At 33.8% G+C, this 72,089-nt stretch overlaps 1 long non-coding RNA gene across 1 annotated transcript; it reads right to left on the reverse strand.

The window, feature by feature from the left end:
- Window positions 1-6,527: 6,527 nt before the first annotated feature.
- LOC141517681 (uncharacterized) lies at window positions 6,528-39,624 on the reverse strand. Its single transcript, XR_012476944.1, has 3 exons — window positions 39,486-39,624; window positions 17,799-17,937; window positions 6,528-9,037 (listed from the first exon to the last, which is right to left on the reverse strand). It is a non-coding gene; the product is annotated as an uncharacterized LOC141517681 (long non-coding RNA).
- Window positions 39,625-72,089: the final 32,465 nt, after the last annotated feature.

Consider the following 72,089-nt stretch of genomic DNA (forward strand, 5'->3'; position numbering starts at 1 on the left):
AATTATTTTGGCCATGGCAATTCATGAACACTAACAAGGGGTAGCAGGGGTATGATTTGTATTAGTAGAGAGAACATCCAAATAAAAGAAATTACATATCTTTGGAAGATTTAGAATTTGAAATATGGGGAATACATATCTTGTTCTTGCTTTAAGAACTTTATATAATGTCTGAGGGCTGTGTGGCAAAGTGGAGAGAGTCCAGGATTTAGAGTCAAAGTGCAAGGGTTTGAAATGCTAATCTGTGGAAGAAACAAAGTTCTCTAGGCTTTAATTTCATTGTAATATAGACAAGGTTTTTTTTTGAGGTTTTCTCCAAGTTTAGGAAGCATGATAATTTAGATTTGCAAATTTTTGAAAAGTTAGTCTGATACTCTGTTGGATAGGGAATTAAAGCATGGGGGGGGGGAGTGTCCAAGCTAGAATAATTTAACAAATGATAAAAATTTTTTTAATTTAATTGCTTTGTTCTGAACTTAAAAACAAAAATGGTAAGCATATTTCTATACAAAGTAGAATGGCAAAGGAGAACTGCTTATGTTGTGGAAATCTATACCATAGATAGCCTGCTTCTCTAAGTATTGAATGAATTTAACATTTCCCCTCAAATCCATTCTACTTGTCTGTGTTTCCTATTGACGTCTTCCTTCTACTCTCTTCTGTTCATTAAAACAAAAACAAAACAACTTCAATTACTCTATTTTCTTACTTTTTTATTTTGATAATCCTATTGATACAGTGAATTATGGGCATAGAAAATATCACATTGGAAATAAATTTTGTAATTTTTTTGTGCTGTTCCTTGCGGGCTCTGTACTGTTAAAACCCTTCCTCTTGACTTTCATTTTGACCTTGGCCATACTTTCAAACTTACACAAGCACAATACTCATCTTGAGCCTCGGGAAATGACATGTTGGATTTGAAGATCATGTCCTTTGGGACAGGAAGCACTGGTTCATCTTTGCATCACTCATGTGCAATGAGTACTATCTTGGCCCCTCCTTGGAGAACTGCCCCCCCGTGACCTGTGTCCTGAAGAATACCTGAAGCCAGGTGCTAAACCACTCCCCAAGTGCCACCCTGGTCCAACCCACTGTGGAAATGCATTTAAGTGCAGGGACCCAGAAAAGAAGCTCTCTTTTCTTCTTTCTATCCCTCCTCTCAAGATGGACACTCTCTCTTTTTCTGTCTAAGCTAGAACCATGTGCTCTCTGCCTAAGTCTCTGAAGACCTATGACTTTCTTTCCTCTCTTACCCTTAGGCAGCCTCACCCAAAAAACTTTTTTATTCAATCTGCCCTCAAGTCATTAACTGTCTCTCTAGAAAAAAAAATGGATCTGTAAACTTGGCAGGCTTATGAAATAAATCCTGAACCCTTTCAACTTCAGGGCTAGAAGTGAATTCCTTCATTTTTTTTAAAGAATTTTATTTAAGGGGAGGCTAGGTGGTGCAGTGGATAGAGCACCAGCCCACCCTGGAGTCAGGAGGAGGACCTGAGTTCAAATCTGACCTCAGACACTTAATAATGACCTAGCTGTGTGGCCTTGGGCAAGCCACTTAACCCCATTGCCTTGCAAAAACATAGGAAAAAAAAGAATTTTATTTAAGGAGCAATGGGGTTAAGTGACTTGCCCAAGGCCACACAGCTAAGTCATTGTTAAGTGTCTGAGACTGGATTTGAGCTTAGGTACTCCTCCTGACTCCAAGGCTAGTACTTTATCCTTGGTGCCACCTAACTGCCCCGAAATGCCTTCACTTTCAACAGCTCTCAATCTTTATTGGAGGCATCAATTTCTCCAGCAACACTATAACTACCCCACTTCTCAAATCTCTCCCCAATCTTTCCCTCAAATAGAAAGAAAGAAAAACGTCTGCAATACTCAAGCCCTTCCAACAAATATGCACAGACAAGGAAACAAATCACTTTGGCCATATTTTATACTGTATCCTGAATTAGTGATCTCATTGTCTGAAGTTGTATAACACATTTCCTCTTTGGCCCTCTAAAATATTGGTTTAGCAAACCTTTACTAAACATTTAACAAGGCTGAAGGGGCAGCTGGGTAGCACAGAGGATAGAGTGCCGGATCTAGTGGCAGGAAGATGCTTCTCCTTGAATTCAAATCTGGTCTCAGACCCTTACTAGCTGTGGGATCCTGAGCAAGTCACTTAGCCCTATTTATCTGTTAAAAATGAGCTGGAGAAGGAAATGCAAACCACTCCAGTATCTTTGCCAAGAAAACACCAAATGGAGTAATGGGGAGTCAGATCCAATTGTAATGACTGAACAGAAACAACAAGCAAGTTTCAAAGTTAGAGTCAATACAGATCCTTTTAAAAAGAATTTAAGACCTGAACTTTGAAGTGCCTTTATGAAAAGTCTCATGGATTGCAATCCCTGGGTCAATATTCAGGCTATTCCCTACCCCCATGCCAATCAAGGTTTTGCAGACATAGTTTCAAGGACAGATTGGCCCTGGTTTTGACTCCTGCCTCTCCCCTGTGCTGTCTGTGTGACCTTAAACAAATCACCTGCCCTATCTGAGCCTTAGAATATTTATCTTTAAAACGAAGGGGTTGAGTGAAATGGTCTGTGTGGTTCTTTCCTGCTTCAGTCTATGATCTTTTGAAGATATTCCTTACCTTTATCAAATGATCAGTTTAACTGAACCACTATATTTTTTGACTAAGTTAGACAGAAAGCCCTTATTATAGAGAATAATACTGTCTCTATTATATGCTGTGGTGGACAGAGAGTGTGTCTCCTACCCAGTCCCAACCTGGCAATATGATCCTGAGCAAGTCACTTACATTCTCTGTGTCCTCTATCTGTACTAGAAATAGAAAGGACCATGAGTTATAGAGCAGGCCACTACCTATATTGATAGTATCCCTAAGGGATGTTCATTATACCAATGAATTCAGAGATTCTATAAAAAAAAATGCCAGAGATTAGATTTTTGTATAAAGACTTATATGAAAAAGTCCCCCCCCCTTTTACATAAAATACAGGAAAAATAAATTAAAAGTATAGGAAATTCATGTTTCAAAGTATGTACTTAAGCGAATGTAGCAAAGGGCCTTTGGATAGGAAAGCAAGAAAATAATACTTAGTGAAAATAAAATGAGACCAAATGTAGGGAAACCCTGTTTTCTCTTTTAAGAAGAACCCTCCGGTGGCTGGGTGGTGTAGTGGATAAAGCACGGGCCCTGGAGTCAGGAGTACCTGGGTTCAGATTTGGTTTCAGACACTTAATAATTACCTAGCTGTGTGGTCTTGGGCAAGCCACTTAACCCTATTGCCTTGCAAAAATTTAAAAAAAAAAGGACCCTCAATAAAATGTAATACTTGCTATAGTGAAAATTAGAGAAATAAAATTGATTTAGAATTGAGAGCTATGAATATGTAGGACTTGCCTGTTTATCTAGATAAGTCTAAGCAAGATACAAACAATGCTCGCCATCAGATGTGTGCTGAGAGAGCAGCAGAGAAAATGCACCCGTGCCTTAGATGGATCTAGAATTCTTCTACTCTTGGTGACTTCATGTGGGAGGAAAACTGTGTATAAATAAAGCTCATTTCAGTTGAAGTTGGTCCCAGTGGCTAATGGAAATTGTAGTAAAACTTCCACCTGGATCACCAACTATGGGAAAAGTTCTTATTTATTTTTATTTGTCACAGTAGGTTACACTCAAAAAGTCCAGGTGTCACATGGCTTTAGAAATGAAATGAAGGTCCAGTAGGTCTGTGGAAGGAAATCAATTTAAGACCCCTACATTTGGGAGAAATGAGGAAAATGGATTTTATCTAATATTACTGGTGAATCTAATGATTCCAAAACAAAGACATACAGTTATCTCTTCCACATCTGGAGGGTTAGGGATGAGGTGCCCCCACAAATCCATGTTAAAATATTTGGCCCTCCCTTTGTATCAGAGAAGAAGTCTGAATTATTATGCTATAAAAGATAAGATGTGCATTTCTGAGTTTCTAAATTTTTTTTGTCATCTTCTGGCCTTTATGTATCATCTGTGACTTCTGTAAAACTCCTAAAATTTTCCCATTTAATTTTTTATGTTGACCCATGAAATATCAAAACCGCAATGGAAAAAGTCATGATTTGTAAGGGATAACATTACTTGACAATAGACTTCTGGTATTTGTAGCTTGTTGTTCCATTCTCTGATAGAGATGGCAGAAAGATGAGGAAAGAGGAAAATGATAGTTCCATTCATAATGCCTTTAGTGGTGTAAGACATGGGACAGGGAAAATACACTTTCTAGATTCCTAAAATGATCTCTTTCTCCTTAGCAGAAAGATGGTAAATTTATTAGTTTTAACTGAAGTAACTGATGGTTAAGTATAGAGTGTTATGACTGCCTCTTCCTATATTATTAAGGCAAGTCCTACATATTCTTAGCTCTCAATTTCAAATCCATCCCTCATTAAAATTTTTTATTTCTCTAATTTTCACTATAGAAAGTATTACATTTTATTGAAGGCTTTTCTTAAAAGAAAAAATTGGATTTCTCTACATTTGATCTCATATTATTTTCGTTAAGTATTGTTTTCTTGTTTTTCTATCTCTTAAGTAGAAAATGTACTTTGAACATGAATTTCCTGTACTTTTTATTTATTTTTCCCTATATTTTACGTTTAAAAAAGCTTTTTTTAGAGCAGGACTTTATCATATAAGTCTTTATGCAAAAATCTAATCTCTGACATTTTAATTTTGTATAGAATCTCTGAATTCACTGGTATAATGAACATTCCTTAGGAAGACTCTGACTATCAATATGGGTAGTAACCTGCTTTATAACTCATGGTCCTTCCTACTCCTACAACAGGTAGAGGACAAGAGAATGTAAGTGACTTGCCAAGGATCATATTGTCAGGATGGGACTGAGTAAGAAACAAGTTCTCTGTCCACTATAACATATAACAGAGACAGTATTATTCTTTATCTCCTTCTTAACACAGTGGAAAAATACATTTAACTTTGTTTATCCCTGAACATCTCTTCAGATATCATTTTGCAAATGGAGAAACTAAGGCTAAAAGAGGCTTAATAACTTGCCCACAGTTATAAACCTAACACTTTAAATTTAGATTTTGACTCCAAGTTTCATGCTCTGTGTATATGGGCTTCATAATGATCTCTACCTGTGATCATATAACTAATATGGATCCAAATAGCACCTAAACTATCCAAGTCATTTTTTTACACATTCTCTGATTTTCTTCACATTGTACTTGATTTTCAGTGTTTTGCCTTTTTCAAAGCTGTCAGTCTGTGATACATTCCAGTTATCAGAGACTTTCATGGACTCCGGTGAGATGTATATAAATGCATGTATCAAATTGACCCATCTGGATAACAGAAAATTCCCAGACAGGCCGTTTTCAGCTGAGCCACTTGCGTGGTCTGCTGTAATATTGTATTCTGTTCTGTTTTATATTTTGATGTGACATTTCTATTCTACTTCCTGTACATCAACAAGGATTCAGAATCCGCTATCCAGATTATCCCTTAGGGTGTGTCTACACTCACTTGTCACTGGTACATCCAAAATGCAATGATTGAAAACAGTTGAATTTTTTTGCCCAGGCTTGAGCCCCACAGTTAGCCAATTGGTCACAATACTTTGCTGCTTTTTTAAAAAAGGAAAAAAAATAGCTTTATCCAGTCTCATCTAATGAGGTACCATATGAAAAAAAGAAGTAAATTTCTCTATGCATCAGCTTAAACATCAATAGGCAGATTTTTTTTTTATTCTTTTCAAAAGTGATCCAATGGCATTAAGTGGTAGAAAATAATGAAAACACTGATTCTATAACAATTCAGTGATCTGAGAGATGAAAAGATTTATTAATATAGTTTTTCCCAAAATCTAACTAATGAGCAGTCACATTATTTTTCAAGCCAAAATTATTTTTTTTGCATATTATTCTCTCCCTCATTATGGGGTCTTGATGCATAGTCATGCTTATTGTACACATTGTTTCAACATAAAATGTTAAGCAGTTCTCAAATTATCTAATTTTCCCAAGTTTTGACCATTTAATAAGCAAATTTATTCTTCTCATCCTTCTGGAAACACAATAGATTATTCCTAATAATGACAACTTTGAAATTTACAGAAGACTTTGATTTTTTTATAATTATATATTTGTGTGGCATATAGATTCATGAGAGGTAGCTTAATAGAATTAGCGTTGGTATACCTGTATTATTAGAAATAATTTTTTCATTCCCTTTACCAGTGAAATTATAGTTTCATTCTTTATCTCCTAATATTTTCAAACAAAAAGATATCTTGAACATTTTTAATAGTTGAAGTACTTTATCTGAGGTTTATATATATATATATATAATAGTTGAAGTACTTTATCTGAGGTTTATATATATAAATATATGATCTTTTTTGAAGACATTTTGATAATTATATCAAAATAACTGAGTTCCTTCATAATCCTATATATTTTATTTACTTAAAACATTATTTTGAGAGTAGATCCATAGGCTTCCCAAGGTGCCAATGAAGTCTATGGCACAAAATGTTATTAAACCCTGCTTTAAGGTTCTTTTTACATATAAGGAAATGAAAACTCAAAGAGAATATGACTTAAACTTGGAGATTGTTGGAAGTAGAAAAGAATTTCATTTAGTTTACTTTTATTTAAATTGTATAGATTATCAAACATTTTAAGGAAAATTACCACTCAAAAAAAAAAAAGAACTGGACTTATCACAGCTTTAGTCCATCATTTTAGAGATGAGTAAATTGAAGCTCTGAGCTATTAACTTACTTGCCCAAGGTCAATCATCACCATGGAGAAGATTAGGACCAGAATCCAGGACTTCAAATCCAGCTCTTCTATCCTACCATGTTGTTGGTATTAATGAGACCTTACTTACTTCTTTGGGATGGTGACTTTTTGTTTGTTTGTTTTATAATATATATATTTTTTAAATCAAAATGATTTGAAATTACTTTGGGTTTTGAAAACATTACCTTACTGCTTTCAATAAAATTGGAGAATGTTCTGGGAGTATTGCAGAACCAGAGTTGGAAATCCCTGCTGGAGACCATGAACTCGTTGCTTCCAGTCCTTTGCAGATGTAGCTGAAAATCACATTGGCCCTTTTCACTCTGTTAACTCATTTGTCATTTCCCTGGCAAGTAAAATTAACCAATGGATATTGACTGATGAATGGGAGTTATGGTAAAGACTTCTCTTTGAAGCCTCAGGCATTTGTTTCCAAATAAACCAAATGAGTTAGTGACTACTCGTGTAATTTATGTTTTTTCATTTATATGACTTATTTCCATGATGATGTGGAGATTAGTCCATTTTACAAAAGACAAGAGAAACTGGATTTAAAGAGCATTAAGGTTTGCAAAAAGCCTACCCAAACCTGGTAATTCAGAGTTATGGTGACAGACAGACTGTGACTCATGCTTTATTGGAGACAAAGAAAAAAGATTTCACTTAAGCGTGGGCTGGAACCTTTTCATGTTTAAATGGCTTTAAAATTTTAGTTTAATAAATGCTTTCCCTTTCCTTCCCTTCATTGACCTTACTTTCCTTTTATGATTCTCTTCCCTTCTCTTCTTTTCTCTTCCTTCCCTTCCCTTCCTTTCTTTTTCCTTTCTTTTCCTTTTCCTTCTCCATTCCAAATTAGTCTTGCTAAATAATTGTTAGTTCAGTGTAGAAATTGAAAAACTCCTCATTTTTGCATTTGGAGTCTAGCCTATGTAAGGATTACAGTCAGGAGGCTACAGTGATGTCATGATGAAACTGAGGAGGATACATTTTGGCAAGATTGAGATCAATGCCAAATTCATGACGCCCAAATTTATGATTGAACTCAAGACTTCCTACAAATTCATGACTACCTAATTTATGATTGAGTACAGGGCTTCCCAGCTTATAGTTTTAAGCTCATGCACTAATAAATAAAATTTCCTGGACCTCAAAGTATATCCAATGGCCTATAATTTGCAGTTTCTGTTTCACTTTAAAACCTTCACCCAGAAATAACCAGTGCAAAGATGGCATGATTTAGGTTTGAAAAAGTGAATGAATATGCAATCTTGTCATAAAATAATTAAAAACACCAATACTCATAAAATCAGAAAAATAAGAATTGGAAAGGACTCATCCTATCTTTTGGACTGGTTGAAGTTGTCTTGAGAGTTCTTTTAAATTTATGGTTTTAGACCTGTTCTCAGACTCAAGGGATAGTACTGAGAATTCCCTAATTCCCTCCCCCTCTTGAAAGACTGCTCCAAAATCCAATTCAGATTTCCCTTGACCTTTAGCATAGGTTTAACCTTTCCTGATTTTTATCTTAAAACTCCTAGTCACAGACTGACATGATGCCAAACATCTGGATGCAAATGGAAATATGTAATCATTTGAGATTTTTGTTTAGATTATGCCAAGTATATTTAGCCTGGCATCAAGGTCCTCCACAATTTCATCTAACTAGCCTGTATAACCTTTATGTACAAAGAGCTCTGCAAAAAACCTTGTGACTCATATAGTACTTATAGACTGTCTTCTATATACCATAGCTCCTATGAACATGTCCTATAACCTCGTTGAGGTAGGAACCATTTCTTATATAATTTTGTTTTTACATCATGTGAATTAAGGGGAAGAGTTCTCAGAGGTTACTGAGGAAATTCCTGAGAGAAAAAGAAGGTGGGTGCCATGGTACCAGGGACAGGAACAAATTGTGAATGGACACTAGAGACGTCAACTACAGCTCTGAAGAAATGGGGACCCTAGATTGTGGGAGGAGAGTAGGAGAGTGACCTGAGAAAACAGTAGTCAAAAGAGACAGGAGAGGTTGGAATGGAGGGAGTCTGCTTTTGAAAGGATCTCAAGGTTATGTAAGAAAACCAAGGTCTGACATTTTAAACCAAAATCTGATATCGCATAGGAAAAGTGGTGATTTTTTTGAGCTTCATTATAATTGAGTTCCTTCTTATCTTTTTGTCTCTCCAAGATGTAGATGTTTGGCCTGTAAAAGAAAAGATTCAAGAGGAAGAGGAGAGTTATCAAATATTTGAAAGTCTGACCAAAGGAAGAGGTATTATACTTTTTTTTTAAAAAAGCAAAATTGAAAACAATAGGTGGAATTGCAAAGTAACATTTAATTTTGATGCCTGGAAGAACTGGTTGAGAATTGGAGTTATCCAAAATTCAAATGACTCTTTTGAAAGGTTGTGAGCCTTCAAGCAAAAAGTGGATAACCACTTGTAGAATCTATTATAAGCCCAAAGTATTCTCTAGTTTACTGCCCTCCTCCTTTTCATCTCCCTTTTAGAAAGCTCAGTTTTTAAAAATTCTTAGAAAGAAATATACAAATTAGGAAAATTCCCTGAAAATTTTGACTTTCACTTAGCTGATGCTGAAACTGTCAAAATGTTTTATAGACTAAATAAACTAAATATAGACTAAATAGGCTACCATTTTTTTCAAAATCAAATCCTCACAGATCAGCATTATAATTACTCATGCAAAACAGTTAAAAGCTCTCCAAATAAAGATTTATTAAGAGAGTACAAATCTGTCAATCTAGATAATGATTTTGGATAGCCTTCTTTAAAATTGTTTCATATAAAATCCCTTTTCTTACATTTCAAGATTACCAAAGAGAGGAAATGTTTTTAGCTGATATCCTATATGATTATGTCAAACAAACTTTTGTCAAACCTCTATTTCTTTTAAAAGATTATTAAATTTAATTTCAAATTTGGGGCCAGAAATGAAGGCTGGCAAAAAAGTCATAGATTTGGCTGTCCCTGTTCTAGCACTGAAATGCTTGATTTAACTTTTGATAGTTCCAGTTAGGTCAATTAACATCACTAGTTTTCTTTTATTAGTTTTGTTAAGAAGTGTTCAAATTTAACTAATATTATTTCCTATTTTATTGTTTAAGGTAGATTAGCTTAGGCTGCAGTGTAACATACCAAATCAATATACCAGAACATTTGGGATTTGTTTATTTTGATTTGTCTTAATGATACACAGGAAGCAGTTCTGTCACAAAGACAAGTGCCAATTTTGAAGAAATCCATGATACAATACATTTTTTTTGTCTATGAATGTGGCTTCAATAGATCTGTCTAACTTTCATAAGGGTTCAGTCTTTTCTGAATTTTATTTCTTTAACATTCTTTTTACCATATTTTAAACTTAACAGCCAAAAACAATCTTCCATTATGCAAAATATACTATAAAATTGACTATCTACGAAGTGATAAATTTTGGTTAGCTTGCTTTTTAAATGCATATTTTGTGCAACTTAGATAGTTGTATATGTATTTATTCTTATTCTTCCATTCCATTCTCCTTCCTCACTTGCACTTCAGATAAATCCTCCTATAATTCTTCATATTCTTTATTTTTGTCAATTCCAATGCAATAATATTTTTTTTTAGATTCTGACACCGTCATTTGTTCCAGTCACTAATATTCTTGCGTTTTGTCCTAGGATGAAGTATATGGAGTATATCAAAGAATATAAATAAAGTGATATTGTAGCATTTTCATATGGTCTCATGCTTTACACATAGCAGATGTTTAATGATATTTTCTTAATTGTATTTATTTATTTATTTGTTTGTTTGTTTAGGTTTTCACAAAGCAATGGGGTTAAGTGGCTTGCTCAAGACCACACAGCTAGGCAATTATTTAGTGTCTGAGGCTGGATTTGAACTCAGGTACTCCTGACTCCAGGCCTGGTGCTCTCTCCACTGTGCCACATAACTGCCCCCTCTTAATTGTATTTAAATGGAAATTATTTATATATTTTTCCTTGATGCAAAAAAATCCTCCTTAATTTACAAATTATATTCTATGAAGGGATAGTTTGTTTGTTAATGATTATGAACAGGGGGAAAGAGAACTAGCTTTTAACTTCTATAGTATGTTACTATTATTATTGTTTTTTTAGGATTTTGCAAGGCAAATGGGGTTAAGTGGCTTGCCCAAGGCCACACAGCTAGGTAATTATTAAGTGTCTGAGCCCAGATTTGAACCCATGTAGTCCTGACTCCAGGGCCGGTACTTTATCCACTGCACCAACCTAGCTGCCCTGTATGTTACTATTATTGATTTAGCTGTGTATCCATGGGCAAATCACATAATCTTTCTGTGCATCTGTTTCTTCATCTGTTGGACTCAATGATTTCCAAAACTTTTCCAGCTCCAAAATCTGTGGTTAGCTTTTATGTGGTTAGAATGCTGGTCTTGGATCTTGACCTGAGTTCAAATCATGCCTCAGATACTTTTTAGCTGCTTAACCTTGAGCAAGTAATTTAACCTCTTTTAGACTCAGTTTCCTCATTTGAAAAAAAGGAAATAACATCAATCTCCAAGGGTTGTTATGAGAATCAAATGATATACATAAAACATTTTACAAGTCTTAAAAGGGCTATACTAATTATTATATTGATAATGATGTATGATGGATATTTTCTTCAACAAGAATTTAGTTGTGATTAGTTCTATTTTGACCTTGCTTTCCTTATTGTGTAACTTCACACAAGTCTTCCTATACTTTGTTATATGCTTTACATTAGTAATCATTTACAGAGAAATGATATTCTGTTATTTACAAATGTCAAAATTTGTTCAGCTTTTTGTGATTGAGAATAATGCTGCTGTGAACATTTACATAAAAATAAATTTTGTCTTGATTTTAGTAACCTATTGAAGTCCTGATAATTAGACTTTTGATTCAAGATATGAGCAATTCAGAAATATTTCTTGGATTATTCTAAACTGTTTTTTAGGACACACTAGCTGTAAATCCACCAATCCCATTATGAATTTTCTCATCTTTTTTGCATATTTGCTAGTTTGATGAATATAAGGTAACATTTCAGTGTTGTTTTAAGGCAATCTAAGCCAATCCTTAGATTATTTCTTAAACATTCTTCAAGTAGTTAGTAATAATTTGTAGTTCTTCTTTTTAAATTTATGTTTTTTGAAAATTTCATATTGAGGAATGATTTTATAGATTTCATTTATTTTCCTAAAGATTTTGGTTATTAGACTTTTATTAGAAACACTGAATGAAGATATTTTTCTGTTCTCTATATCACTTGCTGATTGTTGTTGCAATTTTTATTTACCCAAAGCCTTTAAATGTATACATATTTAACAATACCTAACACTATTAGCACCATGCAAATAATAGTGGAGCTAAAGAATGACATCTTATCTTATTAGGAAATCCTCAAGTATTTCAACATCAAAATCACACCAGTTTTTATTTGTAGATGGATTCTTAAATTTTAAGGAAAATTTATAATAAAAGTTATTTTAACAAATGAATGCTGTATTTCACGCAAAACTTTTTTCTACATCTATTGCTATAATCATGTGACTATGATGGGTAAGAGGCACAGTGGATAGAGATTTGAGTTTCAAGTCAGGAAGACCTGAATTAGATACTTTAGCCAAGTGACTCTGGACAAATCACTTAACCTCTCAATAGAGAATCCATTTTCCATTTTAAAATAGGGATAATAATGATAATAATAATAATAATAATACCTGCAGGAAGAGAAGATCAAATGAGTTAACAGATAAAACATTCTGCAAACTTTTAAGCATTATAAAATGCTATTTATCATATTATTATTATTTTGTTAGTAATATGAATATATTTCTATTTTTCTTAGTATCAACCTATTCTTTCATTTGTAGTCTAAGTTCAGTGTTTTCACAATGAATAATTTTTTGGTATATTTTAATGTTTTTGTTGCTTTTTCATCATGTTCATCATTAATATTTATATATAGTTTTATGCTTTAGCTTATTATGCCTTCCTTATCTGCAATTGATTTTTAAATAAGGGCCATTTTTTTTTGCAAGGCTGTGGGGCTAAGTGGCTTGCCCAACAACACACAGCTAGGCAATTAGTAAGTGTCTGAGGTCAGATTTGAACTCAGGTACTCCTGACTCCAGGACTGGTGCTCTATCCACTGTGCAAACTAGCCGCCCCTTAAGGGTCATTTTTGATCCACAGGACTTCGTTCCTTCCCTTCCTTTCCTTCCTTCCTTCCTTCCTTCCTTCCTTCCTTCCTTCCTTCCTTCCTTCCTTCCTTCCTTCCTTCCTTCCTTCCTTCCTTCCTTCCTTCCTTCCTTCCTTCTTTCTTTCTCTCTCTCCCTCCCCTCCCCTCTCTTCCTGCAAAACAGTTAATTCAAAACAGAAATAATTCTTTCTTTAAATGTTAGATAGAATTCCTTTTTAAATCCACTGGGAAGAGATATCTTTCTCTCCCTCACCCCAAATTTGTTTTTTTGTTTAAAAATACTAGCTCCCCCCCTCGTATATATCCTCAATCTATTTTGGTAATCAATTTAAAAAAAATCATTCCTTTGCATTTTTTTTTGCCAGCATTTGGTACAAAATAAGTACTTGATAAACATCCATTGATTGATTTAGGATTATTTGTTTCTTGTGGAGCTTTTCTGCTTGTTCTTTCTTTTTAGTTTGCTCAATCCATTGATCTCAATATTGCTCTTGTTAATATAAATGTTCAGAGGCATAGATTTTCTTTTAGTATACTTATAATTGCATTCTCTAAATTCTGTATTTTTTCTCATTGCTATGATTTTAAGACATAAATATTTGTTTCTTTAATTTATTCTTTAATCAGATCTTTTACATTTCCCTTACTGATTATAATTTCTAATGCCCTATGATCTATAAGGGACGCATTCAATATTTCTCTTTATTTTCCCTTTCTTTATGACCAATTTTTTATAAAGGTGCCACATATATTCCATATATATATATATATATATATATATATATATATATATATATATAAATGTATACCTAGATATGCACACACATAGTTAATTTATTTTATTTCATTTTTTTAGTTTTTTTCAAGGCAAATGGGGTTAAGTGGCCTGCCCAAGGCCACACAGCTAGGTAATTATTAAGTATCTGAGACCAGATTTGAACCCAGGTACTCCTGACTCCAGGGCTGGTGCTTTATCCACTGCGCGGCCTAGCCACCCTTTTTATTTCATTTTAAGACATTTAAGACATTTTAAGAGTTTTTTAAGTGCATGTAGGGGCAGCTAGGTGGAATAATAGATAAAGCATGGTCCCTGGAAACAGGAGAATATGAGTTCAAATCCGGTCTCAGACACTTAATAATTACCTAGCTTTGTGACCTTGGGCAAGCCACTTAACCCCACTGCCTTACAAAAATTAAAAAAAAAAGTGAATGTACTATTCATTCAGATTCAGAAGGTGTTTTTTTTTTTGGTTTGTTTTTTTTCCCTCTTGATTGGATAGCATTGTCCATACATAGCTGGTCCCCTAGGGATATTCTAGCCCTCTCAAATGCTAAGAGGAACTGCATCCATCAATAATGATCAACTCACAGTTGTTAATGTGTACATTGTTCTCTTGGTTCTGCTCCCTCCACTCACCATCATATCCTGTAATTCATTCAATGCTTCTTTAGAGTCCAACCATTTGTGCTTTCTTATAGAACAATAGTATTCCATAGTATTCATGTACCATAATTTGTTCCACCATTCCTTAATTGATGGGCATTCCCCCCCAATTTCCAATTCTTTGTCACTTCATAAAAGAGCTACTATGAATATTTTGGGACATGTGGGAGTTTTTCCTTTGCTTTATGATTTCTTCCGGATATAGACTAAGAATTGGAATTGCTGGGTCAAAGGGTATGATCAGTTTTATTACCCTTTGGGCATAGTTCCATATTGCTCTCCTGAATGTTTGGATCCATTAACAATTCCACCAGCAATGCATCAATGTCACAATCCTTCCACAAACTCTTCAACATTGACTCTTTTTGAAATCTTAGCCAATCTGATATGTGTGAGGTGGTATCTCATAGCTGTTTTAATTTGCATTTCTCTAATCAGTAATGATTTGGAACACTTTGAAAACTATTTATTCATATCCCTTTCTATTTATCAATTGGGGAATGGCTGGGCAAGTCACTTTAACCTCATGTCTTGATCCAATATCATCATCTGTCAAATGTGAATTATAATAACATCTACCTCCTAGGGTTGTTTGGATGATCAAATGAAATAATTTTTGTAAAGTGCTTTGTAAACCTTAATTCACTCTGTAAATGCTAGCTATTTTTTATAATGTATAGGAATATAAACTTTACAATATTATCATTAGTAGTAGCTATACATCTCTTTGATACTTTGATCTATGCTTTTTGATATGTTGTAGCTTTCAATGCTGTAGCTCACAATTGCATGCACACCTCTTTGTCCTGTCCTATTCTAGTATAAATCCCTCCTTTTGAGGACCTTGGGTCCAATGATGTGAAAACCCAATCCATACTGTATCCTTGCTTATGTTCATTTTGTTCTTTAAAAGGTAAAGATATATAAGGTATCTCAAAATTCCAGTGAAGTTTATACTTCAATAGAATTTTTGGGACATCCAACAACAGTTTAACTCATATAGTTTGAATGCCAAATGCACACTAACCCAAAAGAAGATACATATGATAAGGGCTTCCGTAGTAGTCAGAAGTGGTATAAGGACACTCTCAAGGTATCTCTAAAGAACTATAGTTTTGACCATGAGCTGTGGGAAATGCTGGCACAGAACCATCTGACTTGGTATTCTCATATCAAAGAAGTGTTGTACTCCATGACCACAGTAGACTTAAAGTAGTACAAAGGACTGTGACAATAATTCAGAGCTACTTCTGTTACCATTGGTATTTGAAAATGAAGGATGAATAATAGCACCTGAATAGTACTGCTATAATTCACCCTAGCTTCAACAAATTAGGGAATAAACAACTTTTTCAGGGAGAAAAAGGAGGAAGAAAAGAAAAGAGATCAACCCATAAATATTGTAACACAATTTTTCCTTCATTATAACACAATATACACACACACACACACACACACACACACACACACACACACACACACACACACACACACACACACATATATATATATATATCTCTTAACTTATTCAGTAGATAGGACCCACTTACATGGCTCTTATATATTTATACACATTTATTCTTTTGGGAAAAGTGTCAAACATATACCTGAAAAGCACAGGGGATTTGGAACACTATTTTTTTTTATTGCTCGGGTTAATGTCTTATGATTTATAGCCTTCCAGGTACATATGGATTGAGGGCAAGAGGTTGCATGTCAGGGGTGTATGATTTTCTGAGGTGTGGTGTCAGGAGCTTTGCTTATCTTCTAACACTTGGATAAATCCCTGCATTCAGGAAAAGAATCCATTGCTTCATTCTAATATTGAACATTGTATAATTTGTGTTTATGTGTTTGTGTGTATATATCTACATGCCCTACACAGGTCTGTATTTTAGATATTAAAAATACCCTCAAAAATTCATACTGTCAGCAGAAGTATACAGTTGTGATGGAACTTTTGAGCACAATAGCCTGTCTTTTTGGTTTTTGTTTTTTTTTAATTCGGCCCCTAAACCCGACTAACTCTATATGAGTCCTCATTCTGTTTCTCCAAAGACCTATAATTCTTCCTGGAGAAATCTGTTTTGCCTTAGAGTTATTGAAACAGGCAGTCTCTCCTCCCTTATCAGGAATAAAACCTTTGATTGTCTAATTCATGTGCTGTTTGAGAAATTAGGGCCAGTGATTATAAGACAGGACAGAGAGTATAGGGATGATTCAGTATAATTGAAGACTTGCTTGAAAAAAATTACACTCTCCAAAACACTACTCAATATATACACTTTATTGTAACGAAATGTTGTTGGAGGTTCTAATCATATAATAGATCTATAATCATAGAATTTTAAGATTTCAGAACTGTAAGCATGCTCAGAAGTCATCTGACTCATACCTGGACAGAAATCCTCTCTCCCACTTCTATTACAAGGATTTAAGGCCTTCTGTGATGGGAAAATCACCACTTCACAACAGTCATTTTTCTATTCTTGCACAACCCTAAATGTTCCTGATAGGGAGGCAGAGAGCTTAATTTAACTTACACTGCGGTCTGCCCTTTGTGAACAGGGAAAGTTTTCAGGGACTGGAGTGATAAAATGTGGGAGAACAACTCTAAAGCAGGTCCAATGTGAGGCTTGTTTTTTCCATGCCTTTGATATATATGTTTAATTCCCCGCCCCCATCCAATTTCTTCCAAAAAAGAGTGCTGAACTTTATTCTTAGATGAAATATTCTTCGATGAAATAACTATTGCAAGATCTACTTTAGTGTTATGATTAACCTTTAATAATGACTTCAGTGGAAGCATGAGGAGCATAGGTGGGGAATGTATTTTCTGCCCTTGGACTTGCTTTAAATGCTATTAAGTAGAATGATTTTCTATGGCCAATATTGCTGTAGTCCGGGTCTTGTCATATGGAGTAATGGCTCTTTTTTTAAAACTATACCTTTTGCATTAATAGGGATAGGGAGTGCACTAAAATTTAAATGGAATAGGACACTCCCAAGTGAGACAAGTCAGTACCTTTGTCCAATTCATCATCTTAAAGAGGTAGAGCATTAATGTCAAATTCAAATAGAAATAGAGCCATTCAAATTTATATAAGAATATTGACTTAGAAAAATTTCACATTAACATTATCTATATTGTTTTAATTTTGATAAACAGTTTTGAATGAAATTTTAATCTATTTTTGCTAAATATTTCCCAATAAAATTTTAATATGGCAGCAAGTTTGATACCTTTAATATAATCCTAGAGCAAAAAGAAATTAAGATCATTGACTTACTTGGTGAACACAGATCATACATGTCAGAAGTAGGACCTGAATTCTTGGGGATCCCAGGCTTTGAGGATGGTTCTCTCTTCAATGTACCATATTGTTTCTTATTCCATTCATACTAGGAAGAGCCCATGTAGAAATTACACTGTTGGCAAATTAAGGCAGGGGGTAATGCTCATAGGTCTGATGATCATAAGTCCAAATGACTGGTTTATTTCTCAGTAACACTTACCTCAGAAACTACTGTGCATGCTTTTATGTTTCTTTCCTTTCTTCTTTTATTCCAGACCCTCTCCTGCCATACTTATTTTCTTCTTCCCTAATAATTCACACTATAAAACTAAAAAAAATATTCCCTGCTTATTGAATAAAAGTTTTGTCTTCTGTTCTTAGAGTTTGAGCAAGGTGAATATTTTTATCTTCATTTAAAACAAAACATTTATTAGTTTTGTTTTCTTTAAGGTAAAGATGAGAGCCTTCACAAACAAAACTAATGCAACCAAGATTAGAAGGAATGAAGAAAGCTGGGAAACTATTTTCACAGCTAGTGTTTCTGATAAAGGCCTCATTTTAAATTATATAGAGAACTTCAGCGAATTTATAAGAATACAAATCATTATACAATTGATAAATGGTCAAAGGTTATGAACAGGAAGTTTTCAGATGATGAAATTAAAGTTACCAATAGTCTTATGAAAAAAATACTCAAAATCATTATTGTCTAGGGAAATAAAAATTAAACCAACTCTGAGGTACCACCTCATATCCATCAGATTTATAAAATGACAAAAAAGGAAAATGATCAATGTTGGAGAAGAAGTGGGAAAACTGGGACATTAATGAACTGTTGGTGGGGAGTTGTGAACTGATCTAACCATTCTGTAGAACAATTTGAACTATATCCAAAGGACAACAAACTGTGTGCACATTTTGATCTAACTATGCTTTTACTAGGTCTGTATCCCAGAGAGATCAGAAAAATGGGAAAAAGATGGATATGAACTAAATTATTTATAGGAGTTCTTTTTGTATTGGCAAAGGATTGGAAATTGAAGGGATGCCCATCAAGTCGGGAATAGCTGAACAAGTTATGGTATATGAATTTCACGGAGTACTACTGTTCTATAAGGAACCATGAGCAACTGAACTTTAGAAAAGTCTAGAAAGCTTTATATGAATTGATGCTGAGTGAAATGACCAGAACCATAAGAACATTATACATATTAAAGTGATCAAAATAATCCTGAAGACCTGGTTTGGAAAATGGCATCCAAATTCAGAGAAAAAACTACAGAGTCTGAATGCAGAGCAAAGCATACTATGTTCACTTTTTAAAAAATTGTTATATTTTTTCTATCTTTCTCATGGATTCCCCCCCACCTTAGTTTTAATTCCTCTTTCCATATGACTAATATGGAAAGACATTAAGTATGAATGTACATGTACAGCTTTTACCAGATTGTTTCCTGCCATGAGGAGGAGGAAGGTTAGGGAGGATGTCAGAAAATTATGGACTCATAAACTTGCAAATAAATGAATACTGAAAACTACCATTACATGTAATTGAGAAAAATAACAATTTAAAAAAGAAAAAGAAAAATAAGAAATCCTGGGCAGCTGTACTTTAGAAAAGTCTGGAAAGAGTTGTATAATCTGATACTGAGTGAAGTGAGCAGAACCAGAAGAGTATTATACACATTAGAGGGAACATTGTGAGATGATCAACTATGATTAAAGCAGCTCCTTTCAGAAGTTCAGTGATCAAAGACTGAGAGACTTGTTATGGAAAATGCTATCCACATCCAGAAACAACAAAAACTATGGAATATGAATGCAAAGGAAAGCATTAGTATGTTCACTTTTTAAAATTTCTTTTATGTTTTTTCTTTCTTTCTCATGTTTTTCATTTTATCTCCAATTCTTCTTTTATAACATGACTGTTTTGCACATATAATGTATATTGTATTGTTCTCTGCCATGAGGATAGGGGGAGATAAGGCAGGGTGGTAGAAAAAATGTGGAACTCAAAAGCTTGCAGAAGGATGAATGTTGAAAACTACCTTTGTATGCAATTGGAAAAAATAATAAAAAAATATAGCCTTTATCACTCTAAGGAATGATAGGAAAGCTGAGACAAATTGAGTCATCAGTAGGTTTAGGAAGTGCACTGTTAGTAACATATCTAGCAGACAAAGTAGAAAAGGCTAAGGATGCACTTTAAAGGAATTATCCCAAGATTGTCAATATGATTAGCAGATGAATAGTATGGAGTAGAAATGCTTCATCTTGATAACCGTGATATGCATTTTTTCCTAGTTAAATTCATTTAAACTGATTTTTCCAGAAGTAGCCAAATGAAGTGACAGTTATCTAGAGACATCCATAAATAATGGTTAACAATAAACCCATTTTACCTCCTTTTGACTTAGTTACTTTTCTCAGGCCTTCCCCCCTCAATTTGGAATATATCAGTTAAGATAATATATGACACACTTCAGTTATCCTTGAACAGATCTCAAAGAAATCCCATCTGTTCCAAAGACCAATTAAAGTGCTAACCATGATTCTCCATTATTCAGGGCTTACTCGTTTTTGTCTTTACCTTGTAAGCATGACCCTTATGGTTCTGCTTAATATCTATTCTTTAACCTAATAGGAACTGGCAATAATGAAAGATAGGTGAGTGGAAATATCCTGACTTTTATACTCAGGAAGGCCTTACTTTGAATCATTTTGGGGGTTTAGTTAGAGAAGATAATAGTTTAGGAGCCAGAGACAAAATGTGTGACTTCAGGATAAAACTAAATAGCCGTGTATTATAAGTCAATAGAAAAATGGACTAGAATCAGGAATCTCCAGACCTGAATCATTCCTCATAAAACTATACCAAATACCAACTGTGAGCTTGGACAAGTCACTCACGCTCTGGTCTCAGTTTCTTCATTTGAAAACTGGGAGGGCTGGACAAGACAACCTCTAACATTTCAATATTTAAGTAGAATTATGTGACCTTGGTAGAGCCACATGGGGATCACAAACATTCTTCATCAAATCACAAACATTCTTCCTTTGGGGATTTTATTGCTCTACCCTAGGAAAGAAATATATTATACAGAACAGAAATGAAGCAACGCCTAACTTCTATCTGTAAGAGATAATGATTGATACTTATTAGTAAGAATCCCTTTGTCTCTCTAGTTGGTCCCAGCAGGGAAGGAGGAACTGCATATATAGTCTTTTTCTTTCACACTCCTGTAATTGTGGCATAGAAGTGGCTTTCTTTATCTGAGAAAGTCTATGAGGTATGTCTTTAAAAGGCAAGTCTTGGAAATTTTTAGATCATGTGACAAACAAGCTAGAGAATGAGTCATTTTCTCTTATTTTTATGACTTCCTAAACCCAAAATAAGAATTATGTGAAAGAAGCAAAGTGATTGCATCTGTCTCTATATCAGAATACAAATACAGTAAGAACCCAAAGACTATTCCAAATAACACAAGATTATTCCATACCAACCAATACCTGCAGAAGGGAATGTGATACTGTATTCCAAAAAACAAGAGTACAGACTGCAACCAAGATAATATACCCTATAAATGAGTTTATCCAACAATGAAAAAAAAAATGGACATGTAATAAAAGAGAAGCATCTTTAGTATTCCTAGAAGAAGAGATTGTTTTCTTTTTTTAACAAATACTATTCAACAGAAATACAATTAAAAGTTAACAATTCAGCAATCAAGAAAAGTTCAAGTGATGAAACAAATTTCCCCAGGAAAAAAAGGAAAAATAAACTGGAAAAAAAATTACCCTCGGTGTGTAAACAGTAAAATAGCAACAAAGGAATCACTAAGAGATTTCTTTCTAAAAGTATAAAAAGAGGAAAAAAAAAGAGAAAAGCAGAACTCAGATAGAAGAAATGGTAGAGTAATAGACCTGAAATATGATGCACCAAGCCTCACAGCCTTCCACCTAAAGGTGAATCAATATTTTTATAGGCTTAAGTGGCAAAATGGAAGAGTATGTAAAAGGAGAGAGGAGAAAAAGAATATGAAGAAAATATGTGATGTACCCTATACAAGCCCATGATAAAGGATGAAGGAAAAATGAATACTGTAGTCCCACAAGACGAAGAGGGCCTGAAGGAGAGTGAGTCAAGTATCTAATGGAGGAATTGAAACCTGGAAAACTAATGGGAGCTATCTTCATATAGTATGGATTGGAGGTCACACTTTATAACACGCTTCCATGGGAAGATAGTCTTTTATGGGCTTTAGAGATTGATTGTGTGTATCAGCTACAGGGATTTGCAACCTAGGATGTTGGTTCTTCCTTCTCCCTCCACCTATTTTTCATTTCCCTTTTATGTGTTTCTTTTCCTTATTAGAATATAAACCTCTGAGTCAGATTTTTTTTACTTATATTTAAATCATTAGTGCTTAGCACTGTGCCTATTATACAATAAGCTCTTAATAATTGCATTTTGCTTGTCTGCCTTCCTGTCTCAGAGAGCTCACTACTTCTGAGAGAGTGATGGGCTTCCATGGACAAAATCAGCTTGAAGAGAACGGGAATCAGAGTTGCTGGGGTAAATGTCACCCAAAAGGATGGGAAGGCATGATCCACCAAAGGATTTTTGTGACAAATCAGGAAAAAACTCAAATTATCACGTGGAAGTCAGGAGGTAGTAATGAATTGCACAAGTAGGGAAATGAGGAGAATTTTTTCATGGGGCAATATTTTTAATCTTCTCTATCTCCTTCAGGAATGGAATTATCTAAACATGAGACACAATAGAAAAGAAGGTGGGAATGGGATCTCTGTGAGGAGGATCTATAAAGCTGTAACAGAAATTGTTTAATAAACAGAATTCAAAGCAACTATGAAGCTTTTAATTCATAAAAAGATAGGACCTAAAAAAGGGAATAAATATGAATAATGACTGATGGAAGAATTAATATAGTAGAATAAAAAAAAACTTTTTTGTACAAAAAAAGGTTCAGAAAATTAAAAAAAAAAGATCAAAATAGGGGTGGTTAGGTGGTGCAGTAGATAGAGCACTGGCCCTGGAGTCAGGAGTGCCTGAGTTCAAATTTTACCTCAGACACTTAATAATTACCTAGCTGTGTGGCCTTGGGCAAGCTACTTAACCCCACTGCCTTGCAAAAACCTAAAAAAAAAAAAAATCAAAATAATTTGAAGGGGAGGAGAAGGAAAATTTTACTTGACTATTTAACAGAAAATAAAAGGGACCCATAGAAAAAAAAAGGAAAAGAAATTAAGCTAAAAGAATTCTAAATCTATGGAAAAGGATAAAAATGGGAAAAGGTATCCTAAGAGGAAAATAATCTGTGGGAATAGGGTTTCCATAAATAAATTAAACAAAAATAATTAAAAATTCAAAGCACTTTTTTCCCAGAGGGAAAAAAAAACAAGAAAAAAATCTTAACTCAGAAAAAAACCCACTAAAAAGAAAAATGGAGGAAAAATAAACTTAATTATTGCAAGTTTTTGTGTGAATAATCCAATATAATTTAAATGAGTAACAGATTGGATAACAAAACAAAATCCTAAAACCCATAGCATACAAGAACTGTATCCAAAAAGCAAAATATGCCTGGAAAAAAAATGTGGGACTGAAAAAATTGACTATGAACTTAGGTGAATCCAAAAACGTAGGAGCTGCAATCATGTCACCTAATTAAACAAAACCAAAAATCTGCAACATAAGAAACAAACAAGAAAGTGATATTACACTGACAGAAATTATAGATAATAAGTCAATGTTAATGGTAACTATATATGCTCTAAGTAGTTTATTATTTTTAGAAATAAAAGGAAATTAAATAAATTACAAGAAAATATAGTTATCCAATGGTGACCAGACTTTGTTTTTTTTAGTTTTGGACAAATCTAACAAGGTAAGCAAAAAGAAATAGAATTGAACAAGTTACTGAAGAAATGAAAACTAAAAGATATATGGAGTCATTTTTAAAAAAAAGACTACTAAGGAATATGCATAATTCTTAGCACTACACAGAGTTTGAAAAAAATTCATCATGTAATAGGGCATAGAGCTATTGCTTATAAAATAAAAAAACTGAAATAACAAACATATGATTAAAGACCATAATGCAATAAAATGCCAATCAGTGCAGGGGGGGGTATAAGCAAAGGAAACAGGCAAATAGAGACTTATTAATAAAATCCTAAATAATGAGTGGGTCAAATAATAAATCACAAACAATTTTAAATATATGAAAGAAAATAAGGGTAAAACCTCATACCAAAATTTCTAAGATACAGCTAAAGCAGTTTTCAGAGAAAATTTCATTTCTAAAACAAACAGAAAACAAAATAGAAAAGGAAATCATTAATATCCATTAAAAATTAGAATGAGAACAAATAAATAACTAAAATAAGCAAAAAAGAAATAAATAATTGGAAAAAATAGATTCAGCTAAAAATAAAAAACTGCAGAAAAGATAAAACTAAAAGTTTTTGAAGAGACTAAAAAAGATTGCTAAGCCTTTAACCAATCTGATTAAAAGTAGAATAATAAATTAAAAGTAGAATAACAAATCAACAAAAAAGCAAATGAACAAAGTAAAGTTACAACAAAATTAGAAGAAATTTTTAAAAATCAGAATCTACTATTCACTGTTATATACTAACGAACTGACAACCTAAAAGAAATAGAATAACTTCAAAAATTCAAAGTACCCAAACTAAAAGAAAAACAAATAGAATCCATACATAATGATTTTTTTTCAAATCTCATAAAAAGAAATGGAGCTAACCACAAAGGAATTATCATAAGACAAAAAAAAAGACAATTTCTGAGAATTTTATCCACTTTTACAGAATTAGTAGCAATCACAATTCTCAAAAATTGAAAAAGAAAGCAATGCACTTTCTTTCATGAGACTAATTCAATTTCTTTCATTAGAGAAATATGATCCTAATAATTAATCAGAGCAGGATAGAGTATAGAACTATAAACCACTATCATTAATGAAGATGAATTCAAAATTTTTAAGTCCTATCAAACCGACCACAGAAATCATTCATTTTTAATTAAATTGGATTTACATCAGGGGCATTTGGGTAGTTCAACATTAAGAAAACAATCAACACAATCATATTCAAAACAAAAAATCTAAATTCATGTCATTATTATGAAATATGTGAGAAAAGCATTTGACAAAACACAAACTTATTTTTGCTAAAAAAACTAAAAAGTATGGACACAGAAGGACCATTTTAATATCATAAAAGTATCTATCTAAAACCAAAAGAATGCATGATAAGCAATGTGGCTATATAGAACTTTTTTTTGAATAAGTAGAGGAATAAAGCAAGGATGTACACAATTATCTCATTTAATTTGATATTGTGCTAGAAATGCTAGCAATAGTAAATAGAAAAGAGGAAAAAAATTAAAGGCCTAAAGAGAGGTAAAGTAGAGAAAGCTATCTCTACTTATGATAATGGTTTAGAAAATCTTAGAAAATCAACAAAAATACTAATTAATACAATTAGTGACTTCAGCAAAGAACTACAATGCAATGAATGCCATTTTTCTATAATAATAAAACCTTAGTCAACCACGAGAAAGGAAATTGCCATTCAAAATGCCTACAAATTCCATAAAATACTGAAGCATGCAAAAATGGTTGCATAAATTCCATTAAAGTGTATGCTCCTTAAAGAAACAAAAAAAAAATTCTATAGCTGAAGAAACATTTGCCCATTCTGGGACATTCCAGTATAATAAAAATTATAATACTAGTGAAGTAAAATCAAGAAAAAGTTTTATATTTTAACTTTATAGCAAAGTATCAAATTAATACTTTGCAGAAACAATAAAATAATATCAAGATTCAATTGGAGAAATAAAGCAACTAGAAGATCAAGGGAAATAACAAAAGGAGCTAGGGATGAAGGGAGTAATAGAACTTTCATACATTAAACTATATTACAAAGTAGCAATTATCAAAATCATTTGATATTGATGACAAAAATTGATAAATAGATCAATTGAATTGTCTAAACAGTACTGATAACGAATTCTAACATTTACATAGCATAATGACAGCATATCATGCTTAATGCTTTATAAAAATGCCTCATTTTATTTTCACAACAACTCTGGAGGTAGTTACTATTATTATCTGCATTTTATGTTTTTTAATTAATATTTTAGTTTATTTGTTTTTCTAACAACATGAAATGGTAATATTGAAAATTCATTTTTGCAAGGTTTTGAGTTCTACATTCTTTTCTTCCCTTCTTTCCCTCCTCCTTCTCCAATAGATAGCAATCTAATATAGTATCTACATTTGCAATTATGTTAAGCATAGATTCATATTAATCATGTTGTGAAAGAGAAATCAAATCCAAATGGAAGAAAAAATGATAATATATAAAACAACTTTTAAAAATTGAAGATATAAAGCTTTGGTCTGCATTTAAAACTCCCTCTATGGATATGAATGGCATTTTCCATCACAAGTCTTCTAGAATTGTCTTTTATTATTTTACTACTGAAATGAGCAAGTTCATCATAATTGGTCATCACCCAATGTTGTTGTTAGAGTATACAATGTTCTTCTAGTTCTGGTCATTTTACTAAGCATCTGTTATGTAAGTCTTTCCAGTCTTTTCTGAAGTCCCAACCTTCATAATTTCTTATAGAAACAACAGTGTTCCATCACATTCACATACCACAATTTGTTCAGCCATTCTATGCCATATTCACATTCTTTGTTCAGAAAACTAAATGATGGACAAGAGAGAATTAGAAACAATGGAATTCAACAACCCATTGTTCAATAAACCAGAAAACGTAAATTACTTTGGAAAGAATTCTCTAGTTGATTAAAAAAAATTCTGAGAAAACATGAAAGTTGTCTGGCAAAAATTCATCTCATGCCAACATGTTTCATCATATTCTATAACACATTTTAAATTAGCATGAATTCAGACCATAAAAATTATAAGAAAACAGATCCTATATTTTTCATAACCATGGGTATGGAGTATAATATTAACCACAGAAGAGATAGAACTTTGATTATATGAAAATGAAAGCATCTGCATAAACAAAATTAATGCCCTAAGGTTAAGAAGAGAAGTGATTGTATAACAAAATATCTTTTAATCAAAATTTTCAGGTGAGAATCTGATATCCAAGATATATAGACAACTAACAAGCATACCCACACATATATTATGTAACCAAAAAAACCCATTCTCCTCTAGATAAGTTGTCAAAGGGTAAAAACAAGCAGTTCTCAAACGAATAACTACAAACTATCAATAACCTTATAAACATACCAAATTGCCAATAATAGTAAAATTGCAAATTAAGATTTAAAAAAATCTAAGGATTCAATTCATACCTAGCAAATTGGAAAATATAATAGTAATATATCTATAATATTATATGATTTAATATTATATCTATAATATATCTAATACCTAACTATAGCAAACATTGGAGAGATTAAAGGAAGGTAGGTGTGCTGCTGCTATGTTGGTAAGGGTGTAAATGATCCATAATACCTTTGAAAAACATTTAAATTTTATTTTTTAAAATTGTCCAAAATGTCCATATCCTTTGACCCAGAGATTCAACTTTTCCACATTTCATATCTAGGAATGGCTCGAACCTCCTTGGCATTGCCTTTGAGAACCGAAGGTCATCTGGGTATCATGATGAGAATTAAAAAAGTCTTCTCTTGAATCTCCATCAAAATCTCCAACAATGACTTTACAGAAAACTGGGCTCAGACAAGTAAATTGTAATGCAAATAAAAACCAATTGCCGGGCTTATGGATAGTTGTTTATATGATACAACTTGGAGTAGGTAAGCAACACTAATGGGTGAAAGAACACATCTTTTGTCACTTACATTTCCCAAGTTTTTCCCCTCAACATGTAAAATGAATTTAAATCATATTTTATGTGCAAAAAGGCAACATGGTATAGTGTACTATGTTTTGGATTAGTAGTCAGAACACCTAGATTTTAGTTCTGCTTCTGCTGTGTGGTCAGGGGAAATTCACTTTCTCTCTCCAGGTCCCAATTTCTCCTCTGTAAAATGAAGTATTTGATCAAGACAGTATTTAAAGTCTCTTCCTTAAATACATATAGGTTGCTTTAAACCTGTATCCTAACTTTAAACACAACCAGGAAGGAGCATTCCACATCCCCATTCTATAACCTATTCCAGTATGGGCATCTTGGAGATATATGAATAATGTCATATTAATAATCATCACTTATTGTAATGAAATTACAAAGAAAATGTTAGTGGTTCTGGTTCATAGTTTCACACTCTGAGAGCTGTGCTTTAACTTTCCATTTTATTCAGACCTAGGAGTGATTTAGAAACAAGCAATTGTTGGCCAATTGGAAGTCATGTGCCAGTTTTAAAATGGAGCTCTATGTTGACAGAACTGGAATTGGGCCATAAATCTCTCTAGGGTCAAAAGATTTAGGTCCCTAAGGTTAGTTGGAACATTTCTCACTTTGGTGACATATGATTATTTTTTTTAATATGTAGGAGATAGACTCTTATGCAATTCATAAGTAACATAAACAATTCATATTCTATCTATCTGTCAGTTGCCCTTCTCATTTATAGATCAGAAAGCCAATCAAGGTAGACAATCTTAATTGAAAAAACATAATTTAAAGAAAAATTGTTATTTACTCTTAATCAAAAGGGAGTTTTCATTTTCTTGCCAAAGTCTAGTTTTCTTGATTATTCCAGGTTTGAACATATGAAGTCATTTAGTTATTTGAGTATGGAACAGAGGGTCAAAAAAAAGTGTGTAAAAGATTGCTTACTTGTTTGAAAACAATTTAGACCCTTTGGGCTAAAAAATTGCAATCTTACAGAAAAGACTCAGACCAGATTTCCAAATTTTCTTGGCTTTGGTCTTATTAGAAATAAGGAGAATTTTTCTTTGCATTTATCTTTTTCATTATGACTCACTCTCAATAGGAAAAAAACTAAGTGGATTGAAGTAGAAGGTCAGATATTTAGGGAAATCTTTCAAAATTGTAGGTGATATAAATCTACATTTATAAATATTATATTTATACAAATATATTTATAGCAGTTCTTTTTTGTGGTGGCTAAGAATTTGAACGTTAGAATATGTCCATCAATTGGGGAATGGGAAAACAAATTATAGTATATGACTATGATAGAATATTATTGTGCTATATAATAAATGACAAGCAAGATGATTTCAGAAAAACCTAAAAAGACTTGCATGAACTGATGCAAAGTGAAGTGAGGTTAAATAAAATAACAGCTAGATTGTCCAGTGAAGAATTGTGAATGACTTAGCTACTCTCAAGGATGCAATGATCTAAGACAATCCCAAAAGATTCATGATGAAGTATATTATTGAGCTGTGAATACAGGCTGAAGCATGCTATTTTTCACTTTATTTCATTCAAGCCTTCTTATATAAAAATGACTAATATGAAAATATTTAACATGATTGCACATGTGTAAACTGTATCAGCTTATTTATCATCTCAGGGACCGGGGATAGATAGAATTTGGAACTCAAACCGTTTTTTAAAATGTTAAAAAATTGTTTTAGCACGTAATTGGGGAAAAATCAAATATTATTAAATATGTAAGTTTTAGTACTTAGAATTTTAATATATCCAGGTTAGTATGCCACTTTTTATTTCATCCAAGCTAGTTCATCTTTCTCTCCCTAAAAGTAAGTAAAGCTTTTTTTCCTAATTGACAACAATTTTAACTACTGAAAATCTAATTACATTAGCTGAGTCTTCCAAACATCACATGAATTGTCTTATTCAGATTCAGTAGATTTTTTTTAGAAAAATTGCTTTTGTCTTATTCAGGAGAATGCAGACAAACTTTTAAGTTTGATCTGCATTTTTAACATTTCTCCATCTCTTTCTTAAATTTAGAGATTCAAGAAAACAACAAATTAAGATCTGATTTGTTTAGTATATGCCAATTACTGAGGCGTAAATGTTCATTGAAAATTTAACAACTGGCTCTAGACTAGTTTTTTCCAACATATCCCCCAATTCTATACTCATGTTTTTGTATTAGAGCTGGTAATTTTTTTCTGTTCTGATGAATTGTTTAGCTGGGAGTGTACTCAGCAATGGGTGGAGTTTCCCAGTAACCATATCCAACCCTTCAAAATCTATACTCAGTGATATTCACAGGTACAATAACAGGAAAACACACTCACCAGCACACATATATGTAAAAATATATTCAATGACTGAAATATTGCTATTATTGTTTGTATTGTAACCTAGCAGTTAAAATCCACCACTTTCTTATACTGATGAGAACCCCAGTTAAGGATTTCTGATTCTAGTGTTTCAAATTTCCTCTGTAGAATTCTGATCTTCTCAGACATAAAATGGGGCTCTTTGAAAGCTCATTCCTGGACCCATATCCTGACTCCTAACAGTGCCAAGGTACAGAGTCTACAGAATTGGTAGCACAGGAATGTGTAGGATAAATGTACTAGGCTCTTGGATTTCTGTGGGTTTTCCTATGAAATAAAGCATGATCCAGAGTTTAAAGCAGAAGAAAAACTAAAGATATTTAATACAGAGGCTTCCCTAATTCCTTAAGTACAATTGCCAGAAGTTGCTGAGAATTCACTTAATTGATAAGATGAACATAAATACTCATAATTGGCTATGAGAGTAGCTACCTTGTTCACTAATAAGGCAAGATTATGTATGATTCATTAAGAGTAGAGGGATAGCATGAATTTTCAAATATTTCATTGAAAATCTATGTTAAATGATTAAGATGGAGACTTCACAAGCTACAGAACGGGAAAGTTTTTTTTTTTTTATTTTTTATTTTTTTAGTTTTTGCAAGGCAATGGGGTTAAGTGGCTTGCCCAAGGCCACACAGCCAAGTAATTATTAATTGTTTGAGGCCAGATTTAAACTCAGGTACTCCTGACTCCAGGCCAGGGCTCTATCCACTGCAGTACCTAGCTGCCTCAGAACTGGAAGTTCTAATGAAAAATCAAACTATATATGCAGAATCCCCATTTTCTGGTTTGTTCAGTTAGATGTGATGAATATCATAACTGAAAGATGTCTACTGTGGCAGAAAACTATAACCACTGACAATTCTAATTCTAATACTCCAAATAATTCCCTTTGTGGTTATGTACTAAATTGATTACTTCATTTATTTTAAAGAAGGCAGTCAAAGGATTATCTGAAATGAACAAATTTCATCAGCGGATAAAACCCATTCATCCCTATCAGGATTAGTGTGGCTAGCTTGTATATATGATAAAAACAAAAATTATAAAAAAAGGACATAAAATCATTTCTTTTCAAATATTACCCATTTATTACTGAAATATATAAATGATAGAAAAATTGCATAAATTCAGTACAGAATTACTCCTTGAAGCTTTTGATCATATGAATAAAACTATTTTTCATATATAGTTTAATTTGGAGTAGATCCCTTGCTAAAAGTTAGGTAAAATTTTAAAATTTTGACATTTTTTTCAGTTTTCATTCATGTATTCAATAAAAGTTAATTGAATTTCTTTTATTTATGACCTTATGCTAGTTTTATAGGAATAAAATATATTTTAAAGAATAATAAAATTTTAAAGAATAAATTTTATGTAAAATATTTTAAAAATATGAAAAATAGGAGGCATGGTGACATGGTGGGTAGAGCCCTGGCCTGGAGTCAGGAGGATCTGAGTTAAAATCTGGTCTCAGACATATAATAATTACTTGGCTGTGTGACCTTGGGCAAGTCACTTAACTCCACTGCCTTGCCAAAAAAATATGAAAAATACTTGAATATGTCAACAAAGGCAGTGAAGATCTATCTCTTTGAAGAATTTTAATAACAGCATTATTGAATGTAAAGAATGGAAGAATAAATCTTGGCATATTAATGCAGAGGAGATTGCATGGTATAGTACATAGAGCACTTGTCTTCAGGGCTTTAGTCTTGTCTATAAAAATTATCTGTGTGGCCATAGGGCAAGTCATCTATGATTAAATCTCATACATTTCCCTAAGATTATGAATTATAGACCATTGTGATTGACATGTCGGGGGGGGGTGTTGACATGACTGACAAAATCAAAAGTTCTTGATATATTGAAAATTAATGTTATAGAATACTGAAAGACATTTAAAATAGTATAAAATTACTATAAATAAATATGGCTAAATCTTTTGAAATGAAGCAAAATGAACAAAGTTGAACCAGAAGAACTGAGCACATACTCTCTATGAGCTTTTAAAGGGGAGGAGACTGGGAGTGAAAGGAAAAAGAAACCTGATGGAGTCTTGGAGGATCTTCATTCTTCTTTAGGCTGCACTCTTCTCCATCTGCTTTGATCTTATCTAAAATGCATTTGTATTGAATTGAACCTATAATTCTAGTGACCTCTTCACTTTTGACAATCACTGCAGTCCTGAACTTCAAACACTGGAAGTATTTCCTTCCCTGTAGCCATTCACTCTGGTGAGACCAGATGGTTTTGAATTGACTGGTTCCTCCTTGAATCTCCATTTTAAGGAAAATGCCCAGATCACCTATGTCTTCCTTTCTGGGCTTTACTCCTGATTTACCTCCAAGATTTTCTTGACAATATCTCCTTGACAGATACTGTGATATTCCCTCAACCTCTTTCTTTTTCCCTTTTTTGTGTTTCCAGAGCTTGGCAAAATGCTCACCTTTTAATAAATACATGATTGGTGACTTGATTTGTTAAGAGGCTCAAGTGATCTTATGTATACAAAATGTTTTGCAAATGTTAAAGTGCTGTATAAACGTCAATTGTTGCTATTGTTTTTGTCAGTTATAGTAGTAGCCATAAAGGAACCAAGGAATTATTACTAATAATAACAGTAATCAGAATCACATTACATAATTGATAGAGAATAAACCTCAGAGACTAGAAAATCTGGGTAGTTCTGTCTCTGATCCATACTGACTTTGTTAACCTGGGCAAGACATAAATCTTCTCAGTGACCTATCCAATTCTCTAAGATTACTGATTGCAAAGAAGGTGATGATCTGCCATTGGGAGAGTTCCTCCTCATTGATAAAATTCAGTTTTGTTAAAAAAAAAATCGCTTAGATTTCTGGTGTACAAAGTACTTTATATATTTATATATGTTGTTTGATATTAATAACAACTTTATGAGGCAGTTAAATAATTGTTGTAAAAAGTAGATTATGAAAATGCATAAGGGGAGCTAGGGTATGAAGTCAGAAACATGAGTCCTTCTGAATTCAATTCTGGCCTCAGACACTTATTAGCTGTGTGACCCTGGGTAAGTCCTAAAATTCAGTTTACCTCAGTTACCTCATTTGTCAAATGAATGGAAAAGGAAATGACAAACCATTCCAGTATCTTTGCCAAGAAAACCCCGAATAATGTTATGAAGAAAATGATATGACTGAAAGGACTATGTGACTGAACATGTGAGAATTCAGTGAGAAGTATAAAGTGTTGTGTGAATTCAGAGGAGGAAGAACTCACATTTAGCCATGACTATCATGAAAGGTTTCATGGAAGAGAGAGTATTTGAATTGAGCCTTAAGGATGGGAAGAATTTTTTTAAAAAGATGGGAAGGAAGTGTTTAGTGTAGAATGAATAATGTGAACCTTTTCCTGAGAGTAGAAATTGTTTCATATTTTTGTGTTTGACAGATAGTAGGTGCTAAATTATTGATTTACCTGTTGATTGATGGATAGATTGCTTGCTGAACCATAGGGTATGGTAAAGGTTTACCTAAAAGATTGAACTCTTAGAGTTGAGTCATTTGGGGTGATGATGCACATTTCCTTTCTATCACATCCTGGGTCAATTATCTAGGAGTATGTCAATCATGACATGACATCTATGGTTCCCTGATTCCCTTTAAGATCAGATATTTTTAACCTCTTTTTTTTGGATCTTTTTGGCAATCTGGTGAAACCCAATACTTCTTGGAATAATGGTTTTTCTACATTAATAATAGAATTAAATACCAAATTCTAATTAGAAGTTAGTGAAAATAGAATTGTATTCTTTCCCCTATTCAAGTTCACAAACTCCTTGAAATATATCCTTGGACCAGCTCAAGGATCCTTGGCTAAGAACTTCTATTCTAGGTTGTTATTTCTAGAAGCATACTTCAAGGTCATGGGTAAGTGGTAGTTCAATTATCCCAGTAAAAACATGGATCAGCCAAGAAAACAAGTGGCATTAGAGCCCATTTTCCTTTCCTTTCAGTCTGTTGAAAGAGATAGAGATAGAAAAATAGTTAGGAAGTTTATTTACTTGATGAAACTTCCTCCTCTACACATGGGAAGCAGAGGAAGCTAATAGTCAAATACAAACAGGTAGGGCATTCTCCATTCACTCTCACAGGATGAGGTAGTAAGCTGGTCAACAAAAGTCACACTTCCTCCTCCTTCAGACCTCAGTTCCTGTTATCTAACTCCACAGTCCCTGCCAGGAGTTAGTTTCTTACCTGTGATTGTTTATAACCTCCTGCAAAGCCTGGCGCTGATGACCAAGGGGCAAGGAGACTCTTCCCTCATTGCCACCCTATCCATGAGTTTCCCTCTATATCCTCCCACAATTCCACTAGTACTTGTGCTTATCCTGATATTTCTATGAAAATACTTTCCCTTTTCCTTGTGGACACATGAGCTATGTGCTTAGAAGATAAAGGTTAGAGAGTTCCTCCCCTTAAAGACCTTACAGTCTAATGGGGGGAAGACAATATACAAAAATAAAAGGAAAACAGGGGAGGGGGGATAAAGGGGAAAATCCAAAGGATTTCAGTCTAGTGCCCTGAGCACTCTTCTTAAATGGACATTCTGGGGGTGGGCTGGGTGAGTTCTCCATTGTCTCTAATCAGATAGATGAAGAGGTCCCAGAGGTAGAGAGTATTGATGAAGTGGAAATTTAAGGGTTGCAAAGATTTTGGATGAAAAAGTCCAGAAGAGAGTTATATTAATTCTGAGGTGATGAGGTCATTAACTGATTGGGGTAATCAATGAAAGCTTCATGAAGTGGCATTTAAATTGACTTTCAAAAATTGTAGGAATTCAACAGGTAGTGAGGGAAATGAGGAAAGGGAATTTGAAGGGAAGGAAGGAGGGAAGGGAAAAAAGAAGAGATGAAGGGAAAGAGAAGGAGGGAAGGGGGAAGAAAAGAGGAAAGGAAGGGAAGGAAGAAGGAAAGAAAATTTATTTAAGTGCCTTCTATGCGGGGTAGCTAGGTAGTACAGTGAATAATACTCCAGACCTAAAGTCACAAAGGCCTGAGATCAAATTTGACCTCAGAAACTTCCTAGTTGTGTGACCCTGGACTAGTCTCTTAACCCTGTTTGCCTCAGTTTCCTTATGTGAAAAATGAAGTGGAGAAGGAAATGACAAACCATTCTAGGATCTTTGCCAAGAAAACCCACAGATGTGGCCATGAAGAGTCAGACATGACTGAAATGACTGCAACTATGATACTGCGCTAGTCACTTAAAGTATTATTAATTTATATACTATATGTATATATATATATATGTATATTATTTGATCCTCCTAATAATAATTTAGAGTTAGGTGTTATTATTATCCCCATTTTATGCTTGAAGGAAACTGAGGCAGACAGATTAAGTGACTTACCCAGGCAAAAGTGTGTGGAGCTGAATTTAACACTTGCTAGCACTATGACTGGGGGCATGCCATTTCATCTCTGTTAAGTGAAAATTCTGTTAAAGAAAAGAACATTTTAACCAAGAGGAGCCCTGGGATAAACTTTTATCTATCTTGAAATTTTGCTAAGGGCTGGTACTGATTGATATCACAGCATTTTAACCACATTGCTACTTCTTTGTTTTTTCCCAATTGGCTGATTATGAATATTTTGGTAGTTCAATGGAAAAAGTGGTCTCCTCAATGTGAAAATGAGAAGCCAATAAACTAAATGTAGTCCCTTATCAGTAGTGGGAATTCTGGGAAGTGTAGTTTACCGGGATGAAAAGGACACAAGTATCATGAAAGTGGGAGCTACAGAGAAGAGCCTGTGAGTATTGGACTTCCAAAGAGGTTGCACCCCAGTAATGGGAGTAGATTGTAAGTTAAAGACACCTCTACACTCGATTAAATATAATTGCAAGCAGTTGGAGCCTTGCTGGGTCACTAATCTGCTTCAATAGTGATCTGCCTGGTTAGAATTTGCTGTTTACCTGAATGTGCCTGCCTTGTCTTTCTTCTGAGACCTGGTGAATTTATCTTCTCCATTAACCCTCTCCTACCCTCTTTCCCCTGCTTCATTTCTGCCTGATGAATGGTCATGGCTTACCCATTCAGAATTTCCTGCTCTTTTAAGACCTTGTTTATTTGCTGTTAGTACTTTTATAATGGGCTTTGTCTCCAGTTAAAGATAAGCTAGATTTTATTGTGTTCTGTATTTGCTATAGAGGAGTGAACAGTGTGAAAAGGTGGTTAGTAAAGCTTTTTCAGAGATCTAAAGAGCAGAGAGACCATTTTCTGCTTAGGGACTAGTTAAGGGCATACAATTCTTGCTTAGTCTAGGGGCTCTAAATTTACTGAATTCCATGAATATTCAGCATAACAAAGGCCATGAAAAGTATAGCAAAAAGTCAGAAAGAGATCCTGAGAGAAAACTGCCTGGGACTTTAAAGGGAAACAACAACAACAAAAAACTGAGTTCCTATACTAAGTCTTCTGGTGACACAAAATGGGGATGGGGGCGGTGCTGCTTTATAAATATCAACCTTTGTTTAAGGTATAAAAAAATCACGTCTACAAAGGGTGCAGAGTAAATTGACTAATCCTCAATTAAAGATTAATTAAACTGTTCATATCTTGTTGTTTTGCATTTCTGGACCAAAATTTAAAAAGAAAATAATCCCCCTGTTAAATTAAGTAATAAAAGTATAAACTGATAATAGTATTCTTTGAAGTTGGCAAAGCACTTTACATGTATTTTCTCCTGTAATCCAACAACTTCACTTTCAGGTAGGTGCACTTTCTTGGTGAGGAAATTGAGTCTCCAAAGAATTGTGTCCAGGGTCACAAAGATACTCTTGAAGGTGAAATTCAAACTCAGTTCTCTCAGACTACCAGTTCAGTCCAGGACTATCTCAGCTCAGTGATATAACACTTTTAATTTTAGGGATCCCAAGGGGTCAATTAGCTTCCTCATAGACAACTCTTAATTATAACAAAGGTTTTCTTTACTTCGAGTTGAGATCTGCCTCTTTGCAGCTTCTAGCCATTATTCTCAGGTTAGAGGCCAGGTAGAATGAACCAAATCTTTTTGACACAGTAGTTTTGGCTTTTATCCCTTCCTATCATCATGCCTGCCTAGAATCTTAAAATCTTTAGACATTTTAGCCCAAGTCATGAAGAAAATGTGTTTAGATTAACATGCAGAAAATATATTTTCTCTAGAGTAACATTCAATTTAACATCATACTCCAGAAGAACTGTTGATGATCATCATTTTAATAATATATATTGATATATTTTGATTTTTATCACTTTCATTTCCTAATGTATCATTTCCTCTCTTTTCCCCTACATAAAATTCATCTTTTAATACAAGGAATTTTTTAAAAAGAAGAAAAAAGCCATTCGTCAAAATTAATCAATACACCAAAGAAGACTGAGAGTATATGCTATATTACACTCATAATCTCCATTCTTAGGACAGAAAGGAACACATTAGTTCTTTTTCTTTCAGGGCAAAGTTTTTTAAATTCTTGCCTTGTACATCAATGGAGTTGTGTATGTGTATTTTTCAATTCTACTTGATCTATTCTGCATCAGTTTACATAAATCTTCCCAAGCTTTTTCTAAAGTTTTAACATTCATTGTATCTTTCTCACAATAACATTTCATTAATTTCATAATGAAATATCTTGAGCTATTTGCCAGTACATATGTATACATACATGCACACATATATATATGTGCTTTCCTCCTATCCCCACTGCCCCCTTCCATTTACTTACTGAAAAAATAACTGCCTCAAATATTTTATTATATATTGGACCATTCTTCTATTTTTGAATTTATTGGGGGTATGTTCAATTCCATTTAATAAACATTTATTTAGGATTATTATCAATATGGCAGGAACTGTATTAAATGCTGGGATTAGAAATGAGAAAAATAAAGGTGAGCCTTGTCCTCAAGGAGCTTATAATTTAATGGAGGAAACAAACCACATGCATAAGGAGGCTGAAAATAAGGGAATTGGTTGGGGAGAGGGGGTTGGAAAGGTTAGGTGGCCGCTCAGTGATACCTGACAAGTTTTTAGGGGAAAATGAAGTTATCTAAAAAGTTCTGTCCTTTATCAAGGAAACCTTTGAGAAGAGTTTGTTACTCCACTTCCCAGCCCTTCAAATCATAGGAGAGAGGCAACTGAGAAGTCTGGAAAAGTCCTCATTATTAAAAACTGAGACAATTTTCATGGTGAAGAGATTATAGGTGATTATCCTATTCTGGGGCAAGTATGATATTTCCGACATCCAAACTAAACAGAATGATTGTTGGAAAATGGAGAGGAGATTTGTCTACCATCAGGTAAAAGGATATGGTCATTTTAGCCACTTTTTTATTTCTAGCATAATTTCAAATTGCTTTTTAGAATAAAGCAGTCTACTTTATTGTATTAATTTGTCTTTCCATTACCTCTAATACTGACTATTCCCATCTTTTTTTTCCTCCTTTGTCAGTGAAAGGTGAAACTACACTGTTGTTTGATTTATATTTCTCCCATTATTACCAATCTTTCATATGGATGGTAAGAGTTTGCAATTTTTCTTTGGAGAGTTGTTTGTTTGGATCCTTTGATCAGTTATCTGTTGGAGGAATGACTTATTGATCATTATTATCAACAAGCAATTTCTATTATGCTATTTAGACTACTGCTATAGAAAGACTACTGCATTCACTATTCCTCAGTGTCTTTCTCTATCCCCACACCCAACTCATAATGTCTAGGAAGGTCATGATTTCCAAAAGCAATTTTCATAATAGTTATAATCAATTAATTTTTTTGTGCATCTCAAAGGTTTATGGAGTGCACCAGTTCTGATTTATAAGTGCTCTGCTCCTGAAAACCAATAAGATTTTAAAATAGAAGTTAAGTCATGCTTTTGTTCAAGCATAACTAAAATGATAATCAGTCTTTCCCAGAACACAATGCCTTTCCGCAGGAAAGAATGACCTTTGAATATTGTATGATTTTATTTTAGAGTACCAGACATTGCAGATTACCGGATGGATAGTTTTCTTCCAAGAAGTCCTGTTAGCAGAACTTTAAATCTAAATCAAGTTATTAGATAAAACCTACTTTTATGAATCTTTAGTAAATAAGCAAAAAAAGTATAGAAGTGATTCATACACAGTTTTTGCCCCCACAAAAACTAAAACATAAATATAAACTTACAAAAGAATCTACTTTGGGACATTAGCTTTAAAGCTAGAAGAAATTTCAGAGGTCACATATACAGTCCAACAACTTCCAGTCCCTCTGTAGACAGGGAAGGAAAGTGAGTTTCAGGTAAAATAGTGACTCTGACCCCAAATAGGATACAGTTAAGAAAGTATCTATAAGAAATCAAAATTCCTTTACCTTACCTTATGACAGTGTGCTCAGTGATGGCTAAAATGGTAAACAGAGGTTTCCAAAAAAATGTGTTAAGTTCATGTGAGAGTCACAAGCTATGTCCAGTCCTAGTATGAATTGGAGTGTATAATTCTGATAAGGTATTCCCATCTCCAGAAGCCTAATTGCAACTGTCTCTGTATGCTATTGGTATCTATATATACACTGAGAAAGCAGTCAGTGACCAGGATATTTCCCTTCATTCAGAAATTTGGCATGGTGCCATCTAACTATCCAGATATTTCAATGAGATCTTTGGCTTTCAATTAGTTTTTTTGCTGATGTTTAAAAGTAGCTTGTTAGAACATAAAGAGCTTTGACAAAGGTTCACCTAAACTAAGGGCTGTTAACATGGTGTTCAAGAACTAAGCCCCTGAATTTAACTGGGTAAACATCTTTTTTTTCCCACTAATATTTCAGTGAAATTTAAACTTCCCTTAAATTTTGAATGAAGAAATGAGATTCTGAGGAGTTCATAGGTTTTACCAGATGGCCAAAGGGGTATATTGAAAGAAATATGTTGACTTAGAGCTGAAAATTCTCTTTGGCTCAATTTAGGGTGGGTTAAGTTTTCCATTGTGCTAAGAATTTAAAATTGCACATTGGGTCTCCATTGAATTCAAGGGGAAAAAAAAAAAAACTTTTCTTCCCCTTGGAAAGAAAAAGTATTTGCCTGGTAGAATCAGTCTTGGGCTGTCACAATCCTCTGCTACCATGGCTAAATGTTGTTTGGAATACTCTGGCCTAAATGCCCCTATCTCCTGTGGAATTGCTCAGACTGGTAGTAGATTAGAGCAGAAAGAGGTGCCAGTATTATCTGTGTGAGTGTTCCAGGGGTCACACTACACTAACAAGCCCGCCCTAGTCAGGGATGACAGAATCCAGCTGCTGGCTTTCAGGGCCTTCGACAGAGTCAGAAGGTTCCACTTAATGGAGGGGATATGTCTCTAGAGATTAGGTATTCTAACTAGTTTCTTTCCACCTCTGGAAAAGTGGCTAGCTCATCATTATTGTCCTCATTTTTAGGAAGGACCTACATGTGAAAGCATTTACCTGTTTAACCCTATGAACCTAAAGGCAACTTGTAATACCATTTAAAATACTGAAAATCGGACTTTGACTTTACTGACTCCTGAGAAGTAGTACACTAAATAATGAGTTATTTAACAACCAGATAAATATTCCGTTTTTTTAAAATATCCATGGATTTTCCAAAATTAAAAAAAATGATTTAATTTTTTACATGTTAGATATCATTATACTTTTTCATCCCTAGAGTGATCATAATTGAAATATTCGACAAACTTGTAGAGGTTTTACAGATTACATACAGCATCCTGAATTAAGATAAACTTTACTTTGTTCTATAATAAAATGAATACTTTTTATTTTGTGGCAATAATTTGTTACATAGATGAAAATAAAATTCTTGCCCCCAATATTTTGGTCTGGCCTATTTGAGACTATCTGATTCTGATGAAAGAAACCTCAAGGCATTGGTTTACCTTTGAATTTCTGGAATCATAAAGTCCATAAGACAAGGAAATTGGAATCATTACTTAGCCAGCAGAGGGAGATAGAGCTATCTATCTGATGGCTCTGTAGCACAACACACATGAACATAACATCCTTTGTAAATGAAGAGATGTTAAGCCTTGCCATCAGGAGTACTAATGTCCTGCCTCCTTTCCCCCCACCCATACTGTGAATACAATGCACAAAATCATTTAAACTCTTTCAAAAGAATGAAGCACAATAAAGTTATTGATCTTTTAAAATGGGCTTCTAAAAAAATTCAAAGTCCAAATAGTATACTTATTCAGGCATATTTTGAACCATTCTGATGACTTTATATTATATAGCATTTTAAATTCTAAAGTACATTTGCTTCTATCATCTCATTTAAAATGAGCCCCACTATGGCTATGATTTAAGGAACTGACTCTTTAAATCCAAGGAGTTTTATACATAGCAAATGGAATTTCATTGAATACATTTATCTTGGCAACCACTATAAAACTTAATGAACCTAATATTGACCTTTAAACCTTTATGGTCCAAATAAAAATAATTTTGAGAGAAGATTTAAATTAAAAAAAAAACTTCTAAGAAATCAAAAGCATTTTTTGTTTTTGCTTGGATTATTACATACTAGATTAGTATGAGCAATGATTATAAGGACTATGATTATCCTGAAGACTGCCTAGAATTCTGCAGATATACGGGAGAATTTGTGAATACCTCGGTTCATCTATAAAATCAGTAGGGGAGACACGATTTTACTTTAGCTACTCCTTTACAGTGGCACATGTAAACCCCTTGAGGGCTTGGGACCATGTGTCCCATTTCTTTTAAAGCATCTAGTTTTAATTCACAGTGAGTAGTTAGAGAATGTTTTCCATTGTCTTAATGGTGCCTGTTGGCCTAAGAAATAGCTAATCCAACACTGTCCTTGTCTGTTTTCTTTCCTAATAAGAATGTTTTATAAACTGCCACCAATGATAGTGACTCTATTAAAGATGCTGATTTGATTCTGAATGAAGATCTATGTATAAATAATTGTATTATTATATCTCGAGTGGAAGAGAACAGGAATCCAGTAAGTTGGGTGGAAACTTGAGCCCACATTTCTTGGGCAGCTAATTTTTATTTTATTTCATTTTTAAAATCAGAACAGAACTTGGTAAGAACCAAGTTTGGAAAAAAGACTATTGTCATTTGCTGAATCTTGCTTATTGAGGAATCTGGGCTGTTGCCTGATCACTCCCAACACAGGCATTTTTTTTTTTAATTTGAGGCTTGGTTTTTGTCCTGAGTTGATCACTCTTATAAATTACATACAAAAAGCCTATTTATGGGGCCATTTATCATTAACATGTAGAGAAATTCTTGTTTCTTTTTTTCCCCTTTCTAATTTAAGAAGGAAAGTTGGGGTAATTAGAGTTGACTCTGTGGAATTTCCCATGCATTTTATCAAAATTTAAATAAAGAAGCCATTTTTTACTTAATTTCTACAGACCTTTATAATTAAGTTTCCTTGTATTTTATTCCTTTTCTGGGAAACTAACCCAACAGAGATATTAAATTGAAGAAATGTTCTGTTCAACTAATAATGATGACAATTTGCCAATCATAATTTTTCTTTAAGCAAAATATTGAGATAATTTATAGTAGTGAATTAAAGTTCTTAAATTAAAAAATTAATTTGATTCAATGCCAACTTTACAGATTCTATTTTCCTTGTATTCCTTTTCTTAATATTCCCTATCCCTATTTTTTCTCTCCCCTATCCTGGGACATCATTTTCCTCATTCTCTTTTCTTATCTTCCCCTTTATAACTTCATTCTACAATAATCATGTCCCTTTAACAAATAACTCATTTTAATCTTCTCCCTTACTGAATCATCTTCCACATCCCCCCTTCCACATTGACTTACCAACTGTAGAAGGTGCATGAAGTCTTTGCAGAGTTCTGTCCAACTCCTCTTTCTATCATTCTGGGGTTAATAAGAACCTGGCTAAAGCCAATTTTAACTCACGAAGCTCCAAATTTTTGCCTGGACTCAAGAAGCTCAGAATCTAGACCAGGTATGATTTGAGGTTGAATCTGTGGTCACTGTGTTATACATACTTGGCTGGGACTGTCACCACAATTCTAGGAATGAAAACTATAATATGGAAAGGAAAAGGACCATACAAAGGAAATGATATTAGGGTGATTCTGATAAGTATTTCCCAAGTGGAACTGATGGCTATATCTCTGAAATGGAGAATTTATTTTTTAAAATGGTCTTTCACACTTTTACAGAAAACAAGCATCTTACTTTATTTAAGATTAATTGGACTCTCAGGTAAGAGATCTACTGTGTCAAGTCAATAAGCACTTTTGCTTATATCCTAGGCACTGTACTAAGTGCAGAATATATATACTGTACTTCCCCATATATGACCCATTCTTTTTTGAAAAAATTTGGGGTCTAAAAATTAGGAACATCTTATATAGTGGTTATAGATTTTTTTACTTGCATTTCCCTCTTTTTGTACTTATCTTTACACACTCATTGTTTCTCATTTGTCACCAGTATATTTGATTACTTTTTGTGACATTCTGCCCAGAAATGACTCAGGAAAGATTTCTGTTCAGTGCTGGATTCAAGTTCAAAGTGATCCATTTTGCAAAAGTGAATGGAAATCATGCTGCTGAACCTAAGTTTGGTCCTCCTCCACCTGAGAAAACAATCTGAGACTGGCTACAGGAAGAACCCCTACTGAATACACCCTGGCAGAATAAGGTCATGAGAGGCAAGTCAGCAAAAATGGCCTGAGTTAGAGAGGGAATTGAAGAGATGGTTTGAAGAGCAAAGAGCAAAACAGCAAATTCCTGTGTCACAGAGATGGTTCAACAGGGGACCAGAAGAATTGCTGATGAAAAAGAAGTAACTGATTTCAAAGGACACAACTTCAGGTTCATGAAACAGAATGGACTAAGCATGCATCCACACTGTAGACTTGCCTAAAAGATGCCTGAAAGCTATGAACAGAAGGTCCTTGAATTTCATGATGAATAAAACTTGATTTTAATAGCTTTATATAATATATTTTTTCAATTTTTTTCTCCCAAATTAATTTGATTCTTATACATGGGGAAATGGGGTACAAATAAAAATGAGTCCTTTCCCTAATACAACTTACATTATAATGGAGGAAGAGTACATATAAAAGGGAGCTACAATGGGGCAAGTAGTGAGGAAAGTGATAGGAGACAGGGTTCAGGGTTCAGGTAGGAGACAGGAGGGAAAGTCCTATGGAGATGCCTCAGCAATGCATCCCAGAGAAGAATGAAGACATAATTGAACAGGAACACCTTAAAATGGATATTCTATGAAGAATCATCCAATTGGAGGGAGAAGCCATGGGGACAGAGGGTATTTCCAATGTGAGAAATAGTTCAGGAGAGGAGTAAGCTTCAAAGATGTAGAGTAAGGTGTCTATAACCTTCCCCCTCCACATACCCACTATACTCCAAAGTACAGCCTAGCCAGATTAAAATGTGGGTTCTATCTGTACACATAATATATATGTACATATGTGTGTATGTGTATGCATATCTGTCAATATGTATATCTACTATTTACTTTTATTTTACATCAGGAATTTCTGGTCAATTGAACCACTCCAAATATGCTATTGAATCTTTCTCTGCTAAAAGGACATTTAAGTGTAGCCTACAAACACAGTAACTCTGTCTGATAGGTTATGCCATATTACACATCCATAACTCCCACCCCTCCACTGAGGAGAACAAAGTATATTTATTTATTAGTTATTCAGGATGGATATTGTATGTGATAATTCATTAGAATTCAACTGCTTTTTAAGTATTATTTACATTATAGTTCTTCAAAAGTACTTGCCAGTGATTTTGTTTTCTTTATATCACTTTATGTATGTTCTTATGTCTCTGAATTCCACATATTTGATGTTTCTAGTGGGGCTGTTTTCCATTATATTTGTATCCTACATCTATTTCATCCATTTACCAATGTAAGGATTTCATTTTTAGTTATTTTGTTACTGCAGTGAGTGCTACTATGAATATTTTGGCTAAAATATTTAAAAAATGATAGCTCAATTTGAAACCCTTTAGTTCATTGGTTAGATTCTTAAGAACAAGAATGGGTAATATTTTTTAATTATTGCTCAGCTCTCCTTTTTCTCACCTCATTGAAGATGAATGCTAACCTGAAAGACAGAATATACACAATGCTTCTAAGGTGTGACATCTGCTTTAAACATCTCATTTCAATTCCTACATCACTGTAAAGTTGAGAGAAGCAGGTTCCTTTATACTTTACAGATGGAGGAAACTGAAGAACAAAGGAATCAAATAATTGTTTCTAAGTTTACCAACAGCTTAGTACTAGAAATAAAACCTCTTGACTGCACTGAAAGAAAAAGTGGGGGTGGTTTGAAGACATTTTTTCCTATTACAGTACCTCTCTCTTTTCTAACCATTCTTCATTCAGATTCTCTCTTTCTCTTTATTGGATAATGTGGAATACAAAAATCAATCTGTGACCTCATCCATGTGATCATTCCAATTCAGATAGATGCATGGTTTGCAATTCTTTCTTTTTTGTCATTGTTCTAAGTCTATAATTCTTACAGAGAGAAACTACTAGATGAGTTGGAGAGAAGTCTTCTCCTAGGTTTTTAAATATTACAAAGGTAAATTGGGATATTTGGGCTATCCTATCATTATGACATTCAGACTTCTTATATTCCCTTACTCAATATATTTTTAATGGTTTCCTACTGCCTCTTGAAAAAAAAGTATAAACTGAATTATTTAGTTTTTTTATGTCTTAAACAGAATCTAGCACCATACACCACAGTCATTCCAGTCTGATTTACATTACTATCTTTTCCTCACTCTACAATCCAGTCAAACTGGGCATTTTCTCTGTACCTCACTCACCACACTCCATTTGTTTCCTGTCTCTGTGTTTTTGCAAGCACTATCCCTCATTCATTGAAAACACTTCCTTCTTACATTGTCTCATCGACTAGCTTCCTTCAAAGTTTAGCTCCATTGCAATCTTTTAATATGAAGCCTTTCCTGTTTCTTCCAACTGTTATTTAATTTTCCCTCAACTTATCTTGTCTTTATGCTTTTTTTCTCTTTATCATTATTCTGATCTGAGATTCCAGAAGCTCAGGTGATTCTCTAGAGCCATAAGTTTCAGAATACCTTCTTTGATAGAGGGAATTTTCCTTTTGTAATTCTTTGTATTACAGAACTCACAATTCCAATCTTATCCCTATTCCTATGTAATTGGTGTCACTACCTGAAGAATGTAAGCTACTCAAACATAGGGATTTTTCATTCCTTTTACTCATATCCCTCCCTCCCCTGCAGTGCCTAGCATATTGACTGGTCCATAGGAGGTGTTGAATAAATGCTTACAGAATGGTCGCCTGAAGAATGAGAGTCTACCTTCTTTTCTGATTACACATTTTGTGAAGGATATCTGCTATCACACGTTTTCTTCAACCGTTATTGTTAATAATACCCTATAGCTTATTGACATTCATTGTTTCTTCATTGTTTTTTGTTCAATGTGGATTTATGGTGCTCTATGATGTATACAGGGCCACAGGAAGAATATTACTATTTTAAAAATGAGGATTTGTGTCAGAGAACAAATGGAATCTAAGAAAATGTAGCACAATTTCCCCAATGAAGTTCACCTACTCTTTTTAATCCTGTATAATTCCAAGCTCAAGTTATCATCCATCGGTCGTGTTTGTCCAAGGTGGGAGGTATTGTGGCATCATCATAGGAAGAGCACTGAATGGAGAGTCAAGATGGTTTTGATATAAATTCTGCCTCAGGAATCTATTAGCTAAAAGTTCCTTGGCAACTCATTTAACATTTCTGGATCTTACCTGTAACAGAAGTGATGAATTTTCAGTCAATAATTACTACTACTTTTATTATATTTTCCTTCAGCTCCCAAGGCAGGGACCACTTTTATCCTTCTTATTGACTTAGTTGTATATATACATCAATACAAGTTGAATGATTATAGAAATCAGGAATGATTTTTTTGATACAGAATTTCATTGAAACTTTTCATTTCATTATAATGGAGATTAGAGAAGTTTCAAACATGGGTTAGAATGGGTGCCTTCTGAGATCTCAATTATATCACCTTAGGGAAAGGACTATATTATTTAATCAACAAATATTTATGAACACTGGAAATATGAAGCATACTAGGCACTGGAGAAATTTAAAAGTAGATGATATGATTCCTGCCTTCAAGAAACTTTTTCTCAAACCACTTTTCTTAATTTCTTCGGGTAGATGGAAGGCTTCTTAAACTGATTTTCTAGCTCTTAAAATCCTCATATGTACTTCACAAGACCCTAGATTTAGAGCTGGAAGGAAATAGTCAATCTTCCATATTTTAAAAATAAGAAAAATGAGGCCAAGAAGCAAAGTTACTCACAACTCAAAAAGTAAAAGACTGAATTTGAATCTGGATCAGATTTCAATCTGGTACTTATCTAACTTTACTCTTTCTTTCTCTGTAACATCTACTAATTTATATTACACTTAATCTGTGCACAAGAGTAAACCCCTCTCCTGAAGAAGTTGGCTTTTGAGATGGAATTTAGGAATGGCTATGGTGTCAACAGGCCTGGATGTGGGGAAGAGGGTATTCCAACAATAAGGAGCTGGTTAAACAAAAGCAATGGGATGAAAGAATACAGAATGTTTAAGGGAATAAAATGAGTTCAATTTGACTGGGAAACAGAGTTCAAGGACAAAGTAGTTTGAGATAGGATTGGAATGGCAGGTTGGAGCCAAATTGTGGAGGGACTTGAATGGCTGACTGAGGAAGAATACAAGTTTGTTTTTTTTTTTTCCTTCAATAGAAATTGAATAACCAATTGAATTAGACACTGAAGGCAATAGCATGACCAAATCTTTGAATTAGAACTAATCAATATTCTGTTAAACCAAAGTTACTAAGTAGTGTCCTTTTCAGTGATATTACATTTTAGAAGTATTGGTAATAAGATTTAGTCATATTTTATATATATATATATATATATATATAATTTTATAAGGCAGACTTTATAAATATCTCATTTTATACTCACCACCACCTTGGGAAGAAGGGGCTATCATTATCTCTTTTTATAGATAAGAAAACAAGAGAGATCTGCCCTGAGTATCAGAGCTATTATTGTCTATGACTGAATTTGAACTCAAGATTTCCTAACTTGAGTTCTACCCTTCTATCCACTGCACTACTTAACTACTTCACATAAGAATCTCTATATCTAAAATACCAATTATGATAAAGTCAGTTTATTGCATCCTTTGGCAATTTGTTGCTACATTTCCCAGAAACAGTTATTAGACACTAAATACTCCTTACTAAAGCCCTGCAACACCCAATACATTTTGTGTGCTATTCTTAATGTCCGTTTTTCCACTGGCACCTCTTCTTGCAAGGTATCTTTTCCAGGATGTAATCCCTATTGCGTCTTTGGTTTTTTTTTTTTCCAAGTCTTGTTCCAGGGGGATTTTTAATTGTCTAGTAGGACTGGAACAAAAACTCTTCAGAATCAGAGGTCATGCACATTAGAAGTATGGTATGATTTAAAACTGAATTCTTTTAGTAGGGTGTACAATCTGAAAGTTTTTCTTCAGCAAGAATTTTAAGCGTTTCTGCATCTGATAGCAGTGCCAAGATTTTTCCTCTGTTCTTCCTGGCCCTTTCATCTCCTACCTATTGGGAGTAAGAGTGGAAAGAAAGGAGTGGATAAATACAGGGAGGAAACAAATCTATCATTTCTCATTAAGGTTTCTAGTCCCAAAGTTTCCTTTTCTTCACTCTAGTTCAGCTAGTTTAACTTGGAGACAATGTAAAGGCAATTTATAACTTTATCTAATGGCATTAAAACTGTGAAAAGTCATTTTTAATTATCGATTTAATGTGCAAAAGGTACATCAGACATGTTTCCAAAGAGAGTTTCCTGCCTAAATTTATTAGAAATTAGATGTTATTTTATTTGAAGTAAAATATTCTAAACAGGCAGAAAGCCTTATACTGAAGGAAAAGATTATTGTTTGAGAAAAAGATAAGTTTGAGTGCAATCTGATTTAAGAGACAAGTGGATTTTGGAATTTCCACAAGTGAAAATTTTGGAAATAAAATGCAAAAGTTGGAATTCTAAAATAAAGCCAGGGCTATGAAGAAAGGAATAGATACTTGGGTGGGGGGGCATAAGGGGCCACATTATTACACATCTAGCCATTAAATCTCTTCTGTTTATATTTATTCTATTATCTGGTCTACAATAAGCACTTAAATGTTACTCATTCATTCATTCATTTATTTTTACCTGTCTTTCCTTCTCCCTCCTTTTCCTCATTGCTATGCTTGCTCTATCCATTATACACCCAACTACGCTCAAGATCCCGCTGTCCTAAAGACATGGCTGGGAGTAAATTTGAAATAGCTCTAATGTCTGGCAAGTCCAGTAGAGTTTGTAGTCTCTGTATCATGGTAGGTGCTTAATTAATGCTTTTCAATGAATTGTTTATTATTAGCATCAGAGAAGATGCTAAGGGTCCAGGTAACAAGTGGTGTTTAATGCCTTGACAATGTTTCCAAAGGACTTTTTCTGTTATTCTCTCAACTATACTAGGGACAAAGCCTTGAACCTGGCTGATATGGAGAAATATCAAAGAGAAGGAAAAACAAGTTTTCAGCCTTATATTCTAATGGCAGCAATGTAAGCACATGAAAAAGGCATGAAGAATACATACCAAAGCACCCCTATAAACACATTGCAAAAAAAAAATTCACATCTGTATAGAATTACATAGTTCTCAAATGTTGGAGTGAAGGAAGTGACTGCATCTGGTTAGGACTACTCAGGCAAGAAGGCTTTGAATTTTACCAGTGAAGGCAGCCCTTGAAGAGTGATCTCCAAAAGGATGCAGCCATATGTATAAAGTAGTTAAGAGGGCACAGAAATGTGATCAGAATGAATAATAATCCATTCTTTTATAATTTCTAAAGCATTTTCTGTACAACCCCTTATTAACTAGATAGCATAAGTATTATTGTTCCTGTTTTACAGTTAAGAAAACTGAGGCTTTGAGGGAGGTTAAATGACTTTCTCAAGGTCACACAATTAGTAATTGGCAAAAGTGGGACTTGAACCCAAGTCCTTTGACTCTTGGTTATCCTCATTTCACTATTTTATGCTGTCCCTCAAATTTAATTATCTCAAACTTGCTTATAATTTACATGTGCCAAAATAGGGAGAGTGCTCCTCAGTTGGGCAATTTTCAGGGTAAAATTTCATGCCTTTTGCCCTTTCTATTGGCATGTCTGGATTCCCCCTACTCCCTCTCCCTCCCCCTTTCTCTATTCCTTCCCATCTATAATTTGGCCCAGATTTCCTACATCAGATGTATGTAGCAGATGTGGAGAGGAGACACAGAGCCCAGATAAGGCGGAAGGTAATAAGAATTGTTTACCAGGCTACCCTTTGGAGGACCTGCTCTAGGAGGAACATAAAGTCATAAATCCTCTGGACAGTGCCCCAGAGCACATACAGGTAATACCATCTGTCTATCACAAGAAGGCCTCAGAAGACAGCAGAATTTGTGGAGATCCTTGAAGTAAAAATCAGAGAAAATTACCCTTCTTGATACTTTTGACCAAGGAATTAAAAAATTACTGTCTTTTCAGCTAATGGCAAAATAGAAGACTTTTGGACTCATTACTAATCTGATGGATTTTTATGATTCTTGGTGTAGACTTTATAAATGCCACTTCCCTAAAAAGCAGGAGAAAAGCTATTAGGCTTCTCTGCATCTTCCTTTATGGAGTATTTATATTTCAAAGTCCAGGAGAAGAAGGAATGCAAAGGGAAGAGGAAAAAACCAAGAATTTATATAGTTCCTACCATATGTCAGACACTCTGCTAAGAGTTTTACAAAAATAACCACCTTTGATACTACAATCAACCCTGAGAAATACGTGCTATGATATCATCATTTTGCTGTTGAGGAAACTAAGGTAAACAGGTTAAATGACTTATCCAAGGATGCACAATTAATAAGTGTCCGAGGCTGGATTTGAACTTAGATCTTTCTGACTTGGTGTCTGATACTCTAAGCATTATATCACTTAACTGCCTCACTAACATGAAATCTCATTATTTCTCAGCATTTCTTGTAGAGAAGGGGGAAAGTATTATTCTTTTAATAATAATTTAAATTATTGGTAATAAACAAAGAAATTGGAAGAAGGTTCATTTAAACAATAGCAGCACGGGAATTCTATGACTCTAGTTACAGTTAAAAAGAGAGTAATAACATGTCTATATTCTCTGAACTTTTGAGTGAAAAAAACGACCTCATGGGATTTATTAGGCTTAAAAGGATGTTTCATTCGCACTAAGAAAAGAACCTTCCTTCAGGAGAGGAGATTTGAGAATACAAGAACAGTTGGATATACAATGGACAGAATGAACACAACCAAAGAAGGGAAAGAAAAAAGGAAAGACAAAATGAATAAATGAATGACTGCATGGGGAAAAGGAATAGTGGATTAGTTATACACAGCAACTACTATGAGTCAAATGCACTTTACAAATATTCTCCCATTTGATAAATGATGAAGAAATGAATAAATCTACAAAGGAATTCTTTGCTCTTTAGAAAGTTTTCCAGTTTTGGTAAAAATATTTAATCTATTTTATTTCCCAAGTCAGGGTGTCAAATAATATCACATCAGGGTTTCATTATTTTGACTATAAAAACAGCGTAGAATGTAAGCTCTTTGAAGGTAGGGACTGATTCCTATTTATCTTTGTCTCTTTTTGTACTCTTAGTTTCTAGTACAGTGCTTGCATATGAAAGTTGTTTAACAAATGCTTGTTGAATTGAATATAAGCAGAGCAGACTGATGTAATCAGGGAGCCATGCAAAGCCACAGAGCTGATTTATTTCTCTTTGTTTTTTAAGACTTAAAGCTCAGTACACAAGATGGGGGAGGGCAGGAGGGGCTAGGAGTAGAAAGGTGATGATCATTTTGAGTCAGCTCACCCAAACTCATCAAGTCTGGGTTTAGAAAATGTAGCATTTCTTTGATTTTTAATTGTTCCTGCATTACTTGTGAGACATGACCACATGAGCTGAGTTTATGCTATTATGTTGTCAGGCTTCTGATAATGGGAAGGACTGTTTGTTTAGACTGTGCAGCTCTTCACTTTAATTCACCCTGGCTCCAGTGTGACATGTTAAAACTGCTATCAATGGAAAATCCAAATTTCCCAGCAAGACTTAAAACAACAGCAACCCCTGTGAACCGAAATTATCTCCTGTTGAGGCTAATTACCTTAGTACACTTAAGAAAGCAATGCTATAGGAAATCGGCTTCCTTACAATCCCTCCAGTTCGGTGAAAAGCCTGAGGTTGATATGAACATGGGTGATGGTTGTTTGCTTTTATTACATCTTTTTTTCATTACTAGTGGAGGTGTGAGAAGAATGACATGAAGCGGAAATGACATGTTATGGTGGTTTTAATAAACTAACAAATTAGGGAAAAATCTATGATAGTAATAATGATCATAAACATGAAGAATAATCAACCATATTTCTATAGTGCTTTAATAGAATTATTTAATGGTGTTTTTTTAAACAAACATTGGAAGCATTAGCATTCAAGTAAAAGCAATAGAACCACTGACACAATCAACTGTTTTGCAAGCAAATGTGGATTATTTCAAAAGAGACAATTTCCCTGTGCTTATCTTTTTTCTTTTCTTTTCTTTTCCTCTGCTCTTCCACAATTTAAAAAAAAAAACTGTTTTCTTGCTCAGTAGGAAATTCTGCTTTTGTTTGTTCCCACAAGGAAATAATTTTTAACTTAGTTTATTGTTGTAATTGACACACCAGAAAATACTGCCCTAAAATTCTAGGAAGACCCTATGTATCAAGATGTGCAGAGTGATTTCTGTTTTCAGAGATTATGAGTGAGACAAAGTTGCAGAGAAAATGAGTGAAACAAAGTTAGCAAGAAATTAATAAAATCTTATTCTCATTTAGTTAAAAGGTCATTTGACTGGTATATGAAGATGTTTTTGATGGACCAAGCCAAATCTCACTGAAAGTACTCTACTATATTTGTTGTTGTTGTTCTTGAATCATTTTCAGTCAGATCCGAATCTTTATGACATCATTTGGGTTTTTTTTTTTTGACAAAGATACTGGAGTGGTTTTCCATTTCCTTCTTCAGTTCATTTTACAGATGAGAAAACTGAGGCAAATGGGATTAAGTGACCTGCCCAAGGTCACACAACTAGTAAGTATCAGTGACTGGATTTTAATTCAGGAAGATGAGTCTTCCTAACTCCATTCTTGGGGTTGTATCCACTGTGCTACCAATATGCCCCATATAGTAGACAATTTTAAATGTATAATAATTTTTTCATCTCATTCATATTTAGGGGACCAAAGTTTTCATTCCCTTTTGAGATCATCTTTCTTTAACAATGTAGATATTACCTCCTTTACTTTCTAAATTTATTCATTTACTTTAATTGGTTAATCTAACCAGGAAACCTTGCTTAAATCACTTATCTTGGCTTGATATAAAAAATACAGTTTAGACTAGATGATCTCTAAAGTTTCAGATCTCTCAATTTCTCAATTTATGTACAAGGTATTCTTAGATCTTTAGCTTCATCTTTTGTAAAAATGAAAAATAATGTTTACATTTAGCAGGGATTTAGTATAATCTATAATCCTGATGAGTAGGTTAGGTGAAGTAGTCATACCCACCTCATCTGCTACCAGGCCTGTTTTCTTAATCATCATCATTGAGTTCTAAGAAGTGCAGTGGATAAAAGTGCTAAGTCTAGAGTTAGGAAGATTCATATTCCTGAGTCCAAATCTGGCCTTAGAAACTTGCTAGCTGTGTGACCCTGGAAAATATATTTAACCCTATTTGCCTCAGTTCCTCATTGATAAAATGAGCTGGAGAAATGGCAAACCACTCCAGCATTTTTGCCAAGGAAATTCCAAATAGTGTCATGATGAATTAGATACACTTGAAAAATAACTGAACAGCAAAAATTAATCAAATAGCCCTTTATATTGACTTTTTGAGTCAAAGTCCTCTCAGTAATGTCATATAAACAAGTCACATGACAATCTCATTACTAAGAATGTCTGCCATTGAATCTCATTGCATTTTACTACCTTGGTCTGTTATTTAATATCAGAAACCCTGAGTTTAAACCCTAGCCTACAATTTCCAACCTATATGATCACAGGTAACTAAATCTCTTAGGGTCTCAGTTTCCTTATCTAGAGAATGAGAGTGAATTTGACCTCATGATATTTAAAGTCTTTTATAGTACCAGAACTATGTGATTCTAAGAGCTTCTTAATACCGAAACATCAACATAGCCATATTAGCCAATCTCTCTAGAGGCTCACTGAAAATGTAAAATAGAAGTATTTGAAGAGAAAATATGCTTGAAAACTTTTACTAAACCATTCCTTAATCTTATCTTCTCCTAATTGAAGAACTTTAATTACATTAGTCTTTCATGGTTAATGATAGATTCATATTCTCTTCCATGTGGGTACTCCTTCTACTAGTGGAGGCTATAAGTCCTCCATGGCTTTTCACCTCATGTGATTCTCATCCATGTCTTTTTTCAGTTTCTTCAAAGGGGATTATGTAGTAGTGACCTTTTTCTGGTTCATTTAACAAAACATGAGTATAGCATATCATGTAGACTGTCTATCTTTCTTAGTATGACCACTCTACTTTCCTTTCCAATCATACATATCCTTGACCATGTCTTTCATGCCACTTATCAAATGGAAATCATAATTGGCAGTACAATGAAAGCTTCTTATAGTCACAAAGTATCTTCCATGCAATTTTCTTATGGGATACAAGTAGTTTTAATTCTCTGAGATGTTCTGTGATTTGTAGAAATTATTTTTTCTTGGAAGAATATGGTCTTGTAACTATTAGCTTTGTAGCATTATGAAGTTTAGGATCACTAAAAGTATTGGAGAATTTCTTCAGTGTATAATTTTTAAAAAGCCTAATCTCCCCCCCCCTTTAATTCAAGACCTATCCCTTTGTCAGTTACTACATAAAACATGTGCATTGATGATGATGATGAGCTGACCAGTCAACTACCCCTTATGCTCTTTACACATTATGTCTAATTTTGGGGCTCTTTAAAAAATATTGGCAACTTTTCTGTATATCCAACATATTTCTTCCATTTTCTAAAAGATTTAGTGATTTAGCATGGTCTTATTTTCTTCTCATGACCAAGATAGAGAAGTGTGAACTAGATGATTGCTCATAAACTGAATTTGAATGTTGAGTGATGGAAATCAAGAAATAATTTTAACAGATTAATGTTAGTCTGGGTTAGCATCTTTAGTAAGGTGTCCAAATGATCTGAACTTAATCTTATACTATTTAAGAGTTAATCAGTGAGAGGAAAGATTGTTGGGAAAGATGATGGTGTGCTAGGATGAAGAACATTCCATTCTGGTAAGAGAATAAAAATATTATGCCCAGACTCTCCTAGAAATCTATACAGAGATCCTGAAGGTCTATAGAGATTCTGGAAAAAGCAAGTCATGGTAGATTGAGAGTAGATGCAAAGGAGTCCCTGGAGACTTTGGAAAGATTAGCACTCTCCCTCTCTGAGCCCAGGAGCAGCCAGCGCATGAGGTCAGCTTGAGTGTTCTTCAAGGCTATGACTGTAGGAATCCACCTATGGAAAATGCTTTTTGAACATTTTAGATAGATCCAATTTGGTATTCTCTCCCAGCCTGAGTTCAAGTCAAACTCAACCCAGTCTGAGTCCAGTGAGAACTTTCTCTAAACAAGTCCATTGCTAAAGGTACCCACCCAGAAAACACAGCCTTAGATTACTGGGAAAGATGGGGAAGGTGATCCAGTACTGCTCTAGTGGTGAGAGTCTGAAAGAACAGCTATAGATAAAATTCAGTCTGAGTAGTTTGGAGAGCCTGGGGTAGAAATACCAACAAAAGGGAAGGACACCCAGGGGGATGGTCCCAGATGTAGAATTTTGCATGTAATCTCAAATGAAGTCACTGAATTTTTAGTTTTTATTATTTTAATTCAGCACAAGATATCTCTGAGAGTGAAGATAAACTCAAAATGTTGATAATGTTCAAAAACAAAACATCAATAAATCATTTTAAAAAGTAAGAACATATAAAATATAAATATTCACTTTTAATTTTAGAAGTTATAAAGGAGAGCCTGGAATAAAATCTATTATGTTTTGACTGAATTCCAAAGAGCATAAGAAGAAATCATGATTTCAGATAAAGCTAACATTAAATCTAAACAAGATAAATAGAGGTAAGCAAAGAAATTATATTATCATTAAAGTCATTTTAGACAAATTAATATTAGCAATTTATATACACACACAAAACACACATATACACCTATTAGCAAGACATCAAGATACTTAAAGGAAATGTTACTCAAAGTGGACAGAGAAATAGATTGTAAAAATATAAGTGTCCTTTCAGACCTAGAAAAATCTAACTGAAAGCTAATCAAGAAATAAGTAAAGGACCTGACTGGAACTTTGGAAAAATTATTGAAGACAGATCTCTAGTGATTACTGAAAGAAATTTGCATCTAAGTGGTACATGGCACCTTTGCAAAACATTAATCAATAATTGGATTTAATAAGATTATAATTTAATAATAAAAAATTGTTGTTCAAAAGAATTATAAGCCTGTATTTAATAATAATTAAGATAAATTATTTCAACCTATTTTAGGCTATACAACATAATTTTGAAGAACTGATTAGTAAAAGAATAAATTATGGAAAAATATAAAATTTCATAAAAATAATAATAGGGTAACATATATAATATTATAATCTTACAAATAAAAAAGTTCTAAAAAAGAAATGAATACATCTAGATATATTCATTAACAAAAAGAGAAAGAAAAATCTATGATTTAGGCATACAATTAAGAAAAAAATTGATTAAAAAATACCTAACAAAATAATTAATTAGAAATTCTGAAAGTAAAAGAAGAAAATACAATTGAAAGCAAAATGTCCACTAAATTGAGAAGTAAAATTAAGAATAGTTTTTTTCTAATCTAATGAGGTAGATAAATAGTTAATATGATTGGGGGGGGGTTGCAAGACAATGGGGTTAAGTGACTTCCCCAAGATCACACTGCTACATAATTATTAGGTGTCTGAGTTCAAATTTGAATTCAGGTCCTTCTGACTCCGGGGCTATTGCTCTATACATTGTACCACCTAGCTGCCCTGCTAATATTATTTTCTTAAGAATAAGGAAAATCAGATTAAACAGAACCAAAAAAAGAATTCATTGCAATTTAAGAAGGAAAAATGAAGTAATCAAAAATAATTCTATTCAATAATATGCAACTTAGAAGGAACAACAAAATAATGACAAAAAATAAGATAGCAGAAAAAGAAATTGAAAAAGCCATAAAATGAACTCCCAAAGGGAAAAAAAATAAGCTTCTAGGACAGATGGATCACAATTGAATTTTCTTGAACAATTTATTAACAATTCCAAAACTACTCATTTTTCTCTGATACAAATAGAGTCTAGATTTAAAACAGAGAGCTATGAAGTACAGAAAGAAAACTATAGATCAATCTCTCTAATGAATATGAATGTAAAGTTTTATAATAAATATTAACAATAGTATACAACAATATATTATAAATGTGATATTTACCAGCCATATTATAAAGAATTATTTATCAATGTTGGTTTTTTTTCAAAAGAAGGATAAGAAGTACAATTGTGAACAAGATTATGTATGAAGTTTCTTTGAAAAATAAGATCTTGGGACTGTTAATCAGTTCATGATGGAAAGAAATGGTCTAAAAACCATCTTCATTTCCAACTCCATTATCATCACCAGCAACATAATCTCCTCTACATTCCTGTTTTGGTTTATAATTTACCATTCTTATTTTTAGATTAAGAAACTGTAAAAAATTATGAGGTAGATAATTTCAGAAAAACCTGAGAATATCTATAAGAACTGTTGCAAAGCGAAGCTAGAAGATCCAGGAGATGTTTGTACACAATAACAGTAAAATTACCGTGATGATCAACTGTGAAAGATTGGGTTATTCTAGTCCAAACAAAAATAATTTTGTAGGACTAATGATGGAAAAAAATGTTATCCAACTCAAGACAGAGAAAGTGAGAGAGAGAGAGAGAGAGAGAGAGAGAGAGAGAGAACTGATGAATCTCAAGTGCAAATTAATGCTTAATTTTCTTCATTATTCTTGAAATTTAATATGGAAAAATGTTTTATATAATTTCACATGCATAATTGATATATTATTTTCCTTCTCAGTGGATATGGGAAGTGGTAGGAGGAGGGAGAGAGTTTGGAACTATAAGAAATTTTTTAAGAGAATATTGAAAATAAATAATACAGGGGCAGCTAGGTGGTACAGTGGATAGAACACCAGCCTGGGGGCCAGGAGGGCCTGAATTCAAAGTTGACCTCAAACACTTCTAAATCTACATTTCCTTGATGATATCTTTGATTAAATTTTTTTTTGCTTTTTTCTTTTTTTGAGACCTTATATATAACTATTACTTAGCAATGAGGCAGATAATAAAGGGAGGAAAGAAGCATTAATAATTATTAACTATGGGGGGGCAGCTAGGTGGCATAATGGATAGAACACTGGTCCTGGAATCAGGAGGACCTGAGTTCAAATTTGACTTCAGACACTTAATAATTGCCTAGCTGTGTGACCTTGGGCAAGTCACTTAATCCCATTTCCTTAAATATTTTTTTAAAAAGTCTACTATGACTAGGCACTTCAATAAGTATTTCATTTGATAAAGCATTCCCTTCTATTCCATATATTCATCCATCCTTCCAAATTTTTGTAAGTTACCACCACCTTTGAAAGGGTTTTTATACTATTTTCTATTAGGAAACCAGGAGGGATGGGAATTCAGGGAAGCCTGTAGGGATTTGCATGAACTGATGCTGAGTAAGATGAGCAGAACCAGAAAAACACTGTACACCCTAACAGCAACATGGGGGTGATGTACAACCCTGAAGGACTTGCTCATTCCATCAGTGCAACAATCAGGCTCAATTTGGGGCTCTCTGCAGTGGAGAATACCATCTATATCTAGAGAAAAAAATTGTGGAGTTTGAACAAAGACCAAGGACTATCTAATTTAGAAAAGAAACCTGATATCTTATTGTCTAATCTTGCTATCTCTTATACTTTATGTTTCTTCCTTAAGGATATGATTTCTCTCTCATCACATTCGATTTGGATCAATGTATACCATGAAAAACAATGTAAAGACTGACAAATTGCCTACTGTGGGGTGTGGGGGGAGGTAAGTAAGATTAGGGGAAAAATTGTAAAACTTAAAATTAATAAAATCTTAAAAAATAAAATAAAAGGGTTTTTAGAAATAGTTAACTCAATTTGGATCATCAGGTCATTGAGGTCATCAGACCAGCCAAATAAGTGCTGTGTAACAAAACCAAGTCAATTCTTCACCCAGAAGCATTTTGTGCCAACAAATTATATGTCAATATCTTTTTCTATACAGTAGTGGTAAAACCTGCCTTTTCCTTTTCTGCTTTGTGAAACTTTTTCCATCAATATATACTCTGCTTTCTCCACCCACAACTTATTCAATTCCATTTCCTTTTGGGTCATCTTCTATTTTGACATTTTAGAGATTATAGTGTTTTGATATTTCTAGCCATGAAAAATTATTTGGAGAACATTTATGTTAAAAATTATGAGATTTGTTATTTTTGGTCAGAAGAAGATAGGGACTTTATAAAGGATAAATGATAACACAATTTTTCAAATAAAATTCAATCTGTTCTTTGCTTCTTTTTTTTCATTTCTGGGCCGAGATTATTCTTTTTTTTTAAGAAAGATTTTATTTATTTTGAGTTTTCCAAATTTTCTCCCATTCTTGCTTCCCTCCACCCACCCCCTACAGAAGACATTTATTAGTCTTAGCATTGGTTCCATGTTATACACTGATCTCAGTTGAATGTGATCACAGAGAAATCATATCCTTAAGGAAGAAAAATAAGGTATGAGATTGTAAAATTACATAATAATATAACTTTATTCTAATTTGATGGTAATAGTATTTTGTCTTTCTTCAAAATTCATAATTCTTTCTCTGGATACAGATGGTATTCTCCATTGCAGATAGCCCAAAATCGTCCCTGGTTGTTGCACTGAAGAGATGGGCAAGTCCATCAAGGTTGATCATGTTGCTGTTAGGGTGTACAATATATTTCTGGTTCTGCTCATCTAGATGAGCCCACTTTCAATACTTGATCAGGGTATCCTCATTAATGAATTAACTAATAGAATATTTAATTTTAATCTAGAATAGAAGTCTCTAAATTATAAGTAAAATATGTTTGAGCAAACATCGTAATATGAGGGGTGGCTAGGTGGCGTAGTGGATGAAGCACCGGCCCTGGAGTCAGGAGTACCTGGGTTCAAATCTGGTCTCAGACACTGAATAATTACCTAGCTGTGTGGCCTTGGGCAAGCCACTTAACCCCATTTGCCTTACAAAAAAAACCAAAAAAAAAACCCATCCCAATATGTATATCTACTTATTTAAAAATTATACATGTACCTATTATAATTTTGTACATTAAAAAATAAATACAATAAAAATTATAAAGAATTAGTAAGATGAAAAATTTTATAAAATGTCTATTAATGCATGAAAATCCTTTTGTTGTCACTATTATTAAATAATGATATTTTGTCAGCACTGCCTTATTAAATATGCTCCATTATTTTCAGAAATCTTATTTTAATACTGTGATAGCATCTGTGATTTCAGTGTTGTGAGAAAATCTCAAAAGATGAAAATCTTTCCACCAATATACTTTCTATATTTAAAAAACTATATAGTTTTAAAGAAATGTCTGAATCTGTAAGGACTGAATATGCTTCCAGGGTCACATAGTCAAAATGTATTAGAGATGGGCTCAGGACACAGTTCTTTTTGAGGCTAGCACTCTATCTGCTATTCTATATTTCTTCTCATGCAATATGAGTAAATGAACAATTCTAAGTGAAACAAAGACTGAAAAACAGTGGATCAGATCAGGTGTTCAAAAAAGAATTTAATTTTGGAGATACATAATATTGAAAACTTTAAGAACTGATTCTCAGAATAGATGAAAAAGAAGACTCTAAAATAGTAGAACACTATGCAATGGCATTGTTACTGAAGAAATTTGATCAAGAATCTATTAAAAAAATTGATGATTCATCTGATGCCTATTTTTATTTCTATAAAATCATTATAAGATTTATTTTTATGCAACAAGGGACTGGCCAATAAACCCAGACTTTTTAAGCATATGCAGTGACCATGATACAATTCAGTTCTCCATGTGGAAGTGATGAGGAGTTTACTACCTAATATTTTATAGTAGGCATTTAGTTGTTGTAATAGCTTAGTGATCCTATTATCACTTATAATAAAAATAATTTATTATTAGAAGTTGAAAAATGTGTTATATTTTATGTCTTATGTGCTTCTAATAACAAATATGAATATTTTCCAAATACATTCCAAATACATTCATTAAAAATGTTTTGAGTTCCTGATTGTCCCTCCTTCTTGCCCCCCCCTTCCTTGGAAATGCAAACAATTTTATATTGATTAGACATTTGAGTTAATGTAAAGAACATTATATATTAACTATTTTTCAAAAGAAAACACAAGAAACCAGGAAAAATAAATTACAAAAAAATGTGCTTCAATCTGCATTCAGAGTTTAACACTTATCTCTCTGGAGATGGATACTCTTCCAATTTTATCTTTAAATGTTTTTGGAATGATTTGACTTAATTGGGTCTTTTCCCAAACTTCCTTGAGATTTATTTTTCCTTTTACTGTTGTTTGATGTTCTTATGAGTTATCATTAGTCATAACACTTCACCATTCACCTCCAAGAGTTTTTTAAAATGAGTTTCTATTTTAAATTTATTATTGCCCTTGACTATCATAGCTCTGCTTTTAAGGATATCAGGTGTTGTTGTTGCTGCTTTTTGGCTGATAGGACTTCTGGGTTTTTTTTGGCCTTTTCATTGTAGTGATCACTTTATATTAGTTAAACTATCCATAGAATTTGATCCTATAGCTCTTTGATGACAAGCCCCCCCATCCTACTCATAATTGACTCCTTTAAGTATGGCCTGCGGTTATGCCACTGATCTCTTTGTGTTTGTGCTAGGTAATGTTTGGACAAAGGAATTTTTCAAAGTTAGAAGTACCAGAGGAACTGCAGGTCTGTGAACAGAAATGCCCAAGTTCTCCTTATCACCTCCCACCTTCAATTGCCTTTCTCTTTATGGACTTGGACAAAAGAAAGAACCCACAAAACCTTATTCAGTTAAGATATATCCCTGTTGAAGTGCTGGCTGTACCCAATGTGAACTCCAACAAAATTACATTTTTATTGCTTCATTTATTATTGTGTGAAACACTTCCTGACACTAAGATCATCTTGTTCCTAAAATAATCTCTAGTTGCTGCTTAATGAAAATTTCAGTTTGGAAACCATTGCAACAAGGGTATGATAACAATTTTTTTTAAAAGAGAAAGCCCCCAGTTTTCTTCAATGTTCCACTCAAGCATACACATTCTATATGAGATTTTTTCTAATTCATATAGTTATTGGTACAGGATAGTTCCTGTTTCATTTTCCATCATCATATTCCCAGTGAAGAGAGACAGAAAGAAACCCAGAGGAAAAGAGAGAGATAGTGAGAGACAGAGAAAGCGAGAAACCAATGCAGAGACAGAGACAGAGACAGTGAGACACAGAGAGTGATGAACTTAGAAAAGCTGTTTCTCCTTGGGTGACCACCTTGACTATAGATCCAGAGAAGGTAGGTCTCATCTTGTGTGTGGGGGTTTTTTAGGCTTTTTTTGCAAGGCAATGGGGTTAAGTGGCTTGCCCAAGGCCACGCAACTAGGTAATTAATAAGTGTCTGAGGCCGGATCTGAACTCAGATACTCCTGACATCAGGGCTGGTGCTCTATCCACTGTGCCTATCTAACTGCCCCTTATCTTGTGTGTTTTAAAAAAAGCATGAAGCCCTCTGAAAGACCTGATGATTTTCTGAATTAAGATGTAGGTGGGAGGGAGGAAGGCCTGAGTCAAGTTTACCAGAAAATGGGGGGGGGCGTGTCTTACAGACTCCAAAGTAGTCTGAGTAGACTCATATCTGGGATTCCACCTGCTTTTAATAGGAAGTTACCCAGGAAAAGTCATTATCTCATAGAAAGCATATATTAAGTCCACTTATACATATACATATATATATATATATAACATGTATGTGTATATTTCATTAATATAAAGTAAAGACTTGAAGGTATATGCATGACACAATACATACATACATGTATACTTATATATAATTTCATTTGTAGGTATGCATACATGCATGTAAAGTCAGAACTTTGATATCATTAGTGTAGGTAGTTCCTAGAGAGGAACTTGCCCTACCAAGGCAGATCAGTACCTTCTCTGTCGATTATTGTCTTTGAGGGTTTCCTAAATTACTTAGAGGTTATATGACTTGCCTAGGTTCTCACAACCAACGTGTGTTAGAGACAGGACTTGAACCCAGGTCTTCCTGATGCCAAGGTCAGTGCTATTCATTGTGTCATGCTACCTTTCAATACAATGTATCATTAACATGGTTAAAAATAGTAAGTACTAGTCATCAAAACTGTCTAGTACTGGCTAAGAAATAGAGTGGTGGATCAGTGGAATAGACTAGGTACAAAAGAGACAGCAGAAAAAGGATTATAGTGATCTGCTGTTTGATAAGCTCAAAGAGCCCAGCTTCTGGGATAAGAACTCTCTCTTTGATAAAAACTGTTGGGAAAACTGGAAGTTAGTAGCAGAAACTTGGATTAGACCAACATTCACACCCTATACCAGGATAAGATGAAAATGGATGCAGGATTTAGATATAAAAGACAGTATTATAATCATACTAGGAGATAAAGGAATAGTTTACCTGTCCAATCTATGGAAAAGGAAGCAGTTTATGATCAAGGAAGAGATGGAGAATATCATTAAAAACAAACTAGATAATTTTGATTACATTAAATTAAAAAAGCTTTTGCACAAACCACTGTAACCAAGATCAAAAGAAACGTGGTAAATTGGAAAACAATTTTTATAACTAGTATTTCCAAAATATAGAGAGAACTGGGTCAATTTTATAAAAAACAAAAAACAAAAGAAGTCATTCCCCAATTGACAAATGGTCAAAGGATATGCAGAGGCAATTTACAGATGAGGATATCAGTTATCCATAGTTGTAATGAAAAATTGCTCCATATCATTACTGATTAGAGAAATGTAAATTAAAGCATCTCTGAGGTAACACCTCACACCTGTCAGATTGGACAATATGACCAGAAAATACAATGATCAACATTGGAAGGGATGTGGGAAATCTGGGACACTAATGCATTGTTGGTGGAGCTGTGAACTGATCCAACCTTTCTGGAGAGCAATTTGGAATTACACCCAAAGGGCAATAAAAACATGCATACCCTTTGATACAGCAATGCCACTATTGGATCTATACCCTGAAGAGATCATGAAAATGAGTGAAAACATAGCTAGTACAAAAATATTCATTGCAGCCCTGTTTGTGGTAGCAAAATATTGGAAATTGAGTGAATGTCCATCAATTGGGAAATTGTTGAACAAATTGTGGCATGTATGTATGTATGTGTATATATATATATATATATATATATATATTATAGAGATAGAGATGATATAAATATAGATGTGTTATGGAACCTTATTGTTCTATTAGAAACAAGGAGGGATGGAATCTCAGAGAAGCTGGAAAGACTTCCATGAACTGATGCTGAGTGAGATGAGCAGAACCAGAAGAATATTGTACACAATAACAACAACATGGGGTTGATGAGCAATCTTAATGGACTTGCTCATTCCATCAATGCAACAATCAGGGATGATTTGGGGCTATCTGCGATGGAGAATACCATCTATATCCAGAGAAAGAACTGGAATTAAAACAAAGACCAAAGATTTCTACCTTCAATTAAAAAGAATAAAATTGTCTTATGCATTACATAATTTTGCTATTTCTAATATTTTATTTTTTCCTCAAGGATATTTTGTTTCTCTCAACACATTCAATTTTGATCAATGTATAACATGGAAACAATGTAAAGATTATCAGACTGCCTTCTGTGGGGGCCTGGGGTGAGGGAAAGGAGTGGGAGGAAAATGTTGTAAACTACAAAATCCTATAAAAATGATAGAAACTACTATTGTATATAATTGGAAAATAAATAAAATTTTAAGAAATAAAAAAAACTATTGATCAAGCATTCTATTGAACAAGTATTATAAAATGAATCACTAAGCATAATTTATTGCCTTTCTCAGTCTTCAATTATAGGAAATTCAAGTCTTTTCCATTAAAATCAAGGTGGGGAAAATGGTTAACTCCTGTTCTTCTGCATCGACATCTAAATGCTGGGGGCTCAAACAAAACACCTCTCTGGAACTATAATCAGAACAAACCTTCTTATGCATTCAGATTTAATAATCCTATTGGGAATCCTCCTAATTAATTGGAAAACATTAATTTTTTTCCTAAGAACTCTCCTGCTCTAAGATTTCCTGATCTATTTTTCCTCTCTAAAACTGTAGCAGGATGAAAAGATCATGTTGTAATTTTGCTTCAGAGAAATTGTTGAGAATCTATTTATTTTGTTTGTTTTTTTTATTTATGTGGTAGGTCTTACTCATATTCCCCTTCATCAAGTATTTGACAGAGCATGCCAAAAATGGTTGCTGCATACTAAACACTGAATAACTGATTCTAATTAATATTTTTCAGAAAGATTTGGAGTCACAATTTAATTTCTCTTAGTTTCTACTTACAAATCTAAGATCATGCTAGGGTAGAACCTCTTAATTTCAAATAGAATTTTGAATAATCATAAACTGATTTCACAATAACAAGTGGGTAAACTATTCATTTGAAATTTAAATCAGCATTCCATTAAAAAATGAGTGACTTCAGTGACTCATTAGACAATCACCAGAAATTGGTCTTTGAAGTAATTTAGCTAAAAGAAACGAAACCATTCTCTTGGACTGTAGTACCTTGGGGTTTCCAGTGCATTTTAGCTTCATGTTTCTAGGCTGATTTTCAAAGCTGTCAATCTTATGTTAAAGGAGATTTTTTTTCCTTCAAGGCCTTTATAACACAGTCCAGACTGTATCTTTAATTTTTAACAGAGGTTGGTCTATCCCCTCAAAAAAAAATCCAACCCTTAGCTGCTATTTCTAACCCTTGCACCATGGAAAACTATTATAGAATCTCTAATTATCAGTTGTTGATTAATTCTTCATTGTTATCTTTGAATGCTATCATGAACTCACAAAAGAGAGCAATATTAAACTTGATATCTCAAAAGTTGCTCTTCATACTCAATGTTCATGACACCCCTTTACAATTCTCTTTCATTTTTCATAAGAGGCAATGTGATAAAGTGGAAAGAACAAGAGATTGTGAAGTGGAAGACCTGTTTTTCCATCTACTACTTAAGTGACCTTGGGAAAATCATTTTACCTCTAGGCTTCAGTGTCTTCATATATAAAAGGAAACCAGAGGATATTAGGTGTATAGTAAGCATTTAAGAAATGTTTATTGATGGACTGATAGCAGTCACAATTTCTTAGTACAATAGTGTGCCAAAGTACTCCCTCTGAAAATCACTTTTGTGGGAGTCTACATGTATCTGCTTTGCATCCCAATCCCCCAACAGTCTGACACCAGTCTTTTCAGACATCTCTTTCACTGCTGTCCCATGTTGATGCTCTCACCCAGTTAGTTTTCACTTGTCTTTCAAAGACTTTCATTATCATTGCTGTTTCTCTGACTTTGCTGTGTGTTATTCTCTTCTCTACTTACTGATTCTTAACCATCCTTCAAAGCACAAGTCATGCTCTATCTCCTACAAGAAACCGTTTCTACTCTAGTCCCCCTCTCTGGACTCCTCAAACAATCTAACTGCAATCAGATCATCTCATAGGTCAATATTTCAGAGTCATGATTTCTTTCCCTCTTTGAACACAGGTGTCAATTCTTCCATGGCTTATTCTTCCATGGCTTATTCTTCATCTGATCTTCTCATTAGTGTAGTGAAAAATGATGTGAAAAACTAAGGGTATCAATAGAACTCACTCTAATAGCACAGATAGCAATTGTCTTGTTCTCATTCTACAGTACTCTTGCTTTGGTTTTCATCCCTTTCATCCCTTCCCCATAAATTCTCCAGAACTACTCCTTGAGGCACTAGGAATCTTATTTGAGTTGTGTTCATATTAATATCTGGGTGCTTTTGCATGCCATGGATTGTAGAAATCCTGGCTTCAGTCAAGGTCCCAGCTCAAATCTGTCATCTTCTACAAGAAGCTTTTCATTCTACCCCTACTGACTTCCTTCTCAAATTATTGTATATATCTTTATCTGTCTATATGTTATGACCCCTTTCTCCTCCTCCCCACCCCCTCTCCCTGTTTCCCATGATGTAAACTTGAGAGCAAAGATGTCAAATTTTTGTTTTATTTTCTATCCCTTGTTCCTGGCACAATGTATATGGAATTTGATTAAATCCCTTGATCTCAATACCGGACTAATCTTATCTTCTTTCCCTCCTTCTCTCCTATTTTTTATTCTTCTCTTCTTCCTCCTCATCCATTTTCTAATAATGCATTTATTTTTCTCATAAAACTGGGTGGCTAGATTATAGATATAAAACTGAATAATATTTACAGGCATAGATGAAAAAAGTCATTATATGGTTATTTATACAGAAATGCAACTACGTTGTAAATAAAGAATCCAGGAATTTTGTAGAATCATCGTTCATATAGTTTAAAAAAATCAGATTTTTCAATTTGCTCGTGATAACATTAATAACAGCCTCTGATTACATAGGATGATCAAAGCCTCTATCAAAGTCTCTTCCTACAAAGACCCTAAGGGCAAAGGTAAAACTTGGAATGAGTTTCTCTCGGAAAATGTAAATTTCTCTAACAGCTAAAAAAAAAAAAGAAAGAAAAAACCCAACTCATCCTTTGGTGGTAAATTTTAAGATGATAAACCTCTCCAAATTTGTCAAGGGTGTTCTTGAACAGCCTGTACTTGAAGCCTTTCTAGTTTGGTAGAGCTGCCAGAGTCCGTGTTTCTCTTCTTTGGCACTAAGAGACTGCTTGGCTGAACCCCCAGGGCTGGGGATACTGGTTCCTTCCTGGGCTATGCTCAGTCATTTCAGTCTAGGGAGAATCCTGTTTTCTTTTAGAGGGACTGGTCTCCACAATGAATGACCTATTCCAGAGCTCTGGAGCAACTATTTGGGGCTTGAGTTGTGACTAGACCCCCAAAGAGAGTAAGAAATACTAAAGCATAACAGAATGATGAAAATTTAATTCATTAACTGATACTAAAATTACAATTAGATGAGAAGCTACTATTTAAGCCTCATCATCACATGAAGCAGTTTTGCAATATTGATCATTGTTTCCCATTTTATCACCAAACTGTATCATCCAACCACAACTGTCCTCTGGTACAATGGGCCAAGCTTGGTCAACTCTCCTGTCATGGACCATCCTCCCTGATGCAGAGACATAGCAGCTGTCCCAACTCATGGGCATTCTAGGACTTACAGAACTTTCATAATCACAAGGTTGTTTATGAAGAAGGACATATTGAAGAGGCAGAGGCTCACAGGAACTAACACCCTCAGACTCCCAGTGACCACCTCAGCATCGGTGTGAGTGGGATAGCCAGAATACATAAGCATAGAAGGACCCTTTCCATCCCCATTTCTGGAATGGGGAATGGAGTGGTCACTTGGAAATCATAGTTGAGAGGGTCTGAGATAGAGGAAGGAAGGCATTCATTCATTACCGCCTATATACAGGTACTGTGCTAAGCCCTTATGTTATATTATTTATATGATATATTTTTTTTCCAAATGGGATATCACATTTTATCCTCACAACAATTCTGGAAGAGAGGTGCTATTATTATTATTTCAGGCAACTCAGAAATGGTTCCTTCTTTAATGGGTTCAACAGAACCTTCCTGTTTCTCTGTCCCTTCCTAAATCCCCTCCCCACTCCATCACAGCTGAAGGGATAACCTGAGGGATCACTAGTAGTTTATCACATCATTTAAAAAAAGTCCTTTCAGTATTATGCCACACCACAGGTAAAGGCATCCATAAAATGTGTCATACACTAAATCCCAAGCAGTGAGTCGTCATATCCTGAGAGGTGCCCAGAGGAGACAGAACCCCCAACCTCTGGGATCATCCCCAGACACACTCAGAGAAGAATTTGAGCGGGAACTACTATGATCTAAATGTTTCATGTGTATGGTTTATCATTTCCTTCATAAGAATGTAAACTTACTGAGGGCAATATTCATGTTGTTTTTGTTTTTTTTACTTTCAGGAATTTCACTGTGCCTAAAACAGGGTTGACCACATAGTGAAGTGTTTAAATTTTTGTTGAAGTTAAAATTTTCATTGATTACTTTTACTTTCAGTAAATATGGAAATTGCTTCAGCAATATGGAAATTGGGTTCTTAGGTAATTGTTTCTGAAATATCTCATGTAAAATATGCGATAATATTAAGAATTTCAATTGGCTTATTTATGTTGAATCTAATCTAAATTTTGACTTAATTATGAACCTAAGATATTCATAAAATTTCTTTTCCAGTGGCATATCACAGCATGGAGATGTGGCTTATCAAAGACTCTACTAGGGGAGCGCAAAGTTTGCTGGATGCCACCAAGCTGGAAAAGTTTTCAATACAAGGGAATAAATGTCTAACTCTAGACTCTCAGTTTTGCTAAGCTCGGAGAGCCTAATCACCAGATCTGACACTAAATAAACTCTAATTGGACCCTATCAAGTTATGAAACCAATTTCCTGGTCATGGGGAAGCTTCCCTTGATGCCAATGAAGGTTGCATTCCACTGGGAAAAAAATCATAGATCCTAGGGAATTAAATTAGAAAGAGATAGGGACTGGGACTGTAATTTAATTGGTTTTAGGATTGCCAGGTGAGGGAAACTTCTACCAAAAAATTTAACACCTTCTCTGTAACTTAATCTTAGGCCAGAAAGCTAAGAGGTTAACCAACTTCTTCACATAACCATTAATGGCAGAGTATAGACACTTACAGATAATAATTCCAACTCTATCCATTACATTAGACCTTTCTATGAAATTAGAGGGAAAAACAAATTTAATGTTCTCTTCCTAGAGAGATAAGACATGCCTTAATAATATCTACTGAATACCCACCTCTTTTGTATTAAATCACTGAAGTTTACTTTGTCTTTTTTATATTTTATTCCTTTATACAGAAGTCTTACTGAGCAACATTTCCATGGGTCACTGCTGTTAAGTGAAAAGGTAATTTTAAGGAACTAGCACTAAAATTGGAAAAGTCGAGAACTGATTCCCAATTTCTAGAACTGATTCCCAATTTCTAACTATCTGCTGTTAATTTCATCAGTTCTCATGGATTAAACTAATATTTCTATTTCTTAATCCTAATTCCTCATGCTGAAAATGACTAATTTAGGGGTGGCTAGGTGGCATAGTGGATAAAGCACCTGCCCTTGGAGTCAGGAGTACCTGTGTTCAAATCCGGTCTCAGACACTTAATAATTACCTACAATTACCTAGCTGTGTGGCCTTGGGCAAGCTACTTAACCCCATTTGCCTTGCAAAAAAATATGACTAATTTATAAAACATAAATGTGTACATACAATATTCACTTAACTGTTCACCACTGAGGGGAGGGGTTGGGAATGTAGGGTAGAAAAATAATGTAACTTAAAATATGCATATTCATGTGGATGAATTTTGAAAAACTTTCATAACATGTAATTGGAAAAATAAAATAAAATATCATTTGAAAAAATAAACTGATATTTCTAAAGAAGGGGATTTCCAAATCTCCACATTTAGTCCCTATCTCTCTCCTAAATTCTAAAGTATTTGGATAGTCTAGCATTCTCCATTATGCCAAAAAATGTTTAGAATTGTACATAAGTATTTGTCTTAAATTACATAAACATATGTGTGTATTAATCAGACTTCCAATAAGGAAATTCCTTCTACCAATGCTGATTGACACCTTTTCTGCAATTTAAAAAACTGAGAGATTAAGTGATTTTTCTATGGATTGGTCCCACAGTTAATATGTATATGGGATTGATTCTTGATTCTGAGGCTAGCTATCTAGATATTATGCCATTCATTCTTCTCAAGTCATTTAAAATTAAAAATATATGTATATATATGTATATACATATAAAACACATTCCAATGCAAATATATCCATAATACATATTTCTAGCATAAATACACAGATAACATGGAGGTTGCTTTGGGGGGTCAAAAAGACCTTGCTTCTAGTTCTGCTTTTGACATATTGGCTATGCGACAGAGGAAAATTATTTGACTTTTTTGGTGCCTTAGGTAACTCTCTAAGACAATAAATTACAGATATGTTGCTGATCAACATTAGTGGAGGGAATTTCATCACTGAGAAAAATGAAAGGTATATATTTCCCACCCCTTTGCTCATCCTCCTGCCCATTCTCAACCAATCCTTACATAATCAGGGTGTCCCCTAAGTCTTATTGTTGTCTTAAGTTTTAGTAGCTTAAAACTGTACTAGACTTTTGGAACACCTTATATATAAATAAATCAGTTGCACCATAAATTATGAAGAGTTTTAATTTTTTCCTTCATGGATTATAGGAAATATTTTTCCATCATTACC

The sequence above is a fragment of the Macrotis lagotis genome, chromosome 3 (genome assembly GCF_037893015.1).
Source record: "Macrotis lagotis isolate mMagLag1 chromosome 3, bilby.v1.9.chrom.fasta, whole genome shotgun sequence".
Classification (NCBI taxonomy): domain Eukaryota; kingdom Metazoa; phylum Chordata; class Mammalia; order Peramelemorphia; family Peramelidae; genus Macrotis; species Macrotis lagotis.